Below are 72,089 nucleotides of genomic sequence, written 5' to 3' on the forward strand. Positions count from 1 at the left end.
ACAGCCTTGACATACTCCCTTCCCTTTTTGAACCAGTTCGTTGTTCCATGTCCAGTTCTAACTGTTGCTTCTTAATGTGCATATAGGTTTCTCAGGATACAGGTAAGGTGGACTGGTATTCCCATCTCTTTAAAAATTTTTCACAGTTTGTTGTGATCCACATGGCCAAAGGTTTAGCATAGTCAATAAAGTAGAGGTAGATGTTTTTCTGGAATTCTCTAGCTTTTTCTATAATCCAACAGATGGTGACAATTTGATCTCTGGTTCTTCTGCCTTTTCTAAATCCAACTTTTACATCTGTAAAGACTGATGGAAGGATTTTGAGCATTACCTTGCTAGCATGTGAAATAAGCACAATTGTGCAGTAGTTTGAGCATTCTTTGACATTTCCTTTCTTTGGGATTGGAATAAAAACCGACCTTTTCCGGCCCTGTGGCCATTGTTGAATTTTCCAAATTTGCTGGCATATTGAGTGCAGCACTTTAGTGGCATCATCTTTTAGGATTTGAAATATCTCAGTTGAAATTTCATCACCTCCACTAGTTTCATTCATAGTAATGTTACCTAAGGCCCACTTGATTTCACACTCCAAGATATCTGGTTCTAGGTGAATGACCACATTATTGTGGTTATGATTTCACACTCCAAGATATCTGGTTCTAGGTGAGTGACCACATTATTGTGGTTATCTGAGTAATTAAAATCTTTTTTGTATAGTTCTTCTATTGTATTCTTGCCACCTCTTCTTAATCTCTTGTTTCTGTTACGTCCTTGCCGTTTTTGTCCTTTATAGAGTTCACCTTTGCATAAGATGCTCCCCTGGTATCTCCAATTTTCTTAAAGAGATCTTTAGCCTTTCCCATTCTATTGTTTTTCTCTATTTCTTTGACTTGTTCATTTAAGAAAACTTTCTTTTTGCTCCTTGTTATTCTCTGGAACTGTGCCTTCAGTTGGGTATATCTTTCCCTTTCTCCTTTGCCTTTCACTTTTCTTCTTTTCTCAGCTCTATGTAAGGCCTCCTCAGATAACCATTTTGCTTTTTTTTTTTCTTTAGGATGGTTTTGTTCACCACCTCCTGTACAATGTTATGAACCTCCATCCATAGTTCTTCAGGCACTTTGTCTAGGAGATCAAATCCCTTGAATTTGCTGCCTCTTCTCTATAATCATAATGGATTTAAGCATACTTAAGTGCTTTCCTTGTGGCACAGACAGTAAAGAATCTGCCTGCACTTGGGAAGACCTGTGTTCAACCCCTGGCTTGGGAAGATCCCCTGGAATAGGGATGGCAAGCCACTCCAGTATTCTTTTTTGGAGAATTCCATGAACAGAAGATCTGGCAGGCTAAAGTCTGTAGGATTGCAGAGTCAGAGACAACTGAGCGACTAACACTCCTACTCCTAAGTGGTCTATTGGTTTTCCCTACTTTCTTCAATTTAAGCCTGAAATTTGCCATAAGGAGCTTATGATCTGAGCCACAGTCAGCTCCGACTCTTGTTTTCACTGACTGTATAGGGCTTCTCCATCTTCAGCTGCAAAAAACAGAGTCAATCTGATTTCAGTATTGACCATATGGCGAAGTCCATGTGTAGAGTCCTCTCTTGTGTTGTTGGAAGAGAGTATTTGCTAAGATCAGCGTGTTCCCTTGGCAAAACTTTTAGCCTTTGTCCTGCTTCATTTTGTATTCTAAAGCCAAAACTTACCTGTTCATCCAGGTATCTCTTGACTTCTTACTTTTGCATTCCATTCCCCTATGATGAAAAGGATATATTTTTTTTTGATGTTAGTTCTACAAGGTCTTGTAGGTCTTCATAGACCTGTTCAACTTTGTTTTCTTCAGCATTAGTGGTTGGGGCATAGACTTGGATTACCATGATTTTCAATGGTTTGCGTTGGAAAAGAACGGAGATCATTCTGTCATTTTTGAGATTGCACCCAAGTACTCCATTTCAGGCTCTTTTGGTGATTCCTCCATTTTTTCTAAGGGATTCTTGCCCACAGTAGTTGATATAATGGTCATCTGTGTTAAATTCACCCATTCCTATCCACTTTAGTTCACTGATTCCTAGAATGTTGATGGTTAATTCTTGCATTCTCCTATTTGATTACATCCAAATTTACTTGATTCATAGACCTATCATTAGAGGTTACAGCATCAGCCTTTTTTTTTCACATCTCCCACATCCAGAACTGAATATAGTTTCCACTTTGGCCTGACCTCTTCATTCTTTCAGGCTTCCTGGTGGCTCAGATGGTAAAGAATCTGCCTGCAATGTGGAAGACCCGGATTTGATCCATGGGTCAGGAAGCGCTCCTGGAAAAGGGAATAGGAATCCACTCCAGTAATCTTTTTGGGAGATTCCATGAAAAGAGGAGCCTGGTGGGCTACTTCATTTCTTCTGGAGCTATTTTTATGCTCTTCTCCAGTATCATATTGGACACTTACTGACCTGGTTATTTCATTTTAAAGTGTTTTATCTTTTTGCCTTTTCATATTGCTTAAAAGGTTCTTGAAGTAAGGAAACCAAGGCAAGGATCAGTTCAGTTCACTTCAATCACTCAATCTTGTCTGATTCTTTGCGACCCCATGGACTGCAGCACGCCAGCCTCCCTGTCCAATGCCAAACCCAGAATTTACTCAAACTCGTGTCCATTGAGTCCGTGATGCCATCCAACCACCTCATCCTCTGTTGTCTCCTTGTCCTCCCGCCCTCAATCTTTCCCAGCATCAGGGTCTTTTCAAATGAGTCAGTTTTTTGCATCAGGTGGCCAAAATATTGGAAATTCAACTTCAGCATCAGTCCTTTCAATGAACGCCCAGGACTTATCTCCTTTAGGATGGATTGATTGGATCTCCTTGCAGTCCAAGGGACTCTCAAGAGTCTTCTCCAACACCACAGTTCAAAAGCATCAATTCTTCAGTGAGGATACATCCTACTATATATAATACAAATATAGATTGTATAAATATATATTTAAATATAATTTTGCATTTATTATTTATGTCAAATAAAATTAAAGTGTACAACCATATAAACACAATTTATCATTTAATTAAAAAATAATCCACTTTACTTTCAATATTCAAGTTCAAACTGAAAAATAAATGTATATATATATTTTATGCCACATTGTCTTAACAAATTATTTTATTACTTTGTCCTATTAATTGCAAAGAAATATGTTCTATATTTTGGATTTTATAATCCTTTATTGAGCATTACCAAATTTGTATGGTTTTTTACATTAGTTAAAACATGAGTGAGTTTCTCAAGTAACATACTGACTCCTTTTTTTCTTTCCCTAGTCTTCAACCTTTACACATTAAATGTGGTTAAAGAGAATGTAGTGATTCTCCATATTGGAAAGTTTACCTGAACAACTAGCCATTTTCACTGGATGTTTACATATATCCCTCTGCCCTTGATTTAGACATAAAAATATCTAAATATGATTGCATTGAATTTATTCTTTCTTTGTCAGTGTGTTGAAATATGCCATGACATACTGTTGCACCAGAAATTATTTAAATTAAAAATGCCTTTTGGCTAATTGTGACTGGTGCAGATGCTCTTAACATCCTTAAAATTGAACAAAGCAAAACAAAAATGTGAAAGCCAATTAGAGCAAAAGTTTTTTAAAAATTACATTATAGCTTAACATATACACTAGCAATAAATATTTTGCCAGAATTGGTGAGTGAGAATTGGAAGACAAGATTATTAAGATAGATAAGCAGTTGGGGACTACCTATAATACATTCCTGAAATAACATGTCTATATCTGTGGGTAAGAAGATATGAAGAAAATCCACATCTCATAAATGTTCTGTCCCTAGTGCAGAAAGACAAGGTTTGTGTCAAACAGAACTAAAAAATTGTAAGTGTTATCTCTGGTACTTCTGAGTGTCCATTGTGCTGCTTTCTGCTTGCTGTCACAGTTTTCTATCCATTCAGAGGATAAAATTCCTGGAAAACCAGCACAGGTAGCAGCGTGGGAAAGGAGGGTGAAATGTTAATATATCATCCCAGGAAGTATACAGTCCCATAAATAGAGTGTTAAAGAATATGAAGGAATATAGAGTGTCTGATTTTAGTGCATATAGGAGATAGAAGCTTTTACATAATTATTGATTCCATGTCACAAAATATGGATGCAAAATTATGATAATATCTATCATCTCAGTAGAACCACAGATGGTGAATATTTGTCACCACTTGAGAATTTGGTGAGCAGTTTTACACACTAACAGTTGTATCAGATGTTAATTTAAAAAGGGACCCAGAATCAAATTACCAATAAGCCATCAGAGGTTGAACGGGCAAAACTGAACTATGTTTTTACCTATTTGCAGTCAGCTGGTGCCCCTATTGCTCTACAAGAGGAGTATCATAGACACCCACCTAAAACAGGAGGTTTAAATAAGATCCAGAGACTCAGGATATTATGCAAAAATATCAAGATTTCAATTAAAAAAAAAAAAAAAAAAAAAAAGATCATTCACCATACAAAGAAGAAGGAAGATCTCAAGCTGAAGGGGGAAACACAGAAACAATAAATGAATTCCAACATCAATATGACCAAGATGTTACATGTCAGAAAAAGATTTTAAAGTAGTCATAATAGAAGTATTTAAATTAAGTATTTATGCATGTCCTTGAAAAAAGTGAACAAAGTGAAATCTGCAGCAAAGAAATTTATGTAGGGGAACCCAACAGAAATTTGAACTGAAAAATGTAATAGTTGAGGTACAAAGTCAGTGGATAGGCTCAACAGGAGAATGGAAACTAAAGAGGGAATAATGAATGAACTGAAAGATAGAACAATAGAAATTACCTTATCTGGATAACAATAAAAATTGACTGAATAAAAACATAGGCTAAGTCTCATAGACTTATTGAATTATTGCAAAAGATAAAACACTCAGGATAGAAGTGTTTCAGAAGATGTGATAAGGTGGAACTTAAAAGGTACATAGGAAAAATAATGGCTGAAAATTTCCCATTTTTGGCAAGAGACATAAAGGTACAGATTCAAGAAGACAAACAAACACAAATGAAATAGACTCAAAGAGAGTAGAGACAAAATGCATCATAATTAAACTCCTGAATACTAAAGACAAAGGAAACAATACTTGAAAGCAGACAGATTAAAAAATAATACCATACTGATAGTAGAAAAAAAAAAAAAACTCAGCTATTCAGTTCAATTCAGTCACTCATTTGTGTCTGACTCTTTGAGACTCCATGGACTATCAGGCTTCTCTGTCCATCACTAACTCCTGGAGTTTGTAAGTCGGTGATGCCATCCAACCATCTCATCCTCTGTACTTCCGTTCTTCTCCTGCCTTCAACCTTTCCCAGAATCAGGGTCTTTCCCAATGAATCGGTTCTTCACATCAGGTGGCCAGAGTGCTGGAGCTTCAACTTCATCATCAGTTCTTCCAGTAAATACTCAGGACTGATTTCCTTTAGGATTGACTGGTTCTAACACCTTTCAGTCCAAGGGACTCTCAAGAGTCTTCTCCAACACTACAGTTCTAAAGCATCAATTCAAATATACTGGATTTTAAAATTAGAAACTATGCAGTCTTGAAGGAAGTGGCACAATATTTTTCAATTTGGGGGAGAGGGGAGTACTATTAACACACAAGCCTATAAAAATATTGTCCAGGATCAAGGGGAAATCAAGAAACACTCAGATAATTACACTTACAAGATAAACTCAGATAAAGAAGAACTTGTAGCCAGAAGATTTACTATAGAAAAATGGGCAAAGAAAATTCTCTATACAGGAAGAGAGTCATAGAAAAAGGATTATTGGTACATGGAAAAGGAAGAAAATACTGTAAGCAAAAATCTAGGTAAATATCATTGATTTTTCCTCTTGGGTATTGCAAATTATGCTGGATGGTTGAAGCAAAAAGTATAACAATGTCTGATGTGGTTCTAAAAGTATGTAAGGAAAACATATCATAAAATTATATTATAAACAGGGAAGGGTAGAAAGATATAATAGGATGTAAGATTTCTATATTTCACTTGCTGCTGCTGCTGCTGCTAAGTCGCTTCAGTTGTGTCCGACTCTGTGTGACCCCATAGAAGGCAGCCCACCAGGCTCCCCCGTCCCTGGGATTCTCCAGGCAAAAACACTGGAGTGAGCTGCCATTTCCTTCTCCAATGCATGAAAGTGAAAAGTGAAAGTGAAGTTTCTCAGTCGTGTCCCACTCTTAGCGGCCCCATGGACTGCATGCAGCCTACCAGGCTCCTCTGTCCATGGGATTTTCCAGGCAAGAGTACTGGAGTGGGTTGCCATTACCTTCTCCGACATTTCACTTAAACTGGTAAAATTATGATACTAGTAGACGGTAGTAAACTGCATTTTACAGTAGCTCCTCGAACAATGTGGGTTTGAAATACGTGGATCTACATACATCAGGATTCGTTCATTAAGTATGTAGTATAGTAATACATGTTCCATGATTGGTTGAATCCATGGATGCAGAAGTAAGGATACAGAGGACTGACTGGAAGGTTATATGTGGGTTTTAAACTGCACAGACTGAACTAACTGCAGGTTAAACTGCAATAACCACATGTTAGTGGTTACCACCACTAACTCCCTTGTTGTTCAAGTGTCAACCATATAAAGTAACCTAGAAAATCCTGTGAAAAGGAAATGAATTCTAAATATTTTCAAGTTGTCTACAGGAAGGTAGGAAAAATGAAACAGAAAAACATAAACTGTAAAAATGTGCAGCAAAATTAGCCATATCATATCAATAATCATATTAAATGAAAATGGTCTAAATATTCCAATTGAAGATTTGGCATAGTGGATCAAGCAAAAAATCTGATTGTATATTGCTTATAGTAAAATCACTTAAAATATAAGAATACAGATCTTCTTCCACTTACAAAGGAATTACACATTCCAACAAACCCATTGTAAGCTGAAAATATCATAAATTGAAATAGATTTAACACCTATAGTTTGTAGCCTAGCCTAGACTACCTTAAATGTTCTCAGAATACTTACATTATCCTATGATCAGTTCAGTTCAGTTGCTCAGTCATGTCTGATTCTTTGCAACCCCATGGACTGCAACAAGCCAGGTGTCCCTGTCCATCACCAACGCCTGGAGCTAGCTCATCATCCATTCAGTTGGTGCTGCGATCCAGTCAGCTCATCCTCTGTCATCCTCTTCCCCTCCTGCCTTCAAAAAAACCCATCAGGGTCTTTACCAATGAGTCAGTTCTTCGCATCAGGTGGCCAAAGTTTTGGAGTTTCAGCTTCAGCATCAGTCCTTCCAATGAGTATTCAGGACTGATTTCCTTTAGGATGGACTGATTTGGTCTCCTTGCAGTACAAGGGACTCTCAAGAGTTTTCTCCAACACCACAGTTCAAAAGCATCAATTCTTCAGTGCTCAGCTTTCCTTATTGTGCAACTCTCACATCCATACATGACTACTGGAAAAATCATATCTTTGACTAGATGGACCTTTGTTGGCATAGTAATGTCTCTACTTTTTAATATGTTGTCTGGGTTTGTCATAGCTTTTCTTCCAAGGAGCAAGTGTCTTTTAATTTTGTGGCTCCTCACCCATCTGCATGAGCCCAAGAAAAGAAAGTCTGTCACTGTTTCCATGATAACCTGTGATAATCAAAAGCATATAATTCAAAGCCTATTTTAAACTAAAATTTTGAATACCTCATGTGATTTATTGAATACTGTACTGTAAGTGGGAAAAGAAAAAGACTGGTTGTACGAGTACAGACTGCTTGTAAGTGTGTTTGTTGTTTACCCTCATGATAGTGTGACTAACTGGGAGCTGAGGCTTGATGCCACTGTCTACCTTTTGGAGAGAGTATCATACCACATATCACTAGCCCAGGAAGAAATCAAAGTACAAAATTTGAAATGTGGTTCATAGAGTAAACTTGAAAAATTGCCCAAATTAAGTCATCATATATTGGGAACCATCTGTATATGAAGACTGAAAGTAAAAGATCTATCATGAAGTCATTAACTAGAGGAAAGTTGGAGTGACTATATTATCATTAGATATATTAGATTTCCAAGGAAAAAGAGAAACATTTTATAACAATAAAAATGTCAGCCAATGAAAGAATTAATTTCTGAAATTTGCAAGCAGCTCATACAACTCAATACTAGAAAAACAAATAACCCAATCCAAAAGTGGGCAAAAGACCTAAACAGAGATTTCTCCAAAGAAGACATACAGATAGCTACAAACACATGAAAAGATGCTCATTATTAGAGAACATTGCTCATTATAAGAGAAATGAAAATCAAAACTTCAGTGAGTTATCAGAATGACCATCATCAAAAAGTCTACAAACAATAAATGCTGGAGAGGGTGTGAAGAAAAGGAAACCCTCTTGCATTGCTGATGGGGATGTAAATTGATCAGCCACTATGGAAGATGGTATGGAGATTCAAATAAAACCACCATATGACCCAACAATCCCACTCCTAGACATATACTCTGAGGAACCCAAAATTGAAAAAAAACACACATACCCTGGAGTTCACTGCAGCACTATTTGCAATAGCTAGAACATGGAAGCAACCTAGATGTCTCTTGCCAGGTGAATGTATAAAGCAGCTGTGGCATATAAATACAATGGAATACTAATCAGCCATAAAAAGGAACACATTTGAGTCAGTTCTAATGAGGTGGATGAACCTAGAGCTTATTATACAGAGTGAAGTAAGTCAGAAAAAGAAATATAAATATCATATATTGATGTATGCATACGGAATCTAGAAAGATGGTACTGATGAATTAGTTTTCAGGGCAGCAATGAAGAAGCACACTTAGAGAACAGATCTATGGATATGGGGAGAGGGTGAGATGTATGGAGTGAATAACAAGGAAATTTATAATACCATGTGTAAAATAGACAGCCAATGGGAATGTGCTATATGACTCAGGGAATGCAAACAGGGGCTCTGTGACAATCTAGAAGGGTGGGATGGGAAGGAGATGGGAGGGAGGCTTGGGAGGGACGGGACATGGATGCACTTACGGCTGATTCTTGTTGATGTATAGCAGAAAACCACAGTTTTGTAAAGCATTACCCTTCAATTAAATAAATAAAGTGCCAAAAAACCCCAAATAAATTGAGATTACATTTGTTTTAAAAATGTCAGTCAATGAAGATAACATAGCATTTCTAAGTGTTTACATATATCTGTTAAGAATTAACAGATATATGCGTTTAATTAACAATATATGTGAAACTAAAACTGAAAGCTCTGAAAAGGGAAATAGAAATAAAAAATAAAAATAGGAAAATGCATTCACATACCTATAAAAAACTAAATTTCTCTTTCTTTACAGTTGAAAGAACAGCTGTACGAAAAATCGGCAAGAGTAGAGAAGAAAATAACATTAACTCATAACATTAAATTGGCATAAGCAGAGCACTCTACCAAACAAATTCATAATAAAAATTATTTTGTGGTGCCCAAAAGCATATATCATGATAGGTTATATCATAGGGGCATTAAATCAAGTTCAAAAAATTGTAAAAAGTCAATTTTGAATATATTTAAAGGAAAAATGCTTGAATCGGTGTATAAATCTAACATGGTTTTAAGTGGAAGATTAAATATTATGAAGATAAAAATTATTTCCAATTATTTAAAAGTGAATGGAAGTTGTAACAAAAGTCATATCAGCTGTTTTTATATTTTGTTTTGTAAGAACTTCTATGCATGACTCTGAATTTCATCTAAAAAAGAAGTATCTTTGGCATTATTAGTTTTCATGAAGAAAATGGACTTTCAGTCAAAAAAGTTGGATCTAGTTCTGAGAGCACAATTCATTTCTAGTAATTTTGAAGACACTAAACCTTTCTAAGTTTATTTTATATAATATATATAATTGACATAAATGTTTATAATTTACAGTGCTATTGTGATTATTGAACATCCAAATAAAGCATTTAGTACAATACACAATATCTGGCCTAGTTAGCACTCAATAAACAGTAGAGTTTATTCATGGGTATTTTTAAAGCTGGGTAACAGCCCCTGAATTTTATCAGAAATGCTTCCCTTTCCAAAGAGGACTGAAATTTATATTTGGCTCAGCTACTCCCTCAACTTTTGGAAATGTGTGTCATGGACTTTTCAGTACTCAAATATAAATCATATAATAAAGATGTGACCTCACTTTTTTGATTCAGAATATAATGTCCAGTGTACAATTTAGGTACATCATTTAGTGAAAATATTCTTCAGCATATTTAAAAAAAATTCCTTACCAAATCTGTATTAAGACAGCCCAGTGCCTATGAATGTGTATATATTTCCAGCTGAGTGCATTTTGCAGAAAATATGAATATAGCTAGAGGGGGACAATACATTTCACATCATGATTTTTTAAAAATTGTCATGAGTGACACATTTATTGAGTGCAGGCTGAGTTGAACTGTTTCATACAAGAGGTACATTAAAATCTTAGAACTTATTCTTAGATAACATACTGTTACGAGGTTATCAGATAAGGTTTTTCTTTGATGATAGGGACTAGGGCCAATATCAGGCCTGGAGATCTGAGTTTAAGGAAACAAAACTTGGACGAGAGAGGAAAGAGCTTCTCAATGTAGCGGAACTCAGAAGTGGAGAGACATGGAGAATATTCAGTGTTTACCAGGGGAATTCTCTGGTGGTTCAGTAGTTACAGTTAAGCCCTGGTCTTTAAATTTTGTGGACTAGAGAGAAAACAGAACAAGGGTGAATCAGGATATCTACCCGATGAAGATGTGGCCAGATCTATGTCATAGCATTTAGCTATTCCCCTTGGTTGGTTCAAAATCTTCTGCAAAGTTTTACTGCTTCAATTAGTTCTCAGTTGAGTCACAGAGATTCAGATATGGTTATAATATACATCCTCTGTTGGGTCTCGAGTCTATCATCTTCTTTTGGAAAATGATTTTTTCTGCTCTAAACAAGTAGTTTCAACTGGTAGTATGAATGCCCTTGACTCCCTCTAACTGTGCATACAGTTGATTGATGAAGGCACATATACCCCAGGTTGCTTTAGTTCTCTATCTCTGCCCACACATGATAGATAAAGTGAGAGACAAATAAATCAAGGTGAGATAGCCAGAACTTGTCTGCAAGTTATTTGAACTTCAGCCCAATATCCTTCTGATACTAGTCAATAATGGGATGGAATACAAACTGTCAGTGGCAAAGTTATGTGCCATAACTAAAAGGGAAGATGAAACTCACAACCCTTCAGAGAAATGAGAGAGTCTATAACATAGGCTTTCCCAAACCAACTTGTTAGACCCAAATGAGGAATCTATGGGAGTAACCCCCAAGCTCTCTCCCTTATTTTGACCTTTTATCTAACCAGAGTTATGAATTCCCTGGTCCATCGGGTTGAATCCCATTAAATTTATTTTCAGCAGGCAATAGATACAAAATGATGTACTCAGGTCATACATGGATGGCCCTGCTTGAGGGCTGACGTGTTTGCCAGGGGAAAACATCAATAAACAATAGGTACCTTGTCTTCAGCATAGAATATTATATGCTAACAATGAATAATAAAAGGACACAAATACTTCCCTGTATGGTTTTTATTGCTCTTTTTGAGTTTTATGGGAGATGAATTCTCATTCTTCCTGGTTCTGATATTACTGACTGGTAGACATGTCATTGGATTTTCTAACAGTTGTCAATTTCTAGAAAAGTGTTCACAACTGAGCTTTCTATATTATTGTAGTTAAAAGAGATTGAGAAATGATCAAATCAATGTCCTGTCTAGTATTGTGAATGCACTTATATCACTTTGGTACTATTTAATAACAAAAATACTACAACGAGCTGTAGTGGGGATATGGCATGCTGGGAAATTCCCCTTAGTATCTAATAGTCTCTGGAGATTAATACTCTTTTTCTGTAGAAGTGGTAGCTATGGATTCAGTTTTTTTTTTTTTTTTTTTTTTTTTTTTGCTTTATATACACTGCAAACTGCTTAAGTCATAGTTGTACCACTTAATACTGTCTTCTATATATATTAATAAAATCTTTATTCTTATTGAAATGCCTAAAAATATAGTTTCATGGAATTATGTGAAATAATACACTGTATAAATGGAGAAACCTAGATATAAATAGCTATGGGCTGAGTGGGTTGGAACTCAGGTATTTTATTCTTTGGTCTTTTCTGAAAACTCTTGGTGCCTCTCAAAAAATATAAACCTAAGATTCTCATTTGTTTCAAATTTACAGAAAAAACATATGTATCTACTCTTATGTCCTTCTAGGTCTGTTCATTCATTCTTGGAATAGTTATTCCCCACTACCCGTTAACTACTTGCTAATCTAGGAACTGGTACAGGCAAAGTTATGAGTAGTAGTTTGAACAATGACATTTCTCTTGGTTCATTTAGGAGACACCAATTTGTGTGTAGACATCTCTGCCACAACTAAGAAGAAGGCTATTAACATTTTGGGCAAAATATAACCTCCCATTTAGGAGAGGTTGTCTTAATATACATTAAAATTTTCTAAGAAAAATTTCTAAAAGTTGTAAGTACTGATCATGTGCATGCATGCTTAGTCCCTCAGTCATTTCTGACTCTTTGTGATCCCTGACTGAAGCCCGCCAGGCTCCTCTGCCCTTGGGATTTTCCAGGCAAGAACACTGGAGTAGGTTGCCATTTCCTTATCCAAAGTACTGATCACACACTACCAATCCATAAGATTAACTGCAGAGAGGTCAGTTGGTAGAATTCACTATGGGAGAAAGAGAATGAAGGGAAAACTGGAAGATAGAATCTCAAAAAAAAAAAAAAAAAAAATTCCAATTATCTGAGGAAATAAAACAGAGAAGGCTTTTCAGGCTATATTCAATAGCAATAATCAGAATTCACAAAGCAGAGGCACTACTGGTGGTTATGGAAATGCTATTTTAGAATGTGCTCTGAAATGGACTCTATCTTTGCTCTCCACACTTTTCTATTTCACTAAATTGTTTATGGTTTTGCCACTCAGTTGTATGTTTGACCAATGGCACCCTGAGAAAACCCAGCTCTGTTGCTAAAGTCTCAGAATTTGTGACTCTTGTTTTGACTCCTTTCTGTGACATATTTAATCTCTCTGTTCTTTTCCTCACCTTCCTTAACATGGACCCAATTAAGGGAAATTTTTTCCTTAATACAAAGAAAACTGGGCTTGTTCTGTAGCCTGGATTCTCTCTAAATGCTGGTGTCAATTCTTTAGCATGTGTAACTAGGATGAAAAATAGAACCTTCTCCTAACATAGGTGTTGGTAGAATTAATTAATGTTTATGAAGCACCTTAGATTCTTGGATGAAAAGGCCCTGAAGAATTCTCTCATTTGAATGAGGTATTGCATCATCTGATCCTGTGGTGAAGCAGGAAGATAAAAATAGCCTCAAACACAGTAACAAGCTGCAACTCTGAGAGGGCAGTGTACGCTCTGTTCGGGGTCTGGGTAAAACACTTTTTAAGTATTTTCAGAGAAAAATTGACTCTATACACATTTTTGGATTGTGCAATTTTCTGTCACAAGAGAAACGTCCAACTCCATGCCTTTCTTTCTTGAGTGAAGACCTTATATCCCGGTGGGAACAGAGCCTCACTGTGTAGTGTCATGAAGGGGCATTTGGTAACTAAACTCTGAGTGTGAGGAATTTAAGCACTTTGAAGAGAGGTGACTTTTGAGAAGTACATATTTAATCACAATGTGGAAAAAGGAGGTTTATTATTTTCCTTCCTTTAGTCAGTGTGATACATTGCTGCATTTGAAAAATATTGGCCCTGATGAAGTAGGAGCATGGCTTCCTGCCAGATGAGAACTTTAGGTCTAACAACAGGACAGACTGTGAGCCCGCAGACAAAAAGGACTATTCATGCTTGTTCTCGATTTGGGCCCGTTCCATCCTTGCCAGACACGATTGTGTCCTTGGATCTCTATTTGAAGAACTCGCAGTTGGCATTCTGTTATTGAGTGTCTGGAGAAGTTTGGTTATCTATCCACAAGGAATCCTAGGGCTGGACTCATGACCTTGTCACAAAGACTAAACCTTGTGCTTCCCCTGAAAGAAACTAAACAGATGTGTCTCCCCTGGTTAAATGGGGTGTAAAACAGCACTTAGACTTGTCACTGTTCCTCCCAGTATTCATCAGCGTCTCACTACTAAATACTGTGCTCCCAACTCGAGCAGCTGCCGTCAAGGTAGGAGGTGACAGACTCTTGGATGGCAAGACGTGTTTTTAGATGTGGAGCAGTCAAGGTGCCCACATGAGGAGCCTGTAGGGGGATTTAGCCCTGGAGCTTTTGTTTGAGGCTGAACTGAACTGAATGAGTCAAAGGGAAGGGCCCATCTATGCAGACTGCATCCACAAAAGACTAGCAGTGAGATTAGCCCCAGATCAGTGTTTTCTTAGCAAACCTGGGTAACTTGCTTGCTTTTTATATACCTAAATGTTAGATTGCAATGAATCATACTTAAGAATGCCTATGTGGGGATCATTGGATAGTTGGATAGTAATACCACCAAAGTGACAATAAGCAGAATGGGGTGTGTGATCTAATGTAGTCTTATCCCTTTGACTGTCTTCCTGCAAGTTTCAGAGTAGATTGAGGACGGTTATTCACTGACCCTGCTTTGGGCAAAAGCCTTACTGTGCCTAAGGAGAAACTGTCCTCATACCCTAGATGCACTCACAGACTCAAAGAAGGGAAACAGTGCTTTAATTTCAATGCTTTTGGAGTTTGGGGTTATGCTGATCAACCAAAAATAAAAGCCAGGAGGCTACCTGTAGAATGTCATCAGTGAGAGCAAACACTTCTCAAAATTCTTTCCCTTTCATGTCTGGAATTATGCATTCTATTTCCATTGGTTGAATTTACCAGGAAATTTCGATTTCTGTTGCAGTATGTGCTGCATAATAATAAGAGTAAAATGCTAACTAATGATAACATTTATTCGGTAGTTAAAATGTCAAACTGAAATTCCTAGATTCTCTGTCAGTATCCCACTCATGTTTAACCTTTTACCAACAATAGGTCAAACCTTCAAAATCTCTACTCTGTCATGTAGAAGTAGAGAAGAAGAGAAGAACCATAGAATACGGTCTCTGAAATGTAGGAGCTTACGGTGTGTCTGGGCAGAAATTACTCAATAATAGAAAATAAGAATGGAAGGAAAATGAAACAATATAAGTAATTGTGATTCTGAACCATAAAGCATAACAATTCAGAATCTGAACCTTAAAGGAAAGTTACCCACATAGAAATAAAGGATTACCACTTGATAGACATGTATGCTTATGCCATGTATCCTTATGCATTCACCACATCTCTAGAGTAAACAATGCAGCATCTATAATCACAGGGTTATTGCGAGGATTAGTCAGATCAATGCAGGACAGCATTTAACCAAGCACCTGGCATGTAGTAGATATTCAACATCTATTAAATGTCCCTGACATTAATAGTATTGCTATTATTTCTCTTTAGATAGATTATAGATATTATGGTCAGGTGATATTTAGGATAAAACAATGCTTCAAAATCCTACTGATTGTATCTATGTTGTTTACAAGTCAGGTTTAGTTAATAATAATAAATCACCTTTGATCATTCTCTCTACATCAATCTGCATATCTAATCCTAATAATGTCAATTCCTACTCATATACATTTCTATTTTAAACACAGATTCTAAAAGACTCACACAGACACACTACATACCAAGTGGTGAAATGTGGTAATTTCACTTTGTTTAGTTTTTATCTATTGTCTACCTTACCTACAATGAACATGCATTAGCATGTATTGCTTATACAAAGCAAAAACAGGATAAATATTTTTGAATTATTTTCCTCCTTCCCAATTTTACTGTTAATGGCTTGGCTCATTCTTTTTTTAAATTATTTTTTCATTCAGAGTGTTGTAGCAGCTACTTTGAGCTGCTGAAATAACTTAGGTGAAAGTGAAAGTGAAGTGAAAATTGCTCAGTGGTGTCCAACTCTTTGCGTCCCCATGTACTATACAGTCTATGAAATTCTCCAGGCCAGAATACTGGAGTGGGTACCCGTTCCCTTCTCCAGGGAATCTTCCCAACCCAGGGTTTGAACCCAGGTCTCCCACATTGTAGGTGGATTCTTTATCAACCACCAGAGAAACCCAATAACTTGGGTGGGAATTCCCAATTGCAACTCTCAGTGACTTTATAGTCTTGGAGAACATGGGCTGTGGGTTTCCACTTTGTATAACCTTTCATCCAACTCAAGCACAAGATTTTATAACTGTCTCTGCCTTTCTGCCTGTCTCTTCTCTATGAATGAAATAAATGAAAGAAAGTGGAAAATAGTTTGCCATCAAGTTACATTTTCCCCAAAGACTATAGATAGCAGGGCATATCTAAATCCATGGCTTTACATTTAAATTGAATTTCGTTTTTGAAGTTTCCACTTTTTTACCTTGAAATTTCCACCCAACAGAAGTTGGATGGTAATAATTCACTTTTTCTAACTATGTTTAAATTCATTTGAAATAAAATGAAATGAAAGAGTTCAAAAGAATTATATCTCCTTCATTTTGAAGAAGGAAATGATGGAGATTTCACTACTTGTTTCCTTCCATAAACTGCCTGTTGCACTGGAGAATGTCAGTGCCTGGCATCCCTTCCTGCCCAAATGCAGAACAGATGTAGCAGGGCACCTTGGGAACCGTATATTATGAACTATGGCTGAAGAACTATTTTCACACCTCTCCCAGCCCTGTCTTCACCTGTTTATGCAGGAAACAGACCTGTGGATTTTAGTTCATCTGGTTCCACGCCAGTGGAGTCCCAAAGGCTCCAAACAACTGCTTTCTCATTTGAAGTTCTATTCTTTTCCTCTCAGTTTTTGGCTGACAGTTGTTCAGGTTTGTCTGCTGGCACAATGTCAGAGGTTTCTTTGCTACAGTTGCTTCGGTTTAAGAAAAAGTTGGAAATAGAAGGTATTTCTAGGAATGAAAATCAGAAATAAGGGTGGCATTATTTTAATGATGGGGGAGACTTCTATGTAGGCTTCTTCAGAAAGATGAGCAGATTTTTTGTTCATTGTTCTTCCTGGCCCCCACTATTTCTATGAGTCTATGAATGAAGGGAGAGAAAGCCTAAACTTATAAGCTCTAGGCATATGTTCATACCCATCAATTAACAAAACTACACAGTGTAACATCTAAACAATATCCTGTAACTAAATTTTTGTGTGATGTACTCAGCCAAGTTATCAAGTCCCTTAACAACCTCAGGTCATATGTGTTAAGTTATAACATTAATTGCATTAAAGTATAATAACTAAAAGAGTATTAGCCATGAACTCCTAAGAGGTAGAAAACTCAAATTTGATGCTTTATGAATCAGAAAGGATAGAACCTAATAATAAGCTGCAAATAAAATGCAGGCCAAAATTCAACATTTATGTTCCCTACATTTTAATTGACATGGGGAACACTGCAGATGCTTTTCCTGGGGTGGAGGGGGACAGTTAGTGCCACAAGGGCTCTGTTATTTCATTTTTGGAATTTTATTCCAGAGATGCTTATACAGGTAGTGTAGACTTGACTGGGGGGAAAAAAAAGTCCATATTCACTTTAGAGACTGTCTTTGCATGAAAAGGATCTGAATAATGAGACATCTGTATTTTCTTTCTCTACTTCCATCTCAGTGGAGTTAGAATATCTTTGAGAAAACACCAAAAAAAAAAAAAAAAGAAAAAAGAAAACACCACCACCAACAATACTTCCAGATACTCCTAAATAAAATTCTAGTTGTGACTCTGAACTATGTGTTTATTTATGTTCAAGCTTTAAGGACAATGGCATTGGTGACTGCTAGAAAAGAGAGGACAAGATGCCCTATAACAAACTTAATTTTTACCTTCTTTTGACAATGCTCATTCATGTATGGAGTCCAAATTAACGAAGCGTCAGTAGCTTTTGTTGTTGCTCAGTCACACATTCATGTCCGATTCTTCGCAACCCTATGGACTGCAGCATACCAGTCTTCCCTATCCTTCACCATCTCCTGAAGTTTGCCCAAGTTCATGTCCATTGCTTCAGTAATGCTATCTCGTCAGCCATCTCATCCTCATCTCATCTTCTTCTGCCCTCATTCTTTCCCAGCATGAGGGACTTTTCCAATGAGTCAGCTGTTCATGTCAAATGACAAAAATACTAGAGCTTCAGCTTCAGCATCAGTCCTTCCAACGAGTATTAGGGTTGATCTCCCTGAAGATTGACTGGTTGATCTCCTTGCTGTCCAGGGGAAATTCAGGAGTCTTCTCCAACACCACAGTTCAAAGGCACCACTTCTTTGGCATTTTGCCTCTTTTACTCTCCAGCTCTCACAACCGTACATGAGCACTAGGAATACCATAGCCTTGACTATACGGACCTTTGTTGGCAGAGTAATGTCTCTGCTTTTCAACATACTGTCTAGGTTTTAGTCATAGCTTTCCTGCCAAGAAGCAACTGTCTTCTGATTTCATAGCTGCAGTCACCATCCACAGTGATTTTAGAAATCAAGAAGAGGAAATTTGTCACAACTTCCACCTTTCCCCCTTCTATTTGTCATGAAGTAATGGGGCCAAATGCCATGATCTTAGTTCTTTTAATATTTAATTTTAAGCTGGCCCATTCACTCTCGTCCTTCACCCTCATCAAGAGGCTCTTTAGTTCCTCTTTGCTTTCTGCCCTTAGAGTGGTATCATCTGCATATCTGAGCTTGTTAATGTTTCTCCCACTTATCTAGATTCCCACTTGTAACTCATCCAGCCTGGCATTTCTCATTACGTACTCAGCATGTAGGTTAAATAAACAGGGTGACAGCAGGCAGCCCATTGCACTCCTTTCTCAAACTTGAACCAATCAGTTGCTCCATACCGGGTTCTAACTATTGCTTCTTGACCAACATACAGGTTTCTCAAGAGACAGGTAGGATGGTCTTATATTCCCATCTGTTTAAGAGCTTTCCACAGTTTGTTATGATCCACACAGTGAAAGGCTTTAGCATAGTTGATGAAACAGAGGTAGATGTTTTTCTGGAATTCCCTTACTTTTTCTACGATCTAGTGAATGTCGGCAATTTGATCTCTGGTTCCTCTTCCTTTTCTAAATTCAGCTTGGGCATCTGGAAGTTCTTGGTTTGTATAATGCTGAAGCCCAGCATGCAAGATTTTAAGCATGACCTTACTAGCATGGAAGATAAGTGCAATTATCAGATGGTTAGCACATTCTTTGGTACTACCCTTCTTGGGAACTGGTATGAAGAATGAAACTTTCCAGTCCTGTGGCCACTGCTGGGTCTTCCAGATTTGCTGACTTATTGAATGCAACACCTTGATGATGTCATCCTTTAGGGTTTTGAATAGCTCTACTGGAATTCTATCGCATCCACTAGCTTTGTTAACAGCAGTGTTTCCTAAGAACTACTTGACTTCGCACACCAGAATGTCTGGCTCTGGGTGACTGACCACACCACTGAAGTAACCCAGTTCATTAAGATCTTTTTGTACAGTTCTTCCATGTGTTATTTCTATCTCTTCTTGGTCTCTTCAACATCTACTAGGTCTCTAACATTTCTGTCCTTCATTGTGACCATCTTTGGGCAAAATGTTCCTTTGATATTTCCAATTTTCCTGAAGAGATCTCTTGTCTTCCCCCTTTTATTCAGTAGCTTACAAGAATAAAATCACAGACCTTCATAGGACCCAAGGTTAAGATAAGCCATCTTGATATGTTCTTTTGCCCTTCTTCTCTTTATCACACAGATACCTGACTGCAGGAAAGTGCCTTGGGAAGTACAACAGTAGTGATATTGACACTGCTAACAGTATTAGGAACTACTCCCATCAATCTGAAGCAGCATTGGGTTTAAAAGTTTGCCAAAACATTGGAGGTAATCCTTTAGCATGGAGGGAAAATATTTAATTCCGTAGCAATAGATAATTTTTAGAGCTGGCTATCCTTAAAATGTGGAGAAGGAAATGGCAACCAATTCCATTGCCTGTAGGGTCCCATGGACAGAGGATCCTGGTGGGCTACAGTCTATAGGATTGCAAAGAATCAGACATGACAAGTGACTTAACATGGCACAGTCCATCCTTAAAATGTGTCTTCAAAATGTGTTGAGTACCTAGGCACAGATCATTACATCAGTCACTGAAAGAATACCAAGCAGTCAAGACTAGAGATTAACAAACTTTCTTTTTTCCCTGTTAAGGGTCAGAAAGTAAATATTTTAGGCTTTTCTGGGTACCATGCAGACTCTGGGATACCTAATAAACTCTGCTGTCTTAGCAGAAAAGCAGTCATCGACAATGCATAACAAATGCCTGGTTCTACATTTCAATAGAGCTTTATTTATAAAACTAAATGGCCAATAGGATTGGTATGTGGTCTTTAGTTTGCTCATTCCTGACCTAGATTTTTGCTTATAGTAAGTTCACAGTCCTATTGGGCAGATATGGAAGCATGTAAAGAGACTAAGATAATAACCTGGAAAAAAAAAATCAGCAGTGGAGCTAACAAGATATACAAAAGTTCAGCAGAGCAAGCAATACTTGAGAATAGTAATTATATTTTACCTGAGTCTTGGATAAGATCATGGATGCTCTTTTACTTTCTGTAATCCGAAAACACATCATCATTAATAGGTTCCTCTGTGTTAAGCATATTTCCACTCCTGCTAAGTGTATCTCACAAGGGTACATTTTTATTAAAAGAGGTGGGCAGAAAAGGTCTAGAAGAGAGGTAAAGAAAATCAAGGATTTCTGAAATTTAAGTGGATGATTAAATAGACTTGAAAATACCATAATATGAAGTTTGTGTAATTGCCATTTTCTCTATTTTGCTCATCTCAGGACAGGCCTATGAGCCTTAGAGTTTGATGATTGTTTCGTTTAAGAAAACCACATAGGATGATTCTTGGAAATATGTAGGCTTTCTGTTTTTATTACGAGTGAATATGGAGTTCCTTTCAGACTAAAAATCAAACCTTAACTCCCAGCAAATATTGTGGCCAGCACATTTATTTTTGATAAAAATAAATGTCAATTTAATTGCAAATGAGGCACTCTCCTTAGACTCATGGCAAATTGCAATCCTGGCCCTCAGTGCTGAAAGTTTGGGTTTTTTGTGCTAGATTTTCCTGACCTGGTTTAGAAAATAATGTCCTGAGTTTCACCCAGCAATATTTAAAAAGGCATCCTGTGCAGATGGTTTTATGGAGATGTGAATGAAAATGAGTTGAAGATGTCTCAAAGCAGCTGTAGTCTCTCATTCAGAGCAACCAAAAACATCAGAGACACTGCATGAAAACAGAGGACTTGGCCATCTTCCTTATCAGGACGAAACTTCCTATCAATGAAAAAAGCTTCTTCTTTTTTAATTGTGATCAGGATGGGTCCCTTAGGGTCAGAGATGAAGTACATCAGAGGAGAGATTAAAACCTACCTTCTGCTCATCTGTATTTAACCTAACCACAAAAGATTAAGAAGATTTTAGACTCTGGTGAGCTGACTCATTCTTATTCTCTCTCTCCATGAACACTGAATTTATCATTTAAATGTTAAAAAGGGAAACCAGATGCTATAGTTATTAACTTTTGGAATCAACTATAATCTTCCTATTAAATTCTTCCATCCAGGTATGGGCAATTATTTGCTTGATCTAAAGGTGCAGAAAATGCAGGCACACAGGGTTTCAGAAAGTCCAGTTTAATAAGACAGGTGGGTAACTAATAATGTGGAAAATTACCTGCAGATTGAGGATATTGGGAATGACTAATGGCCAAAACTAAGCGAGTAAATTAGTTGCAAAATGATACCATTTGCAGTAGCGGTGTGAACGGGGGACGGAAAAGCACAGTGGCATGTGGCAGTGAGCAGAGCTGAGCAGAGTTTGAATGTGGCCCAGAATCAGGAAAGCATGCCATCCACTTATGCCTCCCCCCACCTCCACCCCTGCCCTGTGACTGCTTGGGCCTTCCTTTATTTATTTATTTCAGTTCATCTGTGCTGTGAGAGGAAGGTTTAATGGTGCTGGCTGTGAAGTCTAGTTAGCTTTATGAAGTCTAACACAAAGTCATCACCAAGGTCAAAACCGTCACTTACAAAGCTTGCATTTACTTCACACCCAGTAGATTCTGGACAGTCAAATTTCATCAAACTGTGTAGCAAAGGGCACAGGGTGGGCTTTGGAACAATAAAAACTTAAGGTTGAATATTATTAATTAGTAATAGGTTGGTATTATCCTCCAAGACAAGTTTGTTGAACAAATATAAGAAATTTTTGCTTAAAGATATTTTAAAATGACAAGGAGTGTCATATAATGGATAGCATCATTTTATGTGTTGCTATTTCTCACCTCCTCATAGAATTTTAGACAAGTTGATGGTATTCCTTCAATTCTACGATGCCTTAAGATAGACAATATGCATATCTTATTAGCATTACATCTATTGTAGACTAAGTAGACTTGCTGAGCTAACCATTTTTCCTTTTTCCAGATCCTCTTGGATAGCTCATCCAGTACTAGCAATTCAAAGTATGTAAAAGATAGCATCTCAGTTCATTACATAAACCTACCTGAATGACAACTAAGGAAACTTTAGTCAATTAAATATTATTACTATCTATTCTAGAAATTGTAGAAATTGTATAAATATAATAAGGTCTACTTTAATGTTCTTCCTGCTGTTCTCTAAGATCTAATATTCTTCCTGCTGAAGTGATAACAACTTGAAAGTATTAGTCATTCAGTCATGTCCGACTCTTTGAAGATCCCCTGGACTGTAGCCCACTAGGTTCCTCTGTCCATGGAATTCTCCAGGCAAGAATACTGGGGTGGGTAACCATTACCTTCTTCAGAGGATCTTCCTGATCCAGGGATCAAACCTGGGTCTCCTGCAATGCAGGCAGATTCTTTAACATCTGACCTTCCAGGGAAGCCATTTTAGGATGAATAGAAATTACTTGTTCATCTACAAGGGACCTGGCACAATAGACCTGACAGAAGGGAATTGACATGATTAAGCAGGGTCCCTGCAAAGATTATACAGAAAAGGAGAGAGAGAGGCTGACCAAAGGAAGGATGGAGGCCCTGGGCACCCATGGGAAGCAAACTCTAAATGAAATAGAGGCTGATAACAACAATAATAGGTTTTTTCTTTTTTTCCCTTTTTGCATCATATCCCTACTCTAAGACAGTTCTCAATCAATTATGTCTGAAATGGTATTTGAAGTTCTTGACCCTGTGAACCTGTTGTGGATACTTTACATAAAAATTATAGACTCCTCACATAAAATTTGCTTTTCTGTCTAAACTGATGACATCACACACATGCACATATACACCAAGAGAATATGAAAAAAAATTATTTCTCACATTATCAGGCTTTCTAGGGACATTAAGGAGGCTCCCAAGAAGATATGAAAATTTATTGAGAGATCAAAAAAGGAGACTGATTGAGGTTTTCGCATTCTTTAGGAGAGATATCTGGGATAAGGCCTTGCATGCATATGCAGATGATTACCCACCTTCAACTTCCCATCTGTGCCAAAGAAGGGCATGCCTAAGCTTTTATATCAGCTCACGCAAATGTAGGTCATATGCAGAAAAAGGAAAGGTAAGGCTTCATAGCTGTCAGCAGGCAGACATCAAAAAGTACAGTCTGACTCTGTATGATACAGACATAACTCCCTAGAATGAAGTGACAAAGGTAGGAGGGTGGTGGCTAAAGATGTCCAGCTCAACGAGGAGAAGCATGTTGCCACTGATATTGTTTAAGGTTGCTGGTGCATGGTGATAATAAAAGGCATGTTAAGGATTTTTGCATCTATGTTCATCAGTGATATTGGCCTGTAGTTTTCTTTTTTTGTGGCATCTTTGTCTGGTTTTGGAATTAGGGTGATGGTGGCCTCATAGAATGAGTTTGGAAGTTTACCTTCTTCTGCAATTTTCTGGAAGAGTTTGAGTAAGATAGGTGTTAGCTCTTCTCTAAATTTTTGGTAGAATTCAGCTGTGAAGCCATCTGGTCCTGGGCTTTTGTTTGCTGGAAGATTTCTGATTACAGTTTCGATTTCCTTGCTTGTGATGACTCTGTTAAGATCTTCTATTTCTTCCTGGTTCAGTTTTGGAAAGTTATACTTTTCTAAGAATTTGTCCATTTCATCCAAGTTGTCCATTTTATTGGCATAGAGCTGCTGGTAGTAGTCTCTTATGATCCTTTGTATTTCAGTGTTGTCTGTTGTGATCTCACCCTTTTCATTTCTTATTTTGTTAATTTGGTTCTTCTCTCTTTGTTTCTTAATGAGTCTTGCTAATGGTTTGTCAATTTTGTTTATTTTTTCAAAAAACCAGCTTTTAGCTTTGTTGATTTTTGCTATGGTCTCTTTAGTTTCTTTTGCATTTATTTCTGCCCTAATTTTTAAGATTTCTTTCCTTCTGCTAACCCTGGGGTTCTTCATTTCTTCCTTCTCTAATTGCTTTAGGTGTAGAGTTAGGTTATTTATTTGGCTTTTTTCTTGTTTCTTGATGTGTGCCTGTAATGCTATGAACCTTCCCCTTAGCACTGCTTTTACAGTGTCCCATAGGTTTTGGGTTGTTGTGTTTTCATTTTCATTTATTTCTATACATACTTTGATTTCTTTTTTGATTTCTTCTATGATTTGTTGGTTATTCAGAAGCGTGTTATTTAGCCTCCATATGTTAGAATTTTTAACAATTTTTTTCCTGTAATTGAGATCTAATCTTACTGCACTGTGGTCAGAAAAGATGACTGGAATGATTTCAATTTTTTTGAATTTTCCAAGACCAGATTTATGGCCCAGGATGTGATCTATTCTGGAGAAGGTTCCGTGTGCACTTGAGAAAAAGGTGAAGTTGATTGTTTTGGGGTGAAATGTCCTATAGATATCAATTAGGTCTAGCTGGTCCATTGTATCATTTAAGGTTTGTGTTTCCTTGTTGATTTTCTGTTTAGTTGATCTATCCATGGTTGTGAGTGGGGTATTAAAGTCTCCCACTATTATTGTGTTACTATTAATTTCCTCTTTCATACTCGTTAGTGTTTGCCGTACATATTGCGGTGCTCCTATGTTGGGTGCATATATATTTATAATTGTTATATCTTCTTCTTGGATTGATCCTTTGATCATTATGTAGTGTCCTTCTTTGTCTCTTTTCACATCCTTTATTTGGAAGTCTATTTTATCTGATATGAGTATTGCGACTCAAAAATCCTTAACAAAATTCTAGCAAACAGAATCCAACAACATATTAAAAAAATCATACACCATGACCAAGTGGGCTTTATCCCAGGAATGCAAGGATTCTTTAATATCCGCAAATCAATCAACGTAATACACCACATTAACAAATTGAAAGATAAAAACCATATGATTATCTCAATAGATGCAGAGAAAGCCTTTGACAAAATTCAACACTCATTTATGATTAAAACTCTCCAGAAAGCAGGAATAGAAGGAACATACCTCAACATAATAAAAGCTATATATGACAAACCCACAGCAAGCATCACCCTCAATGGTGAAAAATTGAAAGCATTTCCTCTGAAATCAGGAACAAGACAAGGATGCCCACTCTCACCACTACTATTCAACATAGTGTTGGAAGTTTTGGCCACAGCAATCAGAGCAGAAAAAGACATAAAAGGAATCCAGATAGGAAAATAAGAAGTGAAACTCTCGCTCTTTGCAGATGACATGATCCTCTACATAGAAAACCCTAAAGACTCTTCCAGAAAATTACTAGAGCTAATCAATGAATATAGTAAAGTTGCAGGATATAAAATTAACACACAGAAATCCCTTGCATTCCTATACACTAACAATGAAAAAACAGAAAGAGAAATTAAGGAAACAATACCATTCACCATTGCAACAAAAAGAATAAAATACTTAGGAGTATATCTACCTAAAGAAACAAAAGACCTATACATAGAAAACTATAAAACACTGATGAAAGAAATCAAAGAGGACACAAACAGATGGAGAAACATACCGTGTTCATGGATTGGAAGAATCAATATTGTCAAAATGGCTATTCTACCCAAAGCAATCTATAGATTCAATGCAATCCCTATCAAGCTACCAACGGTATTTTTCACAGAACTAGAACAAATAATTTCACAATTTGTATGGAAATACAAAAAACCTCGAATAGCCAAAGTAATCTTGAGAAAGAAGAAAGGAACTGGAGGAATCAACCTGCCTGACTTCAGACTCTACTACAAAGCCACAGTCATCAAGACAGTATGGTACTGGCACAAAGACAGAAATATAGATCAATGGAACAGAATAGAAAGCCCAGAGATAAATCCACGAACCTATGGACACCTCATCTTTGACAAAGGAGGCAAGGATATACAATGGAAAAAAGACAATCTCTTTAACAAGTGGTGCTGGGAAAACTGGTCAACCACTTGTAAAAGAATGAAACTAGAATACTTTCTAACACCATACACAAAAATAAACTCAAAATGGATTAAAGATCTAAATGTAAGACCAGAACCTATAAAACTCCTAGAGGAGAACATAGGCAAAACACTCTCTGACATAAATCACAGCAAGATCTTCTATGACCCACCTCCCAGAATATTGGAAATAAAAGCAAAAATAAACAAATGGGACCTAATGAAAATTAAAAGCTTTTGCACAACAAAGGAAACTATAAGTAAGGTGAAAAGACAGCCCTCAGATTGGGAGAAAATAATAACAAATGAGGAAACAGACAAAGGATTAATCTCAAAAATATACAAGCAACTCCTGAAGCTCAATTCCAGAAAAATAAACGACCCAATCAAAAAATGGGCCAAAGAACTAAACAGACATTTCTCCAAAGAAGACATACAGATGGCTAACAAACACATGAAAAGATGCTCAACATCACTCATCATCAGAGAAATGCAAATCAAAACCACAATGAGGTACCATTACACGCCAGTCAGGATGGCTGCTATCCAAAAGTCTACAAGCAATAAATGCTGGAGAGGGTGTGGAGAAAAGGGAACCCTCTTACACTGTTGGTGGGAATGCAAACTAGTACAGCCACTATGGAAAACAGTGTGGAGATTTCTTAAAAAACTGGAAATAGAACTGCCATATGACCCAGCAATACCACTTCTAGGCATACACACTGAGGAATCCAGATCTGAAAGAGACACGTGCACCCCAATGTTCATCGCAGCACTGTTTATAATAGCCAGGACATGGAAGCAACCCAGATGCCCATCAACAGATGAATGGATAAGGAAGCTGTGGTACATATACACCATGGAATATTACTCAGCCGTTAAAAAGAATTCATTTGAATCAGTTCTAATGAGATGGATGAAACTGGAGCCCATTATACAGAGTGAAGTAAGCCAGAAAGATAAAGAACATTACAGTATACTAACACATATATACGGAATTTAGATAGATGGTGGCGATAACCCTATATGCAAAACAGAAAAAGAGACACAGAAGTACAGAACAGACTTTTGAACTCTGGGGGAGAACGTGAGGGTGGGATGTTTTGAAAGAACAGCATGTATACTATCTATGGTGAAATGGACCACCAGCCCAGGTGGGATGCATGAGTCAGGTGCTCTTGCCTGGTGCACTGGGAGGACCCTGAGGAGTCGGGTGGGGAGGGAGGTGGGAGGGGGGATCGGGATGGGGAATACGTGTAACTATATGGCTGATTCATGTCAATGTATGACAAAACCCACTGAAATGTTATAAAGTGATTGGCCTCCAACTAATAAAATAATATTTAAAAAAAAAAAAAAAAAAGCATGTTAAATTTTAAGCAAGCTTTTATTATTTAAAAAAAAAAAAAATTCTGGGGAAAGAATACCACCTCTTGTCTGCATATGTCCTAAAACGTCCTTCCCCCACAGCTCTGTATATTTGTAGTTATAGGAAAACAGTTCAGTTCAGTTCAGTTCAGTTGCTCAGTCGTGTCTGACTCTTTGTGAGCCCATGAATTGCAGCACGCCAGGCCTCCCTGTTCATCACCAACTCCCAGAGGCCACCCAAATCCATGTCCATTGAGTCGATGATGCCATCCAACCATCTCATCCTCTGTCGTCCCCTTCTCCTCCTGCCCTCAATCTTTCCCAGCATCAGGGTCTTTTCCAATGAGTCAGCTCTTTGCATCAGGTGGTCAAAGTATTGGAGTTTCAGCTTCAACATCAGTCCTTCCAATGAACACCCATTACTGATCTCCTTTAGGAAAGCAGAGTCTCTGTCTTTTATCTTATAAATATATTTTTGCATTGTGTCTAACGTTAGACCCATAAAATAGATCCCTAAGGTTGTTTGTCTTTGTAAAGGGGTGTGGCATAAGTTTGGGTTAGCTTCTACGATAGTTGTTGCAGATTCCTACAAAAGCAGTCATCTTTTATTCATTCAGAAATATTATCCCTCACTTCCAGAGTCTAGTAGAACATTGTTCTTATCTAATGGATATTGTGATACTTTGATCATATTATAGTTATTCTTGTGCTTTTTAATTTTTCTGTAAACATTTATTTAGGGGTAATTTTAGGTTTTTTTTCTGGCACTAGTGGTACAGAATCACCTGCCAATGCAGGAGACGCAAGAGACATGGGTTCAATCCCTAGGAAGGGAAGATTCCCTGGAGTAGGAAATGGCACCCTTTAGGATTATTGTCTGGAAAATTCCATGGGCAGAGAAGCCTGGTGGGCTATAGTTCATGGGGCTGCAAAGAGTCGGGCACAACTGAACACATACACACATACACACATCAGATTTCTAGAAGAGTTTGCAAAGGTGGTACAGAAGTTCCTGTATAACATTCCCCCAGTTTCCGCTGATGTAAATATTTGACATTGCCATGGCTTTTGTCAAAACAAGATAACCATTATTGGTACATTAAACTTCTGACTTTATTTGACTTCACCAGGCTTTTCACTAATGGCTTTAAACTTGTGTGTGTGTGTATGTGTTTCCAGGATCTAATCCGGAATAACACACTGCATTTATTTATCATTGGCTCTTTAAGTCTACTCTGGTCTGTGAAAGTGTCTCAATCTTAACTCATTTTTCATTATCTTGACAATTTGAAGATAACTGGTCAGATGTTTTATAGACTGTCCTTCAGTTTGGGTTTGATGTTTTTCTCGTGGTTAAATTGAAGATATGAATTTTGAGGAGGAATAAAATGAAGGTGAAGTGCCCTTTTCATTGTATCGTAGCAGGGAATGCTAGCTTTAATTTGTCTCTTCTGTGAGACTATGCAAAAGCTCTTTGAGGTGAGGAAGAATTTTTTCACTTTTGTATCCTTCCATCTTGGTTAATGAGCTTCCCAGGTGGTACTAGTGGTAAAACAACAAACAAACAAAAACCCACTGCCAATGCAGGAGATGTAAGAGAGCAGGTTTTGATCTTTGGGTTGAGAAGATCCCTTGGAGGAGCGAATGGCAACACACTCCAGTACTCTTGCCTGGAGAGTGACATGAGCAGAAAAGTCTAGCAGGCTACAGTACTTAGAGTTTCAGAGAGTCAGACATGACCGAGTGACTTAGAATCCACACAATATGTGTGTTCTGAATTAATTTTAAAAAATGAATAAATGAATAAATTCCTACAATATTTCCTATCTGGAGAAAAGGATAGGGAGTGTAAATTTTTCAATTAGAGTCAGTAAAAAGGAGAAAGGACATCTCTTGTGGTCCAGTGGTTAAAAATCTGCCTTGCAATGCAGGGGACATCCCTGGTTGAGGAAGTAAGATCCACAGGCTGCAGAGCAGCTAAGCCTGAGCAGCACAAATACTGAGCCTGTGAGCTTCTCTCAACCAAGACCCAATGCAACCAAATTAAAAAATAAATAAAAGTAAGAAAAAGGAGGTCAACGCCATAAAGTTGGTAATTAATCCAGTTAGTCCAAAATCCAGGTTTTTGTGACTGTCATATTTGTACCAAAATCATTGAATATAACTGCTTTCTAATGGTATGTGACATGCCTAATTCCTCATATCCCAGACTTTGCTCCCAGAACGGAATTTATTCGTTTCCTGCTCAGCAAAAACTCCAAAATTCAGGGAAATAAATCTTCAGTACAATTTTTGAGGTTAGGGAACCTAGTAAGTTAGCTTATCTGGTATACTGCTCAGATATACTCAGTTAAATTTGGTTTTAAGATATAACATTTAAAGATTTCTACTGGTCCAAGAAGAGTAGATATGTGTGACCTCTGAATCTTTTAACTTCTTCTGAGTGTCAGGTGTTTCACCTGCTTGCATATTGCTTACCCAGGCTCAGGATTAAAATTGAAGACACATCTCCTCTCCTAAAGGATTCAGAATTCAGGGGTTCAGCCTTGACTTTTTTAGTCCTTAGCATAGCAATTTTCCTTGCCAACAAGACTTTTATATATGAATATTCTCTGAATCTATTTGACGTGAACCAGAAAACTAAGATAAAACTCTTTCATTCAAGAAGCAGACACATGGACCAGGAATGCTGCCGTGAACGTGCATTTCTTGAAATACTTGCTGTAATTCCCTGAAGTCCTATAACCTTCCCTGACATCAGTAAAAATTATTAGTTTTGTTCTGTGCTGTCATGTATCATGGTTACCTCTAATTGAAATGGAGGTGTTCCGAATAGCACAATCAGTTAAGAATCTTGCCAAGTGCCTCATTTGGATAATTTATAGTAGGATTTGAGGCTGATGAGTTCAGAGCCCATGAGTCCCCAGAGTCCTTAATCTCTGATCATATTTTGTGGTGGGACAATGCTTGATGAAAGTGGAGTTTGAGGATAACTGCTTCCTGCAAATGTATTTATCAAATACCAATGTTCTTAGCAAAGTGATTTAAGATGAGGATTACCTATCACTGGAAATGAACCACAAGGAGTATCTTAATTTGAAGAAAGTATAGGCTTGATACTTTTTAAAAAATTCTTGATATTGAATAAAACGTACCATAGTTCTTAAGTTTAAATGACTTTTTTCATTAGAGACAAATAGAAAGTTGGAATAGCTAAGAAATAAATGAAGGAATTAATATCTTTGGAAAAGAGTCTGTTAAAAAATGGTGATGATAAGTGTAGAGGAAAAAAAAGAAAAAAAAGTCACTCAGTATCAGTTCAGGGACACATTCCAGTACCGTGTTACATGTGTTACACCAGGAGTCTTCAAAGCAGGGTATACCAAGATGAGGCAATTTGCAACATAATCCATTAGGGTGTGATAGTAAGTTATTAAAACTTGATAGTTCATTTTTCATCTTACTCTATATTGAGGGAATATGTTTTATAACATATGTAATATTTTATAATAAAATGCATATAAATAAGTACAAAAACTAATTATTGGGAATACATATTGCAATTTTTAAAAATTGAGATAGAAGTGTGATGACGACATTTTGGGGAATGCTGTCAGACCATTCTGCCATTACTTGTGATAGTGTGAGGCTGTTCTTTAAAATGGAAATATCTTTCTAAATATTCATCTTTTCTTTCACTTATCAATGAGTGTTTTCTCTCATGTCGGCTTCCCAGGTGGCACTAGTGCTGGAGAACCAGTTTGCCAACGCAGGATACAAAAGAGAAAGGGTTTAGATTCCAGGGTCAGGAAGGTCCCCTGGTGGAGGGCACAGCGACCCACTCCAGTAATTTTGCGTGGAGAATCCTATGGACAGAGGAGTGGCCCAAGGGTCACAAGAGTCAGATAAGCCTGAAGCGATTTAGCGTGCAACACACACTATACATGGTTATACCTGAAAATAATCTAAATCTGTGTAGTTAGCTTGTATTACTTCCTGAACCCAGCTTCATACGTATACTAAATTCTGAAAAGTGCCAAATACAATAATTTATTATATTTTTATTTCAAGATTTAGTGCACAGCAGTGCTTACTCTCATTCTAGTGCTCTGGTTTAATTTAGAGTTAAAGATTTTTTTCTATTATTTTTTAAATTTTATGAATGATGAACATTAATACATTTTTATTAGTTCCCATATAATCAATAATTTCTTCATTTGACCTTTGACACTTTTCATTGTTTGAAACTTCTTGAGATATTTTTACCAGAAGACAATGAAGTGTTAGAGACATATATAAACCATTGTTTTGCAATGTATGTCACTATTATTGTTTAGAGAGTATGACTTTATTCATTCATTTAATACACATTTATTGCATACCCAGTTTGTGCCCTAAATGTGCCAAGATAGCATAATTAACTTCCTTCAGAATACGGGTTGGTAAGGGAGAAATAGGCCTTTGCTTTCATCACCTGTGACAAGTGCTATGAAGTAGAAATATGGAGAAGAAAATCTGATTTAGAGGTCAAAGAAGGTTTCTAACGGAAATTCTTATACTCAGGTGATGGAGATGATGATGATCAGTATGATGATTTATGATAATGGTGACTATGATGATACTATGCAAATAGGTATTGAATACTTATGAGTATCAAACATTCTGAGTACTTTCTGTGAATTAATCCATTTAATCCTCATAGTAAACTCTAAGAATTGGTTAGTATTATTATCCTCATACTTCAAGTGAGGAGATTAGAGAAAAAAAAAGTGTAATAATTTATCCATAGTCAAACAGCTATCATGTGGTGAAACTAAAATTTGTATATTATCTACCTTATTACAGACGATGTTTTTAACCAGGAAGACAGCTGTTTTGCTAAGTAGAACTAAAGAATAATAGGATTTTTATCCATATTATGAAGATGATGGAACGCCATTCAAGGATTTTAAGTATATGTAGTGTATATTTGTCCCTATGAAGATAACTGGTGCTCAGATTATTTTGACCTCCCTACTGGGAATGGATAACCACAGGCCAAATGTGGAGATGGACCAATATCAACCAGGATATTGTAATAGTCCTTACAAACATGCTTTGGTGACATAGTTTGGCAATGATGGTGACAAAGAGAAGAAAATCTACTTGGATCTATTTTTCAACACTTAAAGCTAACTGGATCAGTGATGTGTTAGACATGAGGGAAGAGGAAAATGGCCTGAAGAAGAAATCTTAAACTATCTGCTTTGTGTAACTGGATGGACCACATTGCCATTGCCAAGTTCAAAATCACTGAAAAAGTAATAAATCAAAGGCAATTGTGAAAGACCAAAAGAAAGTGTCACTAAACTGAGCTTTAAGAATGCCAACTTCCTGACTGGGAAGTGGATAAAAATCTTATAAGAGGGGCCAAGATGCAATAATTAGGAAGATTGTGAGAAAATCAGGGAAGGTAACAATGGAAGCTAAGGGAAAAAATTGTTTTAAGACAGAAGGAATGGTAAATGGTCTATCAAACGAATGGTACTCAAAAGTCAAGAAAAAGGGTAAATGAATCTGAATTTAGTGTCATATGTGTCAGCATAAAACTTTCAGTCTTGCCAATGTGTCAAATATTCTAAACTTTGACTCAAGCACTGATGGTACACACTTCATACTCTGAAGCTTTTGGTTTATTCACTTGTAAATGAGGAAAAATCTAAGAGAAAAAGAGAATTACAATATCCTCTGAAGTTCTTCCTAGATTTAAAATTCTACAATAACAGCTAAACTAATTGCATAAAAAAGTACAGATAGCAACAGAAGATTGGTATCCACTGAAAAGATTTCTTTGTAACCGAGCCCTACTAGTAACCATTTTCCAAAATAACTCTGATTATACCCAAACACAGGAAATAAAAATGTCTGAGTGTTCCAATCGGTGAACTATGAAATTAATTAACCACTAATATTTGCAGAGATAGCCTCCCTTTCCATGATTAAGAAGTCCTGGATTAAACAGTCCTGGAAAAGGAGAAGCTATTTATTTTCATTGGAATCAGCTGGAAAACTGAACCTACAGGTGAGGTCTTTACTTATAATGCAGCTATTTGGGGAGTTTTGTGGAAACAGAAATTATGGGGGTGGGAAGAAGGACTAAGAAAAGAATGATATTGTAAATTATATCAATTTTTGCCAAAGTAATAAGAATTCTCAGACATCTTCCTTAACTTAGAGTAGTTTATCACTTCAAATGAGATACATTTATTTTGTGTATAAAGTATACACTATACTAGGAGATAAGGGGCAATAAAATAAGAGACTTACAAAATATATAGTAGTAAGTCACAGCTTGGGTGTCCCAGGTGGCACAGTGGTAAAGAATCCATCTGCCAATGAAAGAGACATAAAAGATGCAGGTTTGACCCCTGGTTTGGGAAGAACCCCTGGAAGAGGGAACGGTAACCCACTCTTGTATTTTTGCCTGGAGAGTCTCATGGACAGAGGAGTCAGGTGGGCTATAGTCCATAGGGTTGCAGATAGTTGGATACTACTGAAGTGACTTAGCAAGCAAGTCACAGCTTGCCCATAACCTGTATAATAGGGGTATTTATAAGTAAACAGTGTGATCATAAACATTTTTAAGGATGCACTAATTTATATAGACTTTTTAAAATATGTGTTTTTTGTCAAGATTTTTGGGAGCTCTAAGGTCTTCCTTCTAGAACTTGCATCTCAGTTGAGGAAACAGGCAAGAATATCAACTTTGTGAACACAGTGAGGACAGCCCTACACGAGAGTGTTCATCTAGATAAATCAGAAGCATCTTCCCAGAGGAAGCAATATGTAAGCTGGATCTCAGACATGAATAGCCAAGAAGCAGCATGTGTGAGGGGATAGAAGGGTAGTCACCGGAGTTGGGTCTTGGTCTTCTTGGAACACTATAACAAAAGACAATAGACTAGGCAGCTTACAAACAACAGAAATATATTTCTCACAGTTCTGAAAGCTAGATGTTTGAGGTCAGGGTGCTGTATGCGCCTTCTTTCAGGTGTAGACTGCCAATTTCTCATTATATTTTTACAGGGTAGAAAGCAAGACCGGGGAAGCTAACTCTTTCATGACTCTTATAAGGGCACTCATCATCATGAGGGTCCCACTCATGACCTTATCAAATCATAATACCCTCAAAGGTACCACATCATAATACCAATATGTGGGGGGGGGGTAGGATTTCAATGCAAATTTCAGGGGACATAAACATTTAGTCCTTAACATACAGCAAACAAAGAAGCAGAATATAGAAGACCATGTAAGGTTTGAAGTGTCATAGAATATTCAAGTGTATAGATTCAGTTCAAAGGTGAAATACATATATATACATACACACACACACAAACACACACACATATATATATATATATTTAGAAGAGATATTTATAAAATAAGAAAGGCAATAATTGACTCAATGGTGGTAGATTTGAGGTTTTCCAGAGAAAGCATTTAGAGAGGGGGAGGAAAAACCCTGAGGAATATATCACACACCCATAAACAGATGAGATAGAGAAAATAAAGGAAATTGAAAAGTAGAATCAGAGAAATAGAGGGGAAGAAATAGGTACAGTTTAGAGACATAGATTTCAAAGGTATAAAAATCTTTCAAGGAAAAGGTCATTTTTTAAAAATTTCAAATAGTATCATGAAGACAATAAAGATACATTTATTGGATTTACTAGATACAAAACTATTAAAAATTTTTTAATGAAAACAATTGTTGTAGTCATGGAGTTAAATGCCATACTTTCCTGAGACATGTGTGGGTTAACTAGGCAAAGATTAAGGGCAGCTGTGTCATAAAACTTGTCTGTGTTTGGTCACTTGTTTCATTTCAGTGCTGACAGTGCAACCAAGCAGGAGCCCATGGAGCCTTCCCAGAACAGACCACCTGCTTCTACATGTCCTCAGTCTACCTTTTGTCTGTAGAAAAAGTGAGGAAATGCAGAAAGGAAAATACTCAAGCAAGACAAAATAATAGTTTAGTCATTAAACGAAGTCAAGGACCTTTATTTCCTCCTCAGTTGAGTTTAGTTCAGTTTCTCAGTCATGTCTAACTCTTTGCGACCCCATGGACTGCAGCACACCAGGCTTCCATGTCCATCACCAACTCCCAGAGTATGCTCAAACTCATGCACATCGAGTTGGTGATGCCATCCAGCCATCTCATCCTCTGTTGTCCTGTTCTTCTTCTGCCTTCAATCTTTCCCAGCATCAGGGTCTTTTCCAAGAAGTCAGTTCTTTGCATCAGGTGGCCAAAGTATTGGAGTTTCAGCTTCAGCATCAGTCCTTCCAATGAACACCCAGGACTGATTTCATTAGGATTGACTGGTTTGATCTTCTTGCAGTCCAAGGGACTCTCAAGATTCTTCTCCAATACCACAGTTCAAAAGCATCAATTCTTCAGTGCCCAGCTTTCTTTATGGTTTAACTCTAACATCCATACATGACTACTGGAAAAAAAAAAAAAAAGAAATTTCCTCCTCAAGTTCTCTAGATAACATTCTGAGCCATGTCTTTTGAGCTGTTTTGTAGATATTGAAACTCCCACAGGTGGAAGAAGTTAACTGTATGCTACCCACCAGCATGTACATTCTAGACCAATTGGAACCAGAAGGCTAATGATGTTCAGTCTCAATTACCTTACCACCACCAATCAGTAGAATGTCCATAAGCTAATCACACACCCAACAATACTGCTTCCTCAACCTCACTTTGAAACCTTTTCCTGAAAGTCTTGGGTCTTTTAAACACTAGTTGCCTGCACTCCTTGCTTGGTGCTCTGAAATAAACACTGCATTTTCCTTCACCACAACCATCCATCAGTAGATTGACTTGACTTTGCAAGGTCAAGTGCATCCAACCTTGGTTCTTAAAAATAGTAGGTGCCTACAGATAAGAAGCTAAGGAGAATGTTTAATTGAAGGAGGGGTTATCTGACGAGAGTTAACTTCTTCTGGGGAAAATATCTTTTCTCTCTCCAGAAAAATAAGAGATGCATATTTGAATAAATTATGTTTTAATAACTGACTGACAAATATAAAAGCAGTATTATTGCATGCTTCATTTGGTTAGAAAGTGATAATTTCTTTGAACTGCCTAAATAACTCATTTTTATAGGGAACACATCTTACATGAGCCATAGAGTATCAGGAACAAATGAAAAGACAAACAAAAAGGTAAACATATACACAGCAGTTGAAATGTTTGCAAAAACAAATACACAGTAGATCCATATTCCTATACATTTCTGTGCAGAGGTGTAAATGATGAACAGATGAACAAGATGACCAAATATCCAAAGATAGCACACTGCTGTCCCTAATTTCAAGACAACAAATATATTCAGTGTGGAAAATCCATTAGCCTGGGTGTCTGGCAACTTATAGACACAGAAAAAGCAGTCTGACAAATTTGGACTTTTCACTTTGCAGGTAACAGGGTTGTTGTCCTGTAGACTCAGATGAAAATATTCTTTTTATTAAAACAAGACTTCTCCCCAACCTCCATCTCGTAAATCTCCACATTTTTATTTTTCTCATGTGAAAGCCTTCATAAAGAACAAATTTATCAGCTACTCAAGTAAGGGTGGTAGAAGCCATAGGGAAAGAAATGTCTTTTGTTTTTTTGTTATAAGTACCCTTTTGAATTCACAACAGTATGTGTGCATGCTCACAATATTTCAATATAATATTAGAGTTTGAAGGAGAAAAGGCAGTGATCACCCCGAGAGAAATGCTATTGAGAATAACTGGAAAAAAGTCATCTTCTTCATGGTGAGATTCACGAAGTAATTCCATGACAGAAAAGTCAAGGTAAATATTTACTTCAAGTTTCTTAGAACCTGCAGGAAGCTAAACCTTCAGTGTTTCTATTTTAATATTTATTTCATGCTTTTGTAAATTAGTTTCATGACCATCATTTCCCAAAGGGTCACTATTTGAGAACATTGCTGCATGGGGACCATAGTCTGAAGCTGACATGGAATATATATATATATATATATTTTTTTTTTTTTTTCCAATGAGGAGAAAAACATCCCTATTGGCTTTTTGACACAGACAGAATCTGGCTTTTCTGTATATGTCCTGGTTCTCTCACCCAGAAGTTGGGTCACCCATGTCACATGGGAAATACACAATATTTAGCTACTTAGTTTGTGAAGAAAATAGAAAGTAACCCCTGTGATGAAAATATCAGAGTGGAGGAGCAGGGACTAATACCCTGAAAAAGTAAACTTAACTATTGCAAAGTATTGTTGATTTTTTAGGATCCAATGCCACAAAACTGTGAATGTTCAATTTCTGCCTTCAGGAAGGAGTAGGAGGAAACTGTGTGATGTAAAACAAATTCTTTTTGCTTTTTCTCCCTTCTGCCAACATACTCATCTTCATGAATGTTATTCAAATCTATTATAGCATAATCTGTATGTAGGGTATTTAGGTGGTGCTTCTTTTGAATTTATTCAAGGGTACAAAATTGTCAATCATTTATCAATGTAGACTTCAAATAATTAACTTATTTTGTGTAAAATCAAATGTCTCTGGTGTGTATGAGTGTAGGTAGAAGTTGCTTTTCTTAGTTCTTAAACCAAAGCAACTAGATGTCAGCCAGCTTTTGAAAAAGAATACATGAAGCAAGAAAGAACAGTGAAGTTGTCTGTAGCTTCTTTGTAAGAAACCAGCGAGATTATGGAGAAAAACCACAGAGGCAGCTATAAGGCAGCAACCAAAAATCTTCAGAGCAAATTTTGATACATTATTTATCTGGATTACAGTTGGTTACATCATGGTTTTGAGGTAAAAGTTTAAGATTGCAGGTTAGATAAAATCTAGTATTTGAATTGTGCCTTCATCAACTTAATATTAGTGTAATCTTGAGCAAGTTACTTTATCTCCATGAACCACAGTTTTCTTATCAATAAAATTGAGATGATAATATCTATCTTATTGAGTTGCTAAGAAGGTCAAATAAAATAAAGCTTGTGAAAATCCTTTATAAAGTATAAGAAGTTATACAAATTTAGAAATATTACATGTTGAAAAATCTTCATGTCTATATAAAGATTTTTCCCACATTATATTTATAAAACACACACATATATATATATATGAAAGTGAAAGTGAAAGTCGCTCAATCGTGCCTGACTCTTTGCAACCCCATGGACTGTGTCCATGGAATTCTCCAGGCCAGAATACTGGAGTGGGTAGCCTTTCCTTTCTCTAGATGATCTTCCCAACCCAGGGATCGAACCCAGGTCTCCCACATTTCAGGTGTATGCCTTACTAGCTGAGCCATAACGGAAGACCATATATATATGTATATGATTTGATGATTTGAGATATATGTGTATATATATGAGCTGATTCCTCAACTACCTATTGACAGAACACCAGTGTCTCCTTCTTGACTACTGAGCAACACTCAGGGTGATAATTGTCCTAAAAGGGGGCTATGTTCAGTTTTCACTTTATAATTGGAAAATAGTTGGGATCTGATCAGTCCACTACTGCCAGAATTTCTTGCTGTAACATAATATTGCTGTTAAAAATTGATCACACACAATATGCCTGCTTGTGCTGGACCACTGCATGACTTTGCAGGGAGGACAGTCCTACTCATGCTAAATGCAAAAAAATGCTCTGCATTGGCTACAATTACACAGTTCTCATTTTTATTTTATATAGTTCACATTTTCATTTTTGTATCTTCCAGGACATAACTGGACCCAAAAGACCCAGTTCACTTCAGGTTTATTATCAACCATTATATAGACTGAGAATTGTCATTCTTTTCTCCTACACTCCCTATACTTTTATACACTCTGTTGTCCTATGGGATGCTAACTTGAATGAATTTGAATTTGGGATAATTTACTTCATCTAATAATATCTTCTACACTTCCCTAGTGGTCTAGTGGTTAAGAATCAGCCTGCCAATGCATGGGACGTGGGTTCCATTCCAGGTCCTAGAAGATCCCACAGCTGAGTCCATATGCCACAACTACTGAAACCTGTGCACCTGAAGCCCATGCTCTGCAACAAGAGAAGCCACCGCAATGAAAAGCCTGTGCTCTGGAAGGAAGAGTAGTCCCTGCCTGCTGCAACTAGAGAAAGCCTATGCATGGCAATGAAGACCCAGTGCAACCAGAAATTAATTAAAAAAGAATATCTTCCAAAGTCACTTAGCTATTGAATCCAAGCTCATACTGCTAAAAGAATGACAGCCCAATAAATCAAGAGACAAGTTGTTAGAGCAAGGAATACCAACTTTATTCAGAAAGCCAGTGGACTGAGAAGATGCTCAACGAGTGTTCCAAAGAACTGTCTATCCAGAGATAGAATTTAGGCCTCTTTTATACTAAAAGGGGAGGTGGTATGGCTAGATGTTAACAATTCTTCCTGCTGGAATCCTTTGTCCTTGCAGCTGTCCATATAGGTCCGGTAACAATGTTTTTATACATCTCCAAAAAGCCAGTTATTCTTCATTCAGGAACTTTTAAACCTCTCTATGAATAGAAAATTGTTTAAAGGGTAGAACCTTGAGAATGGACTACATTGTATAGTGCAGGCTATAGTCAACATTTTTTTACAAAGATCCAGAGCCTGCACAACTAAGCATAAGCAACAGAGTGCAAAGGTAGAGCTAAAGGAATAGAATCAATGTGGGGTCAGGTTTGTTCTACTATCATTCCAATCAGTTCCATGCCTACCTTTCAGGAGAGCCACTTTTAGCCATCCCCAGAAGATCTTCTTTCATTCAAGAAAATAAAACAATGACTGAACACAACAAAACTCTTTCATTTTACCCTTCTAGTGGGATACACAGTTAACAAAGGTTGCTATACCTCAAGAAATTTGAAAATTGTATACATTAATTGGGCAATACAAGATGCTATAACAAATCCCAGAATTTTAGCATCTTAAAACAATATACATTTATTTCTTTCTCATGTAACTATCCAATGTGGCTCCATTATGCAATAAATTAGGCAGGAGAAAATATGTTGGCTATTTAACTTGTTTCAGAAGTGATGTCACTTATGTTCATACTTTATAGATGAAGAACACTCAACGCCTCCTCAAACTAGGGAGTGAAAGTGAAGGAATTGGGAAATAAATTCCTTGGATAGATAACTACTAAGTAGCAACAACATACCAACAAACAAGGGAAGCATGAGACTTGTAGACAGTGACTTATCTCTGCAACATGATGTTTATGCTGCTATACTCTCAGCTCTTTAATTTTTTCCAGAGTAAAACTAATACCCATCCTTGTAACTCATATGTCCTCCCTTTTTGATGTTCTAAGAGAGGAATCAAGCCCCAGATTTCAAATTTGGTTGATAGAAGTTATCTACAATTGTACTTTAAAGATGACCTAGCCTCGTGCAAAATCCTAAAGGAACTTTGGCATTTTAACTTTGAATTTTAGGCTACATAACCTATGAAAAGATGTACTAAAAGGCTGAGAATCTGAGAGAAACTAAGCAATATCAATGCCCACCAACAATTCCAATTTTCTAATTTTGTGAGAAAGATTGAAAAGTGTTAGTTATTATCAGTGAATTTTTAAAAATTATCTATTGGGATAATCAATTAGTTTGAGTTTGAGAGATTGTAGGCTTTAGGTGATCATTGTATTCACTATGAAAAAAGCTATGTACATGATCTGAAATCTACTACCAGTTTTTCTCCTAAGTTACTTTCTGATAGAGAGGCAAACAATACACATATGAAACTTTAGTGGATTCAATGATAACAAAGTACATTTTTGCTTATGATTGTTTTTGCCTTATGATTTTTGTCTTATACTGAGTTGGGAAGATCCTCTATTGGGTTGTCCTTGTGGCTCAGCTGGTAAAGAATTCTTCTGCAATGCGGGAGACCTGGGTTTGATACCTGGGCGAGGAAGATCCCTTGGAGAAGGGAAAGGTTACCCACTCCAGTATTCTGGCCTGGAGAATTCCATGGACTGTATATGAGGTTACAATAAATCAGACATGACTGAGCCACTTTCACTTTCCCTTTTTGCCTTGTAATTGTTGTAACTTTTATTTTGTTAAGTAAATGGAGACAATCTTTCCAAATTCATCTGATACCATTAACCTTCTTTTCTCTCTTTTCATATTCCATAGCCTTTCCAGGCTACCAGGCTCTGTGCTACGTGTTCCCTCCACTGGATCTACTGGGTCTTCCCTTTTCCTACCTCTTGGTTTAGCTAACTCTTCTCATTCTTTATGAGCCTGAATATTCATCTCCCTGATCCCAGTATCTAAAATCACATTCACCCAAAGTCATGATATCTCTAGAACCTTTCCATCAATAGCAACCTATCTGAAATTGCTAATGCAGTGTGACTCTTTGGTTTTATTTTCACATATTTAGTTGCTCCAGAAGCAGAGCTTTCTGCTTTTCTTTTTTTTTAAATTGTCAAACTGATTACTGTTTTAAAAGCAGAAACTTTACCTAAGTACCTTTAGGAACACTTTTAGCTCTTCTTCCCTCCTCACCAGACTAACTTCCAACTAAATTTTAAGAGATCCCCAAATGATCTGGTTAGGTGGCAGGGTTGGGTGTTTATGTGAAAAGAATCTTATTTGTCCTTTTTTATGAAACTAAATGAAGCTGAGCCTTATGACCACTCCATGTCTTTGTATCCAATTCTGCATTCTTTGTATTAAAAGAGGACCCTCTAATTGTGCCAGATTTAGGTCTCTCAAAACCTGAATCTACTCCTAACAATATCCTTAGAAAGTCCATAGAAATAAACACTATATTTTATACTAATTAATTCATCTGTACAAGCTTCAAATTAGGGGAAATAGTGACAAATTGCTTGCCCTGATATCTGTGTCATTGGAGGGATGCTTGACACTTCTGCTGAGCTATTTCTCCCAAAGGAAAGAAGCATGTGCAACCATAGTGGCTGTGTTTAAACAACTGATGGGCTCCCATGCAAAAATGAGGTGCAATGTATTTTGAAAACTACAAAGGAAGAAATTATAGAAGGAAACAAGGAAGAAAGCAGGATTATTGGGGACCAGATATGTGACAGGCATTTTGCATTACTTCTTACAGACCAGGAGATATAGGATAGATACTGTCCTTGCATCTCTTTACAGGGTAAAAAGTAACTTCATAAGAATTGAGTTTCCTTCCCAAAGTCACTACTAGACATAGTAATGGACCAAACAGACACACTTGTTCTTTATGACTCTAAATCTTTACAGGTGCAAAAATACTTAGTGAAATGTGTCTCTGTTACTACAATGTGCCTAAGAACATTATATTTATTTTTAATAGCATTTCTTACATTTCTATGAATGGTGCATTCTAGATATATTATTGAAATATCCTGTATTGACCACAGCAACCACACAAATAGGCAAATGAAATAGAAACACAAATAAGTAGATGTATGTATATAAATTATCTTTTGTAGGGGAGACATGGAGAAAAAACTACACACAACAATGCCACCTGTGGCCTTAAGATAACTATTCTGAAAAAAGCAGAAATAAGACTGGGTTGTAGCATGTGGATGGGGATGGCAGGGATGGGAGTCTTATGGCTAGAGAAGAGAAATCTGCTTTGTAAAGAGGGATAGAGGGAGCAATATAAAAAACAAACGCACAATGGAAAGAATCAAAATAAAATAGACTGAAGCTCTTCCATTATTTTGAGTCCCATATGGAGCCTGCAAAACAACAACTTGCTGTCAGAATGAAACTCTGAGTGTTCCCATCAGAACTAACTTACATTAAACAGGAGCAGCTCTCAGCGCATTATGCTGTTGTCATTTCTTGGAAATCCGTGTCATTAGCATTGATTTCTCAAGGAGAGATTAAAGGAGGTTTAGTTAGGAGAGGAAGGCAGAAGTGGATATTATCCAAGCCAGTGCAGCTCTGGGTCTCAGAGATGACATTTTCCTCTCTGCTTCATTAACTTGCAGAGCTTGTGGAGCTTTGGCTGTTCCTAATTAATTATTTTACTGGCTTTTTTGAGTTTGTATCATCACTGGCAAACCATATAAAATGAAGGAATTTCTCTAAGGTTTTACCCTTTTAATTATTATTTTTATTGCTTAAATGAAGCTCCAGAATTGCAAATGTTGACATTTTGGTTTATTCTAGTCATTAGAGTTTTCCAAGTTGGCAGCGGGGGAGGGTGGAGAATAAAGAAAGGAAGGGGAGGAGGGGAAGCATGAGGCAGAGAGGTGGTGTTGAGCAGAGGAAATGAGGTGAGGTTGGGTCTCAATCATGGAGACAAACACTGAGAAGTGAAAAATAAACACGTGCGGCTAATGTGACCTCCATGATGATTTTGCTCTTGTGGAAAAGAACAGGAAATGAAATAGCATCACGGGTCATTCCTAGTGGTCTTTTATATGAGCCAGTGTCAGATTGCTCAGGACTTGCTGCTGCCTGTATGCTTGATTTACGGTAAGCAAGTAGTTCCTAGTAAATATGGCACAGAGTTTTTGTGTGTGTTCATTCGTTTGCTTCCATCTGAGCATTAGAAATACAGAGCATAACTTTTGGGAAAAACAAACTTCAATCAAAACAAATTAGTTAACAGGTATGCTTTGGGCTTTGCTGGTGGTTCAGCGGTAAAGAATCCACCTGCTCATGCAGGAGATGCGGGTTCATCCTTAGGTCAGGAAGATCCGCTGGAGGAGGGAATGGCAGCCAGTATTTCGGCCTGGGAAAGTCTCATGGACAGAGGAGCTTGCAGGCTACAGTCCATGGGGTCGCGAAAGAGTCAGACACAAGTTAGCAACTAGCCAATAACAACAAATTTGCTTTGAGGACTCAGAGCAGTTGCTCAGAGAAGCCAGCTCTGGTGGGCCTAAGAAATCAGTTTTAACCAGTATTAATTGAATATCTATGTAAGAAACACTATGCTGAACGTGTGTATAAATTTTGGATGATATGTGTAGGTACACTGTTATAAGGAATCTCTAGTGAAATCTGCCTTTTAGTATTTTAGGTTGAGTTTGTAATATAAGACTCATTCAAATAAAAATGAAACGCATGCTACCAATAGTTTCCTTTCCATGTATTGAAAAGAAGTTTGATTTACAAGTCCATTTTCGAAGTTGGGAGGCATTTTTCCCAGAGAAATGTGCTTTAGATATGGTTTTTTATTTCCTAAGCTACTCGAAAAAGCCTATTTAAGTCATAATGTAGCTGAACTACAGTAATGTCCTAATAACAATAGGGAAACTAAATACAAAGCATAGCAATGTTCCTATGGGGTAATGCATTCAGAATTTAAATTTGCATCTCCAGGATCAGGTCTCTGCTGCCATGTAAGAAGGGGAGTTATCTTAGCTCCAAGTCCTCAGGGTCCCTTTCATTTGCACCCAGTGATTCAGCAGAGCAGGGCCTGCAGACAAGTAGAAGTAGGTGCTGAGGCTTAGAGAAGACGTGTCAAGCAGGATGGTGAGGATTCTTGAGAAACTGAGGCTACCAGTCTGTATTCATCCCTGAGGGCATGGCTCCATTTGGCTGGCTGATTCCTGGCGGTCAAGTTTTCATTTATGTCCTCCAAGGAAAGGATAAGTTTTTTTTCTGGCTGTTCCCCAGGATAGGTCTCACATCCTGGAAGGGACAGCATACTTCTTTTAAGACTTTTTAAAGATTTTATTATTTTTTTTTAACTCCTTATGTGAAGGCAACGAAGATGTGGAACAAACGATTCTACTTCTATACCCATCTCCTCTCCCCTCAGTGTTCTTTATCATGTTGTATTTTTGACTCTAGGGACAAAACCAATATCTCTACACAATAACTTCCATTTCAAAGAACAAGAGCAGTCACACCATCCCAATCCAGGAAAGGAGAGAATCGAGGGGATAACTCATTAACATAAAAATTTGTTTCTTTGGTTTGTTTCTTTAGTCCCTAAATTGTATCTGACTCTTTGGGACCCCATGGACTGTAGCCTTCCAGGCTCCTATATCCATGGGATTCTCCAGGCAAGAGTACTGGAGTGGGTTGCCGTTTCTTCCTCTAGGGGATCTTCCTGACCCAGGGATCGAACTCACTTCCTCTGTGTCTCCTGCATTCCAGGCAGATTCTTCATTGTTGAGCCATTGGGGAAGCCCAATATAAAAATAACTCATCTGTATTGATCGTATGTGTGTGTTCAGTTGCTTGAGTCATGTTCGATTCTTTGCGACCCCACAGACTATAGCCCACCAGGCTCCATGGAATTTTCCAGGCAAGAATACTGGAGTGGATTGCCTTTTCCTACTCCAGATTACTGATCATATACTATGTGACAATTAGAGTTTTAGGTAATTTGCAGGTATTAATTTGGCCTTCCCAGGTGGCTCAGCAGTAAAGAATTTGCCTGCCAATGCAAGAGAGCAGGTTTGACCCCTGGTCTGGGGATATCCCCTGGAGAAGGCAATGGCAACCCACTCCAGTATTTTTACCTAAAAAATGCCATGGACAGAGGAGACTAGTGGGTTGCAGTCCATGGAGTCACAAACAGTCAGACATGACTTAGCGACAAGACAATATGTATTAATTCATTTAATCTTCCTAAATTATAAGGGCAATTAGTATCCCTTGTGTCGAAGATGAGAAAATTGGGGCCACTACCTGAGATCTCAGAGCTTCATAGGCAGTGGAGTGATGACAGTTTCTTCAAAGGGATGAGGCCCAGGAATGCTGCTGAGAAGACCAGTGTTGAGACCAAAACACATTTGCTAACAAAGGTCTGATTAAGAGGATATTACTTCCCTTTTTTCCCAGTTGGTTCAGCCCCTTCAAGTCTGAATTGATTCTAAATCTAGCAAGGCGAGGTAGAGAAATGAATTTTCAAATTTCAAGTCTAGTGTATAAGAAATACCTTTTTCTTAATTCTCTGCCATTTGGCTTTATTTCTAAATATGGTTTCCCATTCTACCAGACGTTTGAACGTTTAGTTTAGTTGCTCTTGGAATTTCCCTAAGGTGATACAGAATTCTAGGATCTTATGTACGGGTTGAAGGCTTGGGAATATCTGAAACCCCATCATCCATCTGTATAGGTTACTTCTAAGGCATCCGCAGTTCCCAGGCATGTGACCTCTTCAAGTTCTCAGGCTCTATCTTGCCTCAGACACATGCTTGGAACTTGGAAGTTTTGATTAAATCTGAGAACTCTGTCCTTAGAACTTAGCAACTCTGCTGACTTTCCAACTGGGGGATCTTGCCATTAACCAACAATACTGCAGTGATTCAAGGACCAGAGCTTCCTTATTGTGGGATTTCCAGAACTTTGTTTTTCTATTTTCCAAATCAGCTCAGGAAAATATGCTATTATAGGGAAGGATGCGAATGAATTCTGTTTACACATTTCTTCTAAGTGATTCTTTCATGTCGTTCACTTGATCTTTGAGAACATTCTACGTACTCTGAAAGATTTAATCTTTTGAGAAAAGAATTTAGAAATATCTGTAGGCTACTCCGTCCTTCCACCATTAGGCTGGTAATAGCAGAATCAGAGAAGTAGTTCAGTGAAAGGAAGGAGAAAGCAGGCAAAAAGGAAGACAAAAGGCAATGTTTTCTTATTTAAAATGCTTTCCAATCACAGCAAGAATTAGGAGGGGTTCTCAGGCAAAGATAAAAAGGCAAAGAAAAGGAAGATGCAAGAGAAACCAGTCTCTGCAGCAACAGCAGTGGATAAGGGAGGCATGGACAATCCCCCAGATTTAGTGAAGAATGGCTGGAATAGAGAGGTTGATGGTGGAATTATTTAGGAAGGACATGGGGCTTCCTCTGGATTTCAAAAGATGAATAGGATTTGGAAAAGCAGGAACAGAAAGGGGAACATTTTAAACAGCAGACTAGCCAGTAAAATTCAGCATATCCTTTGAGTAGGGTCAAGTGCAGTCCAGAGACTCAAACTAGCATTGGACAAACATGAAGCTCAGACTTATGTATCAATATCTGTCCTTCAGTTCAGTTCAGTTGCTCAGTTGTGTCTGACTCTGTGCTACCCCATCGACTGCAGCATGCCAGGCCTTTCTGTCCATCACCAACTCCGGGAACTCACTCAGACTCATGTGCACCAAGTTGGTGATGCCATCCAATCATCTCATCCTCTGTCATCCTCTTCTCCTACCTTCAACATCAGGGTCTTCAATGTTTTCCCAGCATCAGGGTCTTTTCCCATGAGTCAGTTCTTTGCATCAGACGGCCAAAGTATTGGAGTTTCAGCTTCAGCATCAGTCCTTCCAATGAATACTCAGGACTGATTTTGTTTAGGACTGACTGGTTTGATATCCTTGCAGTCCAAGGGACTCTCAAGTCTTCTCCAACACCACAGTTCAAAAGCATCAATTTTTCAGCACTCAGCTTTCTTTATAGTCCCACTCTCACATCCATACATGGCTACTGGAAAAACCATAACTTTGACTAGACTGACCTTTGTCAGCAAAGTAATGCCTCTGCTTTTTAATATCCTGTCTAGGTTGTCCTTGTTCTGCCAAAAATCTCACCTTGTGCGTTCCAGGTTTCTCCTGTAGAACGAAGGAGTTGCTTCTTGGATCCATTTGCTTCCTTCTACTTCTATGCTTTTCTGTGTCACTGAAAATTGTGATCCACCATACAGATATTGGGCATGGAATTTGTTAATCAGCTTACCTGGAAATTATGAAATGAGCACATTGTGTGATTCCTTCTTTCAAAGAATTTCCAATCTCAAGATAAAAATTACCATTAAAACTGAGCATTCAAGGAAGGAGAATATGTTTTCTTCTCTTTTCTAGTCTGATTTCGAATGTCACTCTAGCTTTTTTTGATTCCTGGCATAAGCCACAAAACATACTTTTCAAACTACACCTTTCTTATTGTTCCTGTTTCGTATCTCTGCGAAATTAGTCCCAGTGAGACCATGGCCACGAGTACAAGTAGGTAGACGACCCAGTGTGGAGCTGGTACAGCCTGTTCAGCTGTGCTAATGAACGGATTCTCTAAGTACAAAGGTGTTGGCAAGAGCGCTTGTTGTGTTTCTACACAGCACAAATTAATTTTCCAGAGTTACAGAATGGTCCAACTCTAAAATGTTTACTTTTATTTCTCTCCAACCCTGGGCTCCATTGTTTGCCTCCCTCTTAATAAAACCCAAGAGTTCCAGGCTTCAAACCACATCTGTCCTTTTCTTTGAATTTCATAGTTTCCTCCAAATATCTACAACTTTACAAGGAGACTTCTCCTCTGTTATTTTTTTTTTAAAGAATTAAACAAAATGTTTGTGTGAAATTTGGCAAGATGGGAGAATTTTTCAGCATCACTCAAAATGATTTATTTTCAATACCTTGAGATTTGGTTTAATTATTTTTCATCAGAGTGATTTTATTTTTATTTATTTATTTTTGCCTCCATTGGGAAACAGAGAAGAATTAGAAAAGATGACTCTGTTTGCACTTGGATTTGCCCTTTCATAACCATCAGGTGTTCTGGCAATGGATGATGCCATGTTTGAAGGAACACTGGAAAGTAGTCATCTGGAAGAAAATAAATTGGAGATTAAAAAAAAAAATTAAAAGTCTGATTTTGTGCCATGTGGCTTTTTGAGTCAAACACCTTTGACTTTCATGAAGATTGTAATGAACAAATATAGAAATGATCCACTGCTGATGAGTGTATGAGTTTTGCAGAAGAGAAGCAGAGAGGTACCAGGGAGTGGAGAATTCGCTGGTGAGGAAAACTTCCAGGCAGGTGGCTAAATCTTGACAAACTGCCAAAGCATTTTAACAGCAGCCGCCATTGCTCAAGGCACTCTTCCATGATTAATTTATCTCCAGACCACAATACCTTGAGCAAAAGACGCTGCCAGCAACTGCTATCAACAGAGGGTTGTATAAATGACAGAAAGAGAGTGGGTGTCTGAGCAGGTAAGGCAAGAGGCTGGCCTTTGACGATGGAGAAGCAGCAAGGAACAAGGCGAAGGGGTGGCTGCTTGAATTTGAGTGTCTCAGAAAAACATGAGATCTGCTCTTTGATCTTCATAAGGACACAGAAGTAAAATCTTACTAATGCAGGAATGGGGACCATGCTTGTTAGTTCACGGGTATGACTCCCTTGTCTGGTATATAATTATAGCTATTACATATTGATTGAAAAAGGTGGAATGGAATGTATTTGGAGTAAGAAGGACTAGGAGGGCAAAGTAAGCTGATTAACCTGGGTGACAAGCTATAGGCAGTTCTAGTTTGTCTTGAAAGGTGGAGAACTTGGACTTGAAGCCTGACTTGTAGCTCCACCTCTGCCCTCTGCTCCTTTTGGCCATGGGACTTTGCACAGCCAGGTCGATTTTTTAGCCTTTAACATGATAATCCGTTAAACAAACAAAAATAACAATGCAAAGGATGATTAGGTCATGTGTAGCATAACTTCTAGAAATGATATTCTGTTTCATTATTTTTTTAGTAGAGGCTTTCAAAATGGCAGATGTCAGGGGAGGGAAGACAGGAGGAAGTGTGTTAAAAACATGATTAAAAATAACATATAAATGCAATCACTGCAATTGGAAATGCCAGCATCAACGAGGTACCTGTCCACAGGGGGAAGTGAGCTATTATAAAACATATCCCTGATTCTCCATTAACATTCACAGGATTGAGAATTTATTTTTAAAGTCAAACACTATATGATTTTGCCTGTAAATATGTAATGATGAAATAAGAGCCTTGAGCAGGAGCAGTTTTGAGAGAACACACTATCTTTAGCTAAGTTTAGTTAGGACTTACATATTTAGCTCTTGGTTCCTTTAGCATCTGGAAGATCATGTGTCAGGAATAAAATTCCCCCAAGTCTTCCCAGGCTTATGTGCACCAGACACACATCCTCGTTGACTAAAGGAAAATATTAATACACAATGTGGAACAGAGATTCCTTCAAAATGAAATAATATTTTTTAGAAGACTAAGAGATTGAAGAGAAAATCAAACATATAGCCACTCAAGTGATGTACCTGTGGGTTTTTCAGGAAAGTATCTAACCCTAGAATACAATTTGCTTTCTCAAAACTCCCCAGTACCACATTCCAACAGCTTATATTCATGCTAAAATGCAAAAAAAAAAAAAAAAAAAAAAAAAAAAGCCAATATTATTTGAGGATAATTTGAAGAAGGGTGGTGAACCAGTAGGGGCTGCCATGGATACACATGTTTAATATTGCAGAATCATTCAGCATAATTTTGTCACAGATTGATTCTAAAATAACAGGTCAAACAGCAATTTGTCAGGCAATATATTTTATTCTATTTTTAAAAAATTTTACTTGAAAGGATTTACATGCAACCCTAGCAGGAAATAGAAATCAATAGCATGTTACATTTTAAAAAACGTTGTTTCTGGAATTAAGAGATTTAAATTCTAGACTTTTAACCTTGGAAAACTCAATATCTATGAGCTTCTTATTTTTGTTTGCTGTCTTGATTTGTAAAATATAGGGAGATAATGACAAAGGTCTCTGTGGACGTTTTCAATTTTAAATTTTTTCAACTGCCAATAATTAAGAATTAAATTGTATAGTGTAACATTTTAGCTTCAAAAAGGGTACCATCACAGGTGCACAGGATGGCTAAACACAATGAAGCATTTAATTTGAGACTGTAGGTTACGTAGGTAGGATTGAGTCAACCTGGGGAGAACCCTGACCAGCGTGGGAATTCTGACTTGGTGCACTTAATTTCATGCTCAGTCAGTTAGCATACATGTGGCTTGTTGGGGAAGATGAACCTAAAGTCTAAAGAAAGTGTTGATTAGTAGAATAGTCACATTGTTTAACCAACCTGTTTCTTATCTTGTTCTCTGAGATAGGACTCATAATTTTTGCCTTACAGATCAAAAATTATAAAACAATGAATTAAAGGATTTTTACCATATCTCAAGGCAAGTTAAATATCACAATCAGGATTTGAACTCAAATCTCACAATTAATTTAAAGCTAAAGGAGCCTTAAAAGTTAAGAATTCAAGTGTAGTGCTACTTTGAGAAAACATAGTTCAAGAATCATTTGCTTGAAAAATAAAGACAGATTCAGGAGAGATATTTTGTGACTACATAGCTACAATTTAAAAAACATATTTTTCTTTGCTCAACATAACCTCAATAGGGTGTAATATAGACAAACAATAATACTTTCACATTTTGTCTTCCTTGACCTCATTCCCTCCTTGTAACTAATTTTAAATGATGTCTTGCATGTATCTTAATCTATCTCCAGTTTTTAAATCCCTGTTTATGCCTTTATGTGTAACTGGAATCTAACCTTGTTAATAGATGAGCTGCATATCAGGAGCTATGGTCCTGTATTTGTCCATAAGGTGGAGCTGGAATAAGATATTACTAAATACTTTTTAAGAATATTGACATCGATACAGTTGTGTTTAAGGTATGCACCCTTTTGAACCTTACATACTCATATTCATTGAAACAAATATTCCTTATATGATTTCCAAGTTATTTCAGTGCTTGTTTAAAGAGAATATAAGAGAGTGTTTACTTTCAAACTGTTTAAAGTTTAATTTGGGAAATATTTCTGATTAGAAATTATAAGTAACAAGATATAAAAATGAGTTGCAGTAGATTTTAAAATGGCCAGATGTCACTTCTCTTAGAATTTGGCAGCTTTTGTGGCTGTTTGTCCAAGAGAAAGCAATGGATGTGACTCTGCTAAAATAGTTTACCAGCATGGATTTTAAGAGGTGAGAAGTTTACATTTCCTTTTTAAATACTTGAATTTGGAAACTAGCCATCTTTCTATAAGAGGTTCCCAAAAGTCTCACTGAAGGCTCAAGTAGAATGAACTAAGATTCCCAGCTGAAAGATACAACTGACAACCAGAACCAGCTTCCCAGCCATATGAGTGAGTCATCTTGTAAATGGATATTCCAGCCCAGGTCGAATTCCTTGAACTGATACCAGCACAGCGCAGATCAACCACTATAACCAAGCCTTGCTGAAATTACAGCTTTCCAAGAAAAGAAAATATTATTTGAAATATTAACTCATTAAATTTGGAGGTGGCTTATTAGGTAGCAATAGCTAAGCACAGCACCAAATTTTGTTTTGTTGTTATTATTTCTAAATTTTCTTCTCCCTCTAAGTTCATTTAGACTTCTCTCAAACTTAACTCCTCTGAGGGATCTTCTCTGACAATCCTACCTAAAGTCATACACGGCTACCTAGCTATTTCCTATAACTTTGTTTATTTTTTTTTTTTATCATAGGAAACATTTATTACCTTAATTATTGTGTGAGTCTACTACCCTCTGCTTCATTAGAATGTAAGATCTACAAGAAGAGTGACTTTCCTTTCATTTACTGTTGTATCTACTTTTTAGATTACAACTTGGCATATAGTCAATGCTTAATAACTATTTGTAAGTAAATGTCTGATAAGTGAGATGCATAGTGTCAGAATGGTTCAGAGATAAAAGAGATCTTAGTGGATTCTTAGGTTAAATAACAAGGAGGGATTTGCTTACAAGCTGGACTGAAAGTAGAAAAGAATTTAGAGATTGGAGATGGGAAGTAGAGGGAAAAGAAGAGAACTTTTTGTTAAGAGAAAAAGAATAATAGACCAAACAGAAACATTTCATGATACAGTCTGACAGTGGGTAAGCTACCTGAATGGAAAAATGATGTGTGGTCATGTAGAACAACATTTTCTTTTATAGTGAGGGCCACTCTCTTCTGTAGACAGTCACCTTCCCTGGAGTGGCACCATCCTCCAAGATGGGCCATCTTGTGATATTTGTGCTTTTTGCAGTCCCACACACTGAATGAAGCTGATGTGTAGAAGTCATAGGATTTTGTAGAAATGATAATGCATGACTTCTGAGACTAGGACACAATGGTGCTGTGGCTTCTTTCTTTGCATTTTTAGATCACTCATTCCTAGAAAATTTAACTACCATATTGTGCCTCTCCTCTTTGAAGAAGCTTTCTTGACAATAGCAACGCAAGCAAACTCTCTGTGGAGCATATCCTCCAGTCCTTAAGCTTCCAAATGACTTCAGCCCCAGATGACATCTTGGTAGCAACATCGTGAGAAGGTCTGGAGCTAACCCAAACCAACCAGCTAAGTTGTTTCCAGACCCTTACCTACAGATTGTGAGATAACAAATTCTTAGCACTGTTTTTGTCTAAGCCCTTGATTTATTGTTTACAAAATAATAGATATAACCTTTACACCTGGATTTCCTCACACTCTCTTCTGATCCCTTTCCTCATTCTCTGAATGCTTCTTGGTTCCTTTTTGTGTATATTCTTTCTCTATATACATTTTTAAAGTTGCTGTTTCCCAGGTCATCTTCTTTAATCTTTTCTCTTTTCCATTTATAAAATATCTTAGAAAAATTGTTTCCATTCCCATGACTTCATTTACCACCATTATGCTAATATTTCTCAGATCTGTGTTTCCATCCCACATGTATACTCTGAATTATAGATCATACATCCAGTTTCCCTTGAAATATTTCCACTTGACATGTAACTGTAGACTTGACCTCAAATGCATGTTATTCTCAGCATGCACCTTCCCCACCAAACTTGATTATCATCTAGTATTCTTTGTCTAAGTGGTGACTTTGTCACTCATCCTGTCATGAAAATTAGAAATTGGAAATTAATTTCAACTTCTGCACCATATGTAATAGATGCCAAGGTTTTTTTTTTTGATATTTGTTGTTGTTGTTGTTTATGATATATTATGTACCTATTCCAAGTTACCATTCTGAAAATTACTAAAGTGTTTCAAACGTTTATATTTCTAGTCTGAATTATTGAACTATCATATCAACTGGTCTCCCTGACTCTTGTTTCATTTTTGCCCAGTTTAGACTTTATTCTACTTCTAGAATGATTGTACTGAAAGGAGAATCCTATCATATCACTAACACCCTAAAAATGCTCAGGACCTAGCCATCTTCCAGTCTAAGTCAATTATTTTCTTCTGTGTTACGAATCACCCCCAAATGTAGTGGCTTAAACCACAAAGCCATTTATTTTGTTCAAAAAGTACAACTTGTGTAGAGTTGGGCAAGGACAAATCATTGCTGCTCATTTAGTATGAGCTGAGGCAGCGCAAAGGTGGAGATCTAGAACCATCTGAGGGCAGACTCCCTTACACATCTATTGGTCAATGCTGGTGGTTGGCTGGGAAGACTCACACAATCGGAGCAGACAGTGAAAATATTTACTCACAGACTTTCCACATTTCTACTTGACTTTCTCACAGCATAGTGGAAAGATTGCAGGGGGTAAGATAAGAGGGAGCTGAGTGGAACCGATGACCTTTTTGATGTAGCCTCAAGTCATGTGAAATCACTCTGTCTACACTATGTGGGTTAGTTACAAGTCCTCCTAGTTTCAAGGAGTGGGAAATGGATTCTCTTTCTTAATGGGAGAAAAACAAGTTTCTGGAAGAGTATCTGGAGTCAGAAATACCACTGGTGCTGTTTTTGGAGAAGCTAATCTTGCACACAGTTTCATTATTTGATAATTTGGTATTGTAATCTGTATTTCAACTCTGTTGAGTTAATTACAATTTCCAAAATAGTTAAAATGTTTGGTGTATTTTCCTCTGCACATGTTCATCTCTCTGGATGGAACATAAACCAGTTACTGCTCTCTGATGTCCTATTCTTTCAAGATTCAATTTGGCTGACATCTTTCCTTAAATACTCTTCTTAAAGCCCTAGCCCCCATTAGGCTCCTTCACAGGACTATTTTAACATTATTTTTAATCTTGTCTTCTGTTTGTTTGCCCTGACATTTGTGCTTTCTTGAATACTAATCTGTCCTTTCCACTGAACTCTAAGCAACTTGGAACAACTGGTAGGGATGCAATATATGCTTGAATATTTAATTAATGTTGACTGTTAGGATGTTTGGGGTCCCATTGCCAAGGACATTGAATGTCAGGCTGGAGGTCAGACTATATCTTGATTTTCACTAGTTAATGACATTTTTTTTGATAGCATTAATCAAAGAAAGAATATAGAACTATCATGATAACAGAATAATACATAGTAAGCTGAGGGCGGGAGGCAAAGGGTTCACTGATGATTCATCAGAAAAACAATAGGAACTGTCTTGCTTAGATTTTAGATGAAAGGTGAGGAAAAGACTCAAGCATTAAAATCTGTTGCACTTCAGTGATACTAAGTCCAGTTCAGTGATACTGCTAAGCATTCTGTCTGCATGCCAATTGTTCCTTTGCAGAGCCTTAATTGCTAAAATGGGCAGACTCTGACCTGATTTTCTGGAAGTTGATGAGTCACCACATTGAGACTTAAAGGCTTTAGTAGTGTGGGTCATTTGCAATGCGTAGTGCTTAAAGCTTAAATTAGCATGGCTTTTGCAGATCCTTTAATATGCATAATCTGACCCAATATTGAGATGGTCTTTAGAAAGATAGAGAGTTAAGGGGGGAAATATATATATGAAGTGATTTTAGAAGATTTCCTAAGTGTTAGCAGACTAATTTGAAGGATCTTCACTGAATTCTGATCAGAACCTCTCCAAATTTCTCTGCCACATCTGGAATTGACCATATGGCTACTTGATTTTACTATTTCCCAAGAATGACTCAACAATGGGGATGCCAGATTTGGGCATGCACACACACACAAAAAGATCTTAAATGTTTAAAAAAGATAAGAACAGTGAGATAAGATTTAAGAAAAAATGAGCAGATTTGACTCACATTCCCTATCATACAATTCCTGAAAAAAAATCAACATATGATTTTCTGTATGTAGAGGAGCTATACTTTTATTCCAACTAGCTCTTTGGCATTCATAGATAATATATTGATAATGAAAATTAATATTTAATTAGAACCTATTATGGATTAAATAAAACAGATATTAAACAATAAACCTGGTTATTATCCTTAGGATACTAAAATATGATTTGGAAGATGATACATGAGAAATAAGAATCCAAAGCAGTGCCTGATAATTCTGCACGCAATACTATTATGATACTAAACTGACAAACATTTTGAGGAAAGGAGAGTTGAGGCCACTTCAAGCCAGATCCTTACATATATATGTCATCTAACAATTACAATTATGCTCTAAGGTTCTTGTTGTTTTAAGATATTGCCCTGTTTTCAGATGAAGAACAGGAAGTCATGCATTTGAACAGAGTTCAGATTGAAACGTCTTTTTTTTTTTTTTTTTCCGAAGATATTTCCCTTTCCAGTTTGTCATCCTGTGTCTCGTGTATTTTTTTAATGACAGTGCAATTGGTATAGAAGATATTCATCTGGTAATTTCGTAGAACCAATTTCTAAACAAACTGGAATTAAGTTGACTTCACATCAGATGTAAGGAATTCATCTGTCCTTGAAAGATGGATAAGTCTTTCAGGGTGAAAAAGCAGATTGTTTAATTGAGGAAAAGGCATAATTGAACAAATGGAAATTAGAAAGAAACATAGATTGCAAGAAAGGGGGTCAAGAAAAATCCTGTTATCTTGGTTAAGGTCAAACAAATAGATTATCTAGTGATGTAGTAAGACAAATAGCCAAAAATAGAGGTGCTGCCCATGAGGCCATACCAAGCTGATACCTGGCCAAGGAGTTAGGACTTTAAAAATGTACATATTTTATTTATTTATTTATTTATTTATTTTTTGCCCATACAAGACAACCAACTTCTTTTTGTTGGTTTGTTTGATAAAGGTTATCTGGTGGTGTATAATCTGGTTAATCTGTAGTATATGTAGTAACTGAAGGTACATGAGCTGGAGAACATATACTACATTTACACATTTTAAAAAATTAATAACTTATGTTTATTGGAGGATCAAGATGAAAAGCAAGTAAAGATACAAAAAGTGGGACTGAGTGGTCTCATTTCCACTTCCCATCAGAACTATACCCATTCATTGTAAATCATGTTTGAATGGAAATTTTCTCAAGCTATGCTTCTGATTCATGTTTGGAAGGGATTGCCTTGAAGAAAAACATCTAAGGCAAAGGTAACTCACTGTAATATGGAATGCGGCAGCAGAGTTTCCATTCCAGTTGCATCCTCTTGCTGTTCACTCAGTCATGTCTGATTCTTTGCTACCCCATGAACTGCAGCACACCAGGCTTCCCTGTCCTTCACCATCTCCCCAGAGCTTGCTCAGACTCATGTCCATTGAGTTGGTAATGCCATCCAGCCATCTCATTCTATGTTGTCCCCTTCTCCTCCTGCCCTCAATCTTTCTCAGCATCAGGGTCTTTCCTAATGAGTTGACTTTTCCCATCAGGCGGCCAAAGTATTAGAGCTTCAGTTTCAGCATCAGTACTTCCAATGAATATTCAGGATTGATCTCCACTAGGATTTATTGGTTTGAACTCCTTGCTGTCCAAGGGACTCTCAAGAGTCTTTGCCAACACCACAGTTCAAAAGCATCAGTTCTTTGGTAATCAGCCTTCTTCACAGTCTAACTCTCACATCCATACGTTACAGAAATACCATAGCTTTGACTATACAAACCTTTGTCGACAAAGTAATGTCTTTGCTTTTTAATACACTGTCTAGGTTTGTCAGCTTTTCTTCCAAGGAGCAGGTGTCTTTTAATTTCATGGCTGCAGTCACCATCTGCAGTGATTTTGCAGCCCAAGAAAATAAAGTCTCTCGCTGTTTTTCATTGTTTTTCTATTTCCCATGAAGTGATGGGACTAGATGCCATGATCTTCATTTTCTGAATGCTGAGTTTTAAGCCAACTTTTTCCACTCTCCTCTTTCACTTTTATCAAGTGGTTCTTTAGTTCCTCTTTGCTTTCTGCCCTAGGGGTGGTGTCATCTACATGTCTGAGGTTACTAATATTTCTTCTGGCAATCTTGATTCCACCTTGTGCTTTATCCAGCCCAGCATTCTGCATGATGTACTCTGTGTATAAGTTAAACAAGCATGGTGACAATATATAGCCTTGACGTACTTCTTTCCCAATGAAGCACCAGTTCATTGTTCCTTTTCTGGTTCTAAATGTTGCTTCTTGACCTGCAGACAGGTTTCACAGAAGGCAGGTAAGGTGGTAGGATATTCCCACCTCTTGAATAATTTTCCACAGTTTGTTGTGATCCACATAGTCAAAGGCTTAAGATAGTCAATGAAGCGGACATTTTGTATTGTGTTTCTGGAATTCTCTTGCTTTTTTTATGATCTAACGGATATTGACAATTTGATCTCTGGTTTCTCTGCCTTTTCCAAATCCAATTTGAACACCTGAGAGTTCTCAATTCACATACTCTTGAAGACTAGCTTGGAGAATTTTCAGTAGTACTTTGCTAGCAAGTGAAATTAGTGTAGTAGTGGTGTAGTCTGAACATTCTTTGGCATTGTCTTTCTTTGGGATTGGAATGAAAATGGACATTTTCCAGTCCTGTGGCCACTGATGAGTTTTCCAAGTTTGCTGGCATATTTCATGTAGCACTTTCACAATATCCTCTACCATACCCCAAAGGATCCAGTATGAAGCAATATCAGGCTATAACAATACACCTCAATTTTTAGTTCACACAAAAACATAGATTCCTCTACCTTTTATGCCAGTTATTTGCATCCTCAAGCATCTTCTTGTTGTTGTTCAATCGCTCAGTCATGTCCAACTCTTTGCTACCCCATGGACTGCAGTACACCAGGCTTCCCTGTCCTTCACTATCTCCTGAAATTTTCTCAGACTCATGTTCCTTGAATCAGTGATGCCATTCAACCATCTCAAAGGGGCCCAACAAGTCCTATACTTCTAAGAGAAGTTAAAGCCAAATAAGCCAGGTAGGTGCATAGGGCTCTGCTCAAACACAGAAGTATTAAATAAGTAGTAAATTCTCATTAAGAAAGGCAGCAAGGAGAGAGAGGGGTAAGGGGGACAATGTGGAGCATTAAATCAATGTAGGTGCCATTCAAAGGTTACAAGGTAGAGAAGAAAGGACTAAGGAAGCAGCTGGTCTGGGATCAACAACAGCATTTAGGATTTTCTCCAAGAAGGTGGCAATGCTGTTGTGAAATAATTTCCACAGTGAGTGCTTTATTGACTTCAATGATCACCCCTGCCCACACTTTTAGGGACAACTGGTTTGTGCGGTATAAGCAGAAGACCTTTCATAGGTCTAGTGATCCATTCCAGCAGTTCTGGAGTCTCTGAGCTGTCACTACCCCTTTGAGGTAAGTAAAGACTCAGTCAGGAATAGATGGAACAGATAGTATGGAGATCTAGTTTTCATTTTCTGAATCTTTGCTTTTCCTTCTCTGTTTATCTTTCTCCCCAAAGCCAGCAGTATGATGTCACTGAACCCAGCTTAGGATGATGAGGTCAAGATTAAGTTAGAGCAGAAGGATTCACCCTGATTACTCTCTTTCCCTACATCCATATTGATGACTTATTTTGCATATGTCTGATCTCTGGATTGGGAAGACCCCCTGGAGGGGAAGATGGCAACCCACTCCAGTATGTTTGCCTGGAGAATCCCATGGACAGAGGAGCCCAGAGGGCTACAGTCCATGGGGTCTCAAAGAGTTGGACACAACTGAAGCAACTTGGAGCACACGAACACACACACAGGCCTGACTCTGGATGTCTAGATGGGCAGACAAGCCTGGGGTTTCGAGTTGAAGGTTTCTGTGGATCTTTTATTTTAAAGATATAATGCTTAAGTCAGTAGTGGCAATGTCAGTTTAGAACAAAGAGAGATTTTCTTCTAATTACTGATTTGGCTATCTTTATTAGAAACCTTTAGTGGCTTTCATGAAAAATGTAAACAGGATGCAAATGTTCTGTTTGAAAGTCCTGACCCAGAAACACCCTTCATGTCAGTTTCTCTGGGTTCTAGAGGATTGACAGAGTCTCTTAAACACTTTGGAAAGTTCTAGATGTCATTAACATTATAGGTTGATTAAAAGACTAAAGTTAGGGTTAAAAGTTGTCTGAATCAGGTCCTGGAGGTTGACTGACAACTACCTAGGCACTCCCTTCTTTGCATTGCTTTGTGATCTCTGCCAGGGTCTGATACTTGATGGGACACCTGCATAACAGGGGACCTCTCATGGGTGGTACTGTCTGTCTTTTATTTCACTCTATTTTTCATTTTCTTTCTCTGTTTTTTGTTGTTGTTGTTGTTGTTGTTATTGGTAGTGGTTAATGTAGTAATTTTACTGTGGAAAAGTCTGGGCAATATCATAGATACCCAATCCTTAAAAATAAGGTTTAATGTGTATGTGGTATTAATGTGCGTTTATTTAGCAAACATATTTGATATTAGGAAATGAAATACTGTAGTCCAAAAATCACTGAATTGGCATGGTTGGGCCTTAATTCCCTAGCCTCCATGGATAGAGGCATGTGTGACAATTTACTTCTGACACAGCTTCCTCACTTGTAAGTAGGGACCACTCTCAAGCTTTGTCAAGAGAAACTTCAGATTAATTGATATATATGAAAGTGCTTAAAATGTCTCTCTAGGTGAAATGAAGGACCATTATATTTGGTAAAGCTACTTTAGTTAATTCTTAGACAAAAGTAAATATATTTTAACCTTCTTAATGTGAATGCCATTATTTATCACTTTAATATTTTGCATGTAAACCCAGCCTCAGATTAAGCAAATTCTAGTGTTTCCAAAAATGAGTTGTTTGGTTCCACTGATGTTTAGAAAATTGGACTTAATAGTAAGCTTTTGCCCATCTCTCATCTGAGGGACTGACAGAGGAATCAACAAATACTTTGATTGTTCATGTAAATAAAGTGTTTTCCTGACCTTTTGATCATAGAAGATTCAGGGAATAGAAAGATGATTAGGAAAGGGAAAGAGGTTTATTGTACTAATTACTTCAAAATAGGCTGAATCTATTCCTGTCTGTGCTCTTAATCAGACTGGTGATATTACTGGTGTGCAAAAAAGTGCCCTACCAACATAATGCATTTCTCTTTCTGTTACTATAGATTAGTAGGCATTTTATAGAATTTTATAGAAACATAATACCGTATGTATTTTTTCTTTTTTGTTATCTTGACTTCTCCCATTCAACATTTTCACTTTAAGTTATATTTAAGCTGTTATGTATGGAGGGAGTTTGCTCTGATTGATGATTAGATTTACATGGATATTCCATAATTTGTATATTCATTCACCTCTTGAAAGACATTTGAGTTGTTTCCAGTTCTCTGGTATTACAAATAAAGCCTTAGTGAGTATTCAGTTATAAGTGCATTTATTTTTGTTTTTTTATATATATATGCTTTATTTTCTTTGGTTTAATATCTATGAATGGAATGGTTGAATCATATGGTAGGTAAATATTTAACTTTTAAAGAATCTGTCAAAATGTTTTATCAGAGTGAATATAACACTTACATTTTTATCAGCAGTGTCTGAGAGCTTCAAATATTCCACATCATAGTCAAATTTTATGTGAGCACCTTTTTAAATGCTTGCCATTCTAATAGGTGTGTAGCAGTATCCCATTATGGTTTTAATTTGCATTCACCAATGACTAATGATATTAATCATATTTTCCTGTGCTTATTTGCCATAAATATGTATGTTCTTTGGTAAAATATTGATTCTGATCTTTTGACATTTAAAAAATGTATTGTTTACTTGATCTTTGAAAGTTATATATATATATATATATATATATATATATATATATATAATATAGATTCTTTACATATTATAATCTTTGAAGCTGTGAGTGGTCTTTTCATTTTGTTCTCTTATGAGTTATTTTAGTTGAATTATTAGTTATTTATTTAGTTATTTAGTTGAATTATTTAGTGATTTATTTAGACATATAGTTGAATTACAGTGTTGTGCTAATCAATGATGTACAGCAAAGCGACTCAGTTATACACACACTTATATATACATTAGTTTTCATAATATTTTCCATTATGGTTTATGGCAGGATTTTGATAGTTCTTTATGCTGCTTTGTAAGACTTTGCTGTTTATCCATTCTATATATGTGCTCGCTTTGGCACATATTCTATATATATATATAAGATTGCTTCTGCTAATCTTAAACTCCCAGTCCATTCCTCTCCCACCTCCCCCACCACTTGGTAACTACCAGTCTATTCACTATGTCAGTGCTTCTGTTTCTGTTTCATAGACAGGTTCATTTCTGTCATATTTTAGATTCTACATATAAGAATGGCATTGCATGATATTTGTCTTTTACTTTCTGACATATCACTTAATATTATAATTTCTAGTTGCATCCATGTTGCATCCATGTCTTTTCATTTTTTAATAGTAGTAGTTTTTGAAATCACACAGTTAACATTTTGTGTGTAGTGTGAGCTATAAATTTTTGTTAATGGTTTGCATGTGGATATTCAATTATTCTAGGGCTTCCTGGTAGCTCAGGCAGTTAAAACTCTGCCTGCAATGTAGGGCACCTGGGTTTGATCCCTGGGCTGGGAAGATCCCTTGGAGAAGGAAACGGCTACCCACTCCAGTATTCTTGCCTGGAGAAACCCATGGAGAGAGGAACCTGGTGGGGTACAGTCCATGCAGTCACAAAGAGTAGGACATGACTGACTAAGCATGCACGCTTTCAGTTATTGCCCACCATTTGCTAATCTTGGGTTTTTAAATAGGTAAAATGAAAGTTTCAGTTTTACCAAATAAAAATTGTCAAGTTCCATTACTATGACATTTTAATGGCAGTGTATAGAATACTCTTACAACTGTTTTCTGAAGTTTCCAGTTAGAGATATATAACTTAGGTATACAAAAATTGCCTATTCTAATATATTTTAAAGTTAATAACTGTTACTTTCAACCACAAGAAAATTCTGGTGTGCTTCCAGAGATAAGGATTTTAATTTTTACTTATTATATTTATTTATTATACTAAAAGGTCAGCACACTATTGTGTACAACAATATACCAGCATCACTGCTTTCAAACTGTCAGAATTTTGTGATATTCATGCCTGAGGTCTGAGTGTCCTTTCTTTTTCCTCAGGGTCACGGTGTCAGTTTCAATTCTAAAATACTTCATTCTATCTATGTCTAGCAGTTTCCTAAATTATAATTTTCTAGTTTGGATTTTCATATGTGTAAGAGTTACATAGTAAAAACAAATGCAAATCTCGAGAAAATCATCTATAAGAGACAATATAAAACTTTAATAGAGATTGCATGATGACTATACTAAAAGTATTTTTTTTTCTTTTTATGTTTTCTAGAAGAATTCTATATAGTTAACTGAATAAACCTTGACACTTGAGGAAAGGAAGTGATATTTTCCTACTTGTATATAACATTTTGTATTTTATAAAACATTTACACATTTTAATCCAATTCAACAACATTACTATATATCATCCTATTTAATTTACCTCAAACCTCTGAGTTAGACATAAATGATCATTACATAATTCAATATTTAACTACATTTTAAACTATGAAGAATAAAATCTAGCATTTCTTGTGGAATCAAAAAGTCAGAAGCAACTTAGGTGCCCATCACTAAGGGAATGAAAAAGTAAAGGGGGTGTATGCAAAGAAAGACCATAAACTAGAGCAGTAGTTGTTAACCTTGACTAAAAATCAGGGGGATTTCAGAGAGTCAATGAAATTAAAGTGGGAAAAATTATATTTTCAAGTTCACAAATATCTGACAGTTAGTATTTCATTTAATTAAGAATGAAGGCAACAAATCACAGTTCTGTTAGCAGTATCTTGACCTTATCACTCGCCATCATAGTCAACAAAAGAGTCCAAAATGCAATACTTGGATGCAGTCTCAAAAATGAGAATGATCTCTGTTCGTTTCCAAGGCAAACCACTCAATATCACAATAATCCAAGTCTATGCCCCAACCAGTAATGCTGAAGAAGCTGAAGTTGAACAGTTCTGTGAAGACCTACAAGACCTTTCAGAATTAAAACTCAAAAAAGATGTCCTCTTCATTATAAGGGACTGAAATGGCAAAGTAGGAAGTCAAGAAACATCTGAAGTAACAGGGAAATTTGGCCTTGGAGTACAAAATGAAGCAGGGCAAAGGTTAATAGAGTTTTGACAACCAAACACACTGGTCATAACAAACACCCTCTTCCAACAACACAAGAGAAGACTCTACACATGGACATCACCAGGTGGTCAATACTGAAATCAGATTGATTATGTTCTTTGCAGCCAAAGATGGAGTAGCTTTATACAGTCAGCAAAGACAAGAGTAGGAGCTGACTGTGGCTCAGATCATGAACTCCTTATTGCCAAATTTAGACTTAAATTGAAGAAAGTAGGGAAAAGCTCTAGACAATTCAGGTATGACCTAAATCAAATCCCATATGATTATACAGTAGAAGTGAGAAATAGATTTAAGGGACTAGATTGGATAGACAGTGCCTGATGAACTATGGATGGAGGTTCATGACATTGTACAGGGAAACAGGGATCAAGATCAACCTCAAGAAAAAGAAATGCAATAAAGCAAAGTGGCTATCTGAGGAGGCCTGACAAATAGCTGTGAAAAGAAGAGAAGTGAAAAAGCAAAGGAGAAAAGGAAAGATATACCCATTTGAATGCAGAGCTCCAAAGAATAGCAAGGAGAGGTAAGAAAGTCTTCTTCCTCCATGATCAATGCAAATAAATAGTGGAAAACAATAGAATGGGAAAGACAAGAGATCTCTTCAAGAAAATTAGAGATACCAAGGGAAGATTTCATGCAAAGATGGACTCAATAAAGGACAGAAATGGTATGGACCTAACAGAAGCAAAATATATTAAGAAGAGGTCGCAAGAATACACAGAAGAACTATACAAAAAAGATCTTCATGAAACAGATAATCACGATGGTGTGATCACTCACCTAGAGCCAGACATCCTGGAGTGTGAAGTCAAGTGGGCTTTAGTAAGCATCACTACGAACAAAGCTAGTGGAGGTATTGGTATTCCAGTTGAGCTATTTCAAATCCTAAAAGATGATGCTGTGAAAGTGCTGCCCTCAGTATGCCAGCAAATTTGGAAAACTCAGCAGAGGCCACAGGACTGGAAAAGGTCCATTTTCATTCCAATCCCAAAGAAAGACAATGCCAAAGAATGCTCAAACTACTGCACAATTGCACTCATCTCACATGCTAGTGAAGTATGGTCAAAATTCTCCAAGCCAGGCTTCAACAGTATGTGAACTGTGAACTTCCAGATTTTCAAGCTGGTTTTAGAAAAGGCAGAGGAACCAGAGATCAAATTGCCAACATCCACTGGATCATTGAAAAAGCAAGAGAATTCCAGAAAAAAGCATCTATTTCTATTTTATTGAGTATGCCAAAGCCTTTGACTGTGTGGATCATAATAAACAGTGGAAAATTCTGAAATAGATGGGAATACCAGACCACCTGACCTGCCTCTTGAGAAATCTGGTGCTGGTCAGGAAACAACAGTTAGAGCTGGACATGGAGCAACACATTGGTTTCAAATAGGAAAAGGAGTACGTCAAGGCTGTATATTGTCACCTTGCTTATTTAACTTATATGCAGATTACATCATGAGAACCGCTGGGCTGGATGAAGCACAAGCTGGAATCAAGATTGCTGCGAGAAATATCTATAACCTCAGATATGCAGATGACCCTACTCTTATGGCAGAAAGAGAGGAAGAACTAAAGAGCCTCTTGATGAAAGTGAAAGAGGAGAGTGAACAAGTTGGCTTAAAGCTCAACATTCAGAAAACTAAGATCATGGCATCTGGTCCCATCATTTCATGGCAAATAGATGGAGAAACAGTGGAAACAGTGTCAGACTTTATTTTGGGGGGCTCCAAAATCACTACAGATGTTGACTACAGTCACAAAATAAAAGATACTTACTCCTTGGAAGGAAAGTTATGACCAACCTGGACAGCATATTAAAAGGCAGAGACCACTTTGCCAACAAAGGTCCATCTAGTCAAGGCTATGGTTTTTCTAGTAGTCACGAATAGATGTGAGATTTGGACTATTAAGAAAGCTGAGTGCCAGAGAATTGATGCTTTTGAACTGTGGTGTTGGAGAAGATTCTTGAGAGTCCCTTGGACTGTAAGGAGATCCAACCAGTCCATCCTAAAGGAGATCAATCTTGGGTGTTCATTGGAAGGACTGATGTTGAAGCTGGAACTCCAATACTTGGGCTACCTGATGCAAAGAACTGACTCATTTGAAAAGACCCTGATGATGGGAAAGATTGATGGTGAAAGAAGGGAACGACAGAGCATAATATGGTTGGGTGGCATCACTGACTCAATGGACATGAATTTGGGTAAACTCCTGCAGATGGTGATGGACATGGAGGTCTGGCTATTGCAGTTCATGGGGTCTCAAAGAGTCGGATACAACTGAGCGACTGAACTGAACTGAACTGACCTGACCTTATCACTAACAGAAGTCACATTTACTTTTACATTACTTATATCAGACATCTTAAAATATTGTATGTCCTAGTCACGGTAATGAAATGCTGGTAGTGATGAAACTGGCTGCTAGATTGTATGCTTCAATATATTAATATGTAAGCACATGTATTGCTATGCCACATATTTGTTGTTTTGTTATTTTGTTCAGTGTATTTCAATATAATTGGTCTATTTTGTAATCCACTGTACTTGTGTATACCTATCCCAAGTATTAAAGACATTATGGTCCATAGCATTCCATAAAACATTATTCTGAGGAGTCTAGACTGCATAATGTTCTGCAGAGAGAAACACTTAAGAACTTCTAAATATAGGATCAAGAACAATTGTTAGAATACAATATTGATTATTAAAAGCACAGATTAGAGGTCTGATGTCCAATACCACTTACATATTTTGAAATATCAAAATAATACTATATTTAAAAAAAATACATATACAGAGATATGCATTAAAACACTAGAAAGGAAAGTGAAGATTAAGTGCATATGTGAGCATGGTAGAGGGATTTAGGTAGAAAGATGAATAATATGAAGTAAGATAACAAAATAAAGACCTTGTAAAAGCCAGTGATGATAGGTATCTGCAGATGAGGGCCAAAAAGGAAAAAATAAAATTAAGAAAATTAGGACATTGTTTCTAGACCCATAACTTCCAATAAGTCACATAACCTCTGAGAGGATCCTTGAGAGTTCTATATCTCTGGATTCAGAAATATCAGACTCTACTTATGGAAAGTTGAAAGAAAATTCATTGTCTGTCTCACAGTCTTTCTCTCTAAAATGAAGAGGATTAACACGTGTATTTTCTTAGAGCTTCCTACTTCTCATCTTACCAATAATTTGTTTTTCCTTTACCATTTGTGGTTAGATGATGTGAGTCATATATGAATGTAAGATTTGGGCTATATATATAGCTGAGCACCAAAGAATTGATGCTTTTGAACTGTGGCGTTGGAGAAAATTCTTGAGAGTCCCTTGGACTGCAAGGAGACCAAATCAGTCAATCCTGAAGGAAATCAATCCTGATTATTCATTGGAAGGACTGGTGCTCAAGCTGAAACTTCAATACTTTGGCAACTGTTGCTCAGTCATGTCTGACTCTTTGCAGTCCCCATGGACTGCAGCATGCCAGGCTTCCCTGTCCATCACCAACTATTGGAGCTTGCCCAAACTCATGGCCATCGAGTTGGTGATGCTGTACACCATCTCATCTGCTGCCGTCCCCTTCTCCTCCTGAATTCAGTATTTCCCAATATCAGGGTCTTTTCCAATGAGTCAGTTCTTCGTATCAAGTAGCCAAAGTATTGGAGCTTCAGCAGCAGTCCAACGAGGAAATGTCTTTTAATTTCATAACTGCAGTCACCACCTGCAGTGATTTTGGGGCTCAAAAGTATAAATCTGTCAATGTTTTCATTGTTTCCCCATCTATTTGAAATGAAGTGATAGGACCGGATACCATAATCTTTTTTTTTTTAATGTTGAGGTTTAAGCCAACTTTTTCACTCTCCTCTTTCATGTTAATCAAGAGGCTCTTTATTTCCTCTTTGCTTTCTGCTATAAGGATGATGTCATCTGCATATCCGAGGTTTTTTATATTTCTCCCAGCAATCTTGATTCCAACTAGTACTTCATTCAGTCCAGCCTTACAGTTATGTACTCTGCATATAAGTTAAATAAACAGGGTGACAATGTACAACTTTGACTTAGTCCTTTTCCCAATTTGGAACCAATTCATTGTTCCGTATCTGATTCTAACTGTTGCTCCACTCCTTGACCTGCATACATTTCTCAGGAGGCAGGTCAGGTGGTCCAGTGTTCCCATCTCTTGAAAAATTGTCCACAGTTTGTTGAGATCCATACAGTCAAAGACCTTAGCATAGCCAGTGAAGCAGAAGTAGATTCTTTTTTTTTTTTCTGGAATTCTCTTGCTTTTTCTATCATCCAATGGATGTTGGTAATTTGATCTCTGGTTCCTCTGCCTTTTATAATTCCAGCTTGAACATCTGAAAGTTCTGGATTCATGAACTATTGAAGCCTAGCTTGGAGAATTTTGAGCATTAATTTGCTAGCATGTGAGATGAGTGCAATAATGTGGTAGTAGGAACATTCTTTGACTTTGCCTTTCTTTGGGATTGGAATGCAAACTGAAGTTCTCCAGTTCTGTGGCCATTTTTGAGTTTCCCAATTTTTCCCATATATTGAGTACAGTACTTTAAAAGCATCACCTTTTGGGATTTGTAATAGCTCAGGTGGAATTCCATCACCTTCACTAGCTTTGTTGATAGTGATGCTTCCTAAGGCTCACTTGACTCCATGATGTCTGGCTCTAGGTGAGTGATCACTCCATCATGGTTATCTGCTTTTACTTATTTTGTTGTGGCTATTTGTGCTTTTTTTTTTAACCCCTAAAAGCTTACAACAACCTTTTTTCTAAAATATGTGAGACTTTGGAAAATAAGATGGGGTGGGAGGACTTGGAGTTCATCTTTCTGCACAAATGCATCAAGAATACATCTACAAATGGAACAAGTATGCTGAACACTAGCAGAGGACCTTGGATACCTTGGACAAGAAGATCCCCATGTAACCATAGGACAAAAGAAAGAAGAAAGAAAACAGAAAAGAAGAGGTAACAGGATAGGACCAGTTCTCCCTGTGGGGAACTGAAAGTGATTAGCTCCTGCATCTAGGGTAGCCCTCTCACTAGCAGGGAGGGCAACTAGAACAGGGGAGCTTCAAGGACTGAGAGAGAGCCCAGCCACCCGTCTGTATCAGACAGGACAAAGTGAGACCTATACAGATTACCCATGCCACAGGGCTGCTCACAGTATCCTGAGACGAGTGTTGGCCATTATGCATGGGGACAGGGTGCTGGAATATGGGGTTTGGAGAGCAGACCAGGGGAGGGGACTACTGTTGGCCATGAGGAGCCAGTCTGGGCAGATGGACGTGAGGATCTCTACAGCTGGGAATGATCATGGCGGATGCTCAGACTGCCAGAGAAGTGAAGCACCATTGTTAAGCGATGTGTAAATGGTAGGGCCATCATTGCAAACTCTCTCCTCACATGCTGGCCCCTGTTTCCACCAGCACTAGGGAGGACTCTGGCCGGAGCCAGCTCAAGTACACCTGCCATTGTCTCCTTTGCACCCCTCCCAACATGCACAACCCACCAGCCCTGATCACTGACTGATGGGCTTGCGCATTCCAATCAGTACCCCAGCATCCTTCTGCCTGAATGTCCTGCTCACCCAGATTACTACTTTGGTCCTTCATGCCAGATGGGCTCCTGTGCTATGGCAACCTCTGGAGCTGACTCCAATGGGAAGGAGGAATGCAAACAGAGGTGGGGGCTGAAATCATAGCTGAGCCGCAGGGGCCATGTGACTAAAGAAGAAGAGCTGAAATCTCTCCTCACAGCTGCATGAACTGTGGAATTGTATCTCTGCTGACGGCTTCCTAAATTAAGCGTTTGCAAAATATATGAAAGGACAAATGCTGCTACAGTTGGGATAGTTCTAGCTTCACCACTGTGGGCTTTATGGACAAGTACATATGGAGATTGGGCATGACCAGAGTCTGAGTTGCCCTCATAGCACCCACAGTGGGTCCAGGTGCATGACTACTGCAGTCCTGGGACCTGACCTCAGAGGATCTGTGCTAGTGGCTTCAGGAAAGTAGTGTCTGAGAATCACCAGACCAATTGCTGGCATATCAACAGTTAAGACAGGACTAAGAACAGTGTACTTTGTAAGCCACACAAAGAGCAAAAGAAGACACAACAGCACATTCACAAGCGAACAACTCCATAAGTGGAATACTCAGTGGTTTCTCTCCCAGTGGGAGTGCTCCAATCCCACATACTTTGCACCACAGATCAGAAACACAGCTAAGAAACCTAAGAAACAGATCAAGGAGCCTCTTCTCAGATAACTAAGGAGAAGACCCTGTCCCTGACATGGAAGTAACAACCACAGAGTGGGGGGGAGGTCCCTCTCAATACCCAGAGCAGGCCACAATAGTCAAATCCCCTATCAAGGGGATGATGGCACAAGTTTCTGGACCAATCTCACTAACCAGGAGGCAGACACCAGGAGCATGCAGACCACAAACCTGAAATCTGCAGAAGGGAGAACACAAACACAGTAAATTAGGAAAAAAAAAAAAGAGAGAGAGAGAAATAAAGGAAATATGTTGCAGATGAAGGAACAAGATAAAAACTTACAATTAAATGAAGAGGATATAGAGAACCTATCTGAAAATGAATTCAGAGTGGTGATAATAGAGATGATCCAAGATCTTGAAAGAGGTGTGGATCAATAATATATAAGAGATATTTAACAAAGACCTAGAAGAACTGAAGAACAGATGAACAATAATAAAACTGAAATGAAAAATACACTAGAAGGAATCAATAGCAAAATAATCAATAGCAGAAGAACAGATAAATGAGTTAGAAGAAGAAATGGTAGAAATCATTGTCATAGAACAGAATAAAAAAAAAAAAAGCGAGAGAGAGAATGAAAAGACATGAAGACATTCTCAGAAACTTCTGGGAGAACATTAAACAAAGTGACATTTGGATTAGAGGGATCACAGAAGAAGAAAAAGAGAAAGTGCCTGAGAAAATATTTGAAAATATTATAGTAAAAAAACTTTCCTAACGTGGGAAAGGACATAGTAACTCAGGTACAGGAAGTAGAGAGCCCCACACAAGATAACACAAGAAAGAACACATAGAAATACATACTAATCAAACTAACAAAAGTT

Source organism: Muntiacus reevesi, chromosome 4 (genome assembly GCF_963930625.1).
Source record: "Muntiacus reevesi chromosome 4, mMunRee1.1, whole genome shotgun sequence".
Taxonomy (NCBI): domain Eukaryota; kingdom Metazoa; phylum Chordata; class Mammalia; order Artiodactyla; family Cervidae; genus Muntiacus; species Muntiacus reevesi.